Genomic DNA, 72,089 nt, shown 5'->3' on the forward strand with positions numbered 1-72,089 from the left:
CAGAAGACAAAGGGAGTAAATAGTAAATGGGGGAGCTTTAAAGGTCCTCCAGAGGATGTGTGGGGGTCACTGCTGTGCCAGGAAGAGCAGCCATGAGAGTGCTCTGGGCAAAGCATAGGGATATGTGTGAATAAGTGAGATGTTACAGACTGATGAAATTCCCAGAGAGAGCCCCCGATGGATAATGTGATCCTACTACAGTGATGCACAAACCAGATGGGGAGGGTTGCTCTCAAATCTCTCTTTCACTCACTCTTTCACTCGCACGCACGCACGCACGCACGCACGCACGCACGCACGCACGCACCTGTCTGAGCCAGGCAATATGTGCCGTTATGTCTGTGTTGTAAAGTGTAAGTGTAAAATGTAAAGTGTATTTTGCTCACTATTTACTACTGGATTTCTTTCATCTAGTCAAAGCATTATTTGTGATCTTAATGGAGAACCCTGATGGTTTTTGCTGGGATATTTGTTATGTTAGCACAATATGACTCGTTATAAATGTCACAGAATGTTATAATCTTGCTTAGCACAGGCAATATAGAAAAAGTAAGGAAATATTTTTTCAATCCTACTTCATGGATTGATATCAATTTCCTCACGTTTCTATACACAGCCTACTTTTTAACTATTTTAACACACCAGCCATATCAACAAACTTTGCATCAGGTTTCTCCTTTAGTAATTTGTTCCCTGTTTGATTTAACAGCCCACTGAACCTACCCCGAACCCAGAATGCCAAAACAGAGGGATGGCACTCCTGCAATCTAAAAGTGCCTTTTAATAGCAGTGGGAGTCAGGCATTTGTCATTCTCCTGCTGACAGAGTCAACAGACCTGAGCCCTGCTTTGCAGGTCGTAAACACTCTGTTGACAGTGGTCAGCGGCTTATTATCCTCAAAGCGAAGGACAGCAAGCTGGATGTACCCACAGCCAACAATAAACAGCCCATGGGGTTTAGGACCTAAGCTCTTAGTAACACATTTGCTGTAATATTGTCCACTGGTTTCCAATATGATATGCTACCATGAAAGCAACTCTCTTTGAGGTTGGTATTTCTCTCTATTTACTGACATTAAAACATTTGACACTATTTTGCATTGTTTTGCCAAAATCCCCCCTTGTTATCTCTCAGTATCTGATCTAGCCTTTAGCCACTGAAAGACAAGCTGGAAGAAAGCAAACATCATATCAGTCTAATGTGGAGCAGAGGTCACTGGTGCTTTGTGTGGTTATTGTTTCTGCTGCTCTGGTCTTGGTGAACAACATTCTGATGCTGGTGTGGTACACAGAGTGTTGAGTTGGCAGGTCTGTACAGATAAGTGAGTATACCCCAGGGGGGCAGAGACAGCAGTCCCCTCAGTGGAGAAGAAGTGTCTGTGCTGTCAGCTTCAGTTCCCAGCGTGGCCTCTCTCCCCCTGGCCCCCTCCAACCCCATGGCCCCCTCCCTAGCCTTTTGTGTGGACTCCCCACTCTCTGGTCTTTCACATGCGACTGTGTCCAATCACCCCTCTCACCCCCCTCTGAACTCAGATCCTCAGTCTCCTCTCCCACCAGCCCCCCACAACCCCCCTCTGCTGCCCCTGTCCAGAAAGAGAGTGGGTGAGAGAGAGAGCGAGAGAGAGAGAGAGAGAGAGAGAGAAAAAAAAAGCAATAAAGAGAGAGAGCAAGGGAGAGTCAAGAGGGCAGAGATATAAATATTTATGCAATAGGTAGATGACCTGAGATAGGTTAGGGGTATCACTTTTTATATAAGTGAGAGATGAGATTACATTGAATTGTATGCATACTTTTTGCATATGGAATGTAACACAATGGCGGATGGTAAAGACAAGTCAAAGGTTGGGAGAGGAGGATGAAAAGTTGTAGATGGGCAGAAAGTAGTGCACAGAAAGATACGAGAGAGTGACTGAGAGAAGGAAGTGTTCAAATATGAAAAGCCATATCAAAGAGACAGATTCAACAAGCACAAACAAACCAACTCCCATCTCTATGTTGTTTTCCCTATCCTTCAGTGTCAGAGGTCCACTAGTTGTTAGGTTTGGCTCTGACTGCTGAGGCCTCTAATTTGGCTGGTCCAACCTCAGGGGGATTGCATCACACCTTCCATAGAAATTAGCTGTCAGAAGGAGAGCTACACCTGCTGTCTGAAGCAGGGTGGGCCCAGCATCATCAGAGTTGGAGAGAATGACAGATGACTGTTTCACATAAGCCTGTGACTCATGAAGAACTCCTTCTATCCACCTCTTCGGCAGGCATTTCATCTAGTGCTGAGGAAATAGCGTGAGCCAACCAACAACCAGCCTATCCAACCAACAACTCTGATGCCAAAAACTACTCATAGATATTAGTTGTTCAAACGTCTCCTTCTCACATATCTACAATTCAATTGAATGGGGCTTGTGAGCAAGTCTGAAAGCTACAGTATATTCCATTACAGCAAACCTGTACCATGGCACTGGTATGGCCATTTTTCTTCTCCTTCCTTAAGTGGAAAAAATAAAGAGTTGTCAGCAGTCACTCTGTTATAACAGCACAGGTTTTGAAATGAATGTTGAATCAAAGTTTATTTGACCATACAACGTACAGGTGATTTAAGAAAATAAGCAATATTTTGTGACCCACCTACCATATTGAATTATTAATATCAATGATGAACAGATTAAAGCTCTGAGTATAACACTTAAACGCTATGTAGCAATGTGTCCCATGAAGAGTCCCATTCGTTTAGACCTACAGGAAAACCTCTTATTCTGTAATAGTAACAGTAATAGTTGCCGTAGTCTTATAACTATGTTTACTGCTTCTGTAGTCTACTAGTTGAAATCAGTACAGTATCATTAACAGTGATTGTGATTATAGTGATAATAATGATGCCTTATTATAATTCAATAATGAAAACAACTGACATGAATTGGAGCACTGAACCTCTTACAGTAGTTGTAGCTATAGAGCGGGGTGAAATGATATAGGATGAGAAGAATCAGGGTGGTAGCCACCCCCCCCCCCAAAAAAAAACAAAACAAAACATCCTCACCCCCACCGCTCACTACGCTCTCTCAACGTATTGCGCTGTGGGGCTGGGACATTCCTGGTTTGACGATCAGGCTCCGAGCCGCTGCCATGATTTGCTGAGCAATATGATACTATGTTCTAGGATGTGTGTGCTGAAAAAGACAGTTGTAGTGAGAGGGTGAGCGAGAAGGGGAAGAAGTTAAAACAGCTCAGACAGAGTGCCATTCCGGCTTCGGAACTTCAGAAAAAAGTACTTACCTCTACTAGAGTTTAAACGTCGGCTGTCGCACCTTAGCTCCAAAGTCCCAACCAAAACTTGTTTGCCGTCTCTTTTACATTTTCCACAGTTAACCTGCACTTTGAGCCCGAGACTAATGGAGGGCCCCGTACGGATTTGCCATCATAAGAATGCGTTTTTCTTCTAGTTCATCGGACTGGTCGCAGCTTTTACCCTCCTGCAAGATAGGTAAGGACGGAGAAAAAGACAGAGAGATGGGTGCTGCTTACGGAGGGAGAGAGAGAGTTGCGGGAGCTTTTGGAACGAATGGGGAGGGTTGGCTAAGGCTTACTGTGTCGGGTTAAAATACAGTTGGCGATACTAAACATTTGTTACATATCATACCAGGTGAAATCATGTTGATATTGTTACAATCTAACTTGGAACAAACTAAACGGCTACACGAGGTTCGTAGATCCTGCTCTTTATATGTAAGTGGAAGGGGGCGCCCCTGCACGAAGCAAAGTATTTAAAGTTATCTTAAATATGAAAACATTAAAGTCCATTGTACATCTTGTTGGGCCTACGGAATTGAATCACAACGATTCGTGTGGTCGAACATTGTCACTGTTGTAATCAAGTAGCCTATGAATATTAACATATTTCTCTACATGTCATATTAAATGCCCGTTTAATAGAAAAAAAGCAGATAGAAGCTTATGGAAATGAACATGAAATCAATGTATTAGTATGGACGTTGCCTAATAAATTATTGTCAGATTTGTATGATAATATGATTCAGTAAGCCTTTTGATACACTAAGCCTACATATTTAGTCGACTGAATTCACGTGTAGCCTAAATCAGAACATTGTTATCTGGAAATCATCAAAACTGGTTGGGTCTATATTGATTTTCATTTTATAATTTGGAAGTTTAGCTATAGGTCCCTCAAGCATAAACCTACTGTAGGCTACTGTTCAAAGTGTTATGGCTGATAATGTATGGCTGTTTCCTTGGCCTATGCTAGGAGAACGACTACCGGTATGCAGCTTATGATATTTTTGGTGATTGATTCTTCTTTTCCAGTTATGATGACATTAGGCAAACCTTCAAAAGCTTTCACCCCAAATATGTACAGTGTTTGAAATGATCAAAATTTAAACTACAGCCCAGTTTCAAACAAATGGCCTGCAGGCTACGTTTTGGCTTTCAAAGATAAAATATATTTTTTTTTAAATGTTAAATATGTCCCCTGGTAGACACACTTGTGTCAGAGTCATAAAAGGTGAAAATGGATTGGGGCAACAAATCCCTAAGGCATTTAAAATATCACTTCTAGAATGATACTTTTATGGGTTTACTGAGGCACCCTGCTGTTGTGACATTGTAGTCTATTTACAGAAACATATTTTTAATACACTGTTAATTTGATTTCAATTACAAAAAATAAATTATATTATGTAATAATAATAATAATAATAATAATATTGGTAGTAGTGTGTAGAAAAAGAAGAAGTAACAACAGTGGTGGTAGTGAGAGCAGTGAAGATAGGCATGGTGTAGACTAGTATAATGTTTTCCCTGATGTATCTATTATGGGATGTGATCTGAGGGTCACAGTTAGCTTGTAAAAGACATTGAGAAGATAAAAGATGCAGATGGCACGTGAGTGGCTATTGTCTGATCAAAGTAATCAGACAGCACCACAACCATCATCAAAGCCTTTCCCTTTGTTCTGATGTATTGTTACTTATGTCTCTTCCTCTCAGATCTGCTCAAGGGACTATTGTCTTTAGAGTTTGGAAAATGCCAATGATAGAAAAGGCAAGTTAAGAAAATACTACTGATATGCATCTATGGGCTACGTCAGATGGATATTTATTTCCAATTTCTAGTGTCATAATGTAAACAAGAGAATGTTTTTTTTTGTGAATGCTTGAAACATACGTGCAAGTGCATTTTATTTATTTATTTATTTTAGCTTATGTTCCTAAGCCTTCAATGTATGCATTGTACTTAGAATACAATGCATACGCCTTAATGTTTTGGGTCTGCAGAAATGTTAATCTCAGCCCCACATAATCCCATCTGTCCAATATCACCCCATTGGTTCTGGGCAGGTACTCAACAAAGTTACTCAATTCAGATTTTTGTATGAATAAGGAGCTTCAAATAGTGATTTTTAAGCAGTAGTTTATTTTTAAGGTAGGGGATGGCATTTTAGTAGCTAATCCCAATTTGGAAATAGAATTGGTGGAATGACTGTCCTTTACCAGGCTAAATACTGATTGATATTGTTTGACTGTTAGCAGAATGTACTAAAATAACAGTTATTTTATTTCACTGTTATACATGATACATCAATCAACATCACAATACAGACCACCAGTTTGCCTCTCATTGTACTAAGGTAGTACAAATCAGTTTGGTTTATGCCTTATCTTTTGTGTATGTGTTTCCATTCTCCATGTAGTTGTGTCTAGAACATAGTGTACACATACCATGTACCATAGGGTACCATAGGGTATATAAGGTACTTCTCAGTGAAGGATCCTTTTATGATTTATAGCGGAATTAAAATGTTCATTTTCAATAATAAAATTACACTTAATCCCAGATTAATGTTCAATGTTATTCTATGGTAGTCTGAACGTCTGATTAAATATCTATGACAAATGACCACAATAAGGTTAAATTAATGAGTTTAAAAGTCCCTCACTCTCATAAATATATATTTTTTATTGGCAGGTTTCACAGAGTAATGTTCCCCCACATCATCTGTGCCTCACAGCCACTTTTGTTAGGGGTTGCATGTGAATCTGACTCAAAATGCATGACACTGAGCCAGTGAGACACACATGGGTGCTTCTATATAACACACTTTCAAGTTCAAACAGTTGCTCAAGCATTGTTTCGTCTGTGAATTATTTTGTCAAGAATACACTTCCGATGACTTTCAAACCTTTTCACTTTGCCCTCATGTAGGATGAGCTCTAGATCAGAGAGTATGGCTGTTGTGTCGAGTCCTTGCCAGCAATTGTATTCATATAAATGTAAAATTGGATTACCATAAATGACCACTTATCAGTGTATGTGAGAATTAGAGTGCATGTGATGCATATGTGATGAAACAAGGCACCATCATCTTATTTTCAAAGCGTGTTCCTGTGATTTGTATAGAAATGAATAAATCATAAGTGTCCCAGCACTTATGATACAGACTTGAGCAAAACACAGCTACACCATTAAGTGTGCTATAATAATGTTTGGCCGATTAGTGTGCTGGCTAATGGTAAACACATGTGCCTGTTGGAGAGGTATGTTAAGTGGGCAATTTGAATGTAAGCATGTGTAATGATACAAGCCCCTACACCCATAATTGCTCTCCTGATTATTCTGATGCAGTATTGTAATCACACCCCTCTACCTGCACAGATCAGTCCACTAGTGTGCCATATAGATTCATTATCCATTGAATGGAAGTTGATCAGTAGTATTTCACTGAGGTTGTTTTGAACAGAATGAATAGCTTATGATTAACTGTGATAAAAGCAGAGATCAGTCAGTTGATGGCTCCTTTGTCCTAATTTCCTCCAGAGGGTTTGGTTGAGGTCATGGCATAATAGAAGAGCCTGTCAGAATGTCACTATGATGGAGACTGTTCAAAGGAACACAAGTGATGAATATGTGAGTGTATGTATTGGAGAGTGAGAGGGTGTGTCCAGATGGGTGAGAGAGTGGTCTCAGTATATTTAGGGAGTCCCCTGTAGTCTAGTTCCTCTGCCACACAGATGTGAGGCAAGGCAGCTAACCTCATCTCTGGCCTGGAGGGGATAAAAGTGACAATGTGGTTTGGTTGTTTATTTGGGTTTGGGCTCTGATCTTAAATATCATTGCTGTAAAGGATCAGCTGTTGGCCAAGGCAGACTTTCAGAAAATACTGAGTCATAAAAAAGGGTACTTTTTAAACTTAAAAATACATCTGTCATTTTGGAATTAGGGAAGAATTTGATATATATGGATCTACATGAGTAATTGATGTCATCAAGTGAAAGGGAGCTTAAGTTGACCCTAAAACCTCCATCAGCCTTAAACAAACCAATATTGGTTATACATAAAGTTATTACAATATCAGTACTTTAACCACACACTAGAAGTTAATCACCCATCAGATGGACAGTGGAGTGTTTTGGGAAGACTGCTAAAGAGCCACCGTGTTTCAGGGAGTCAATTGGTGCTGATTGACAATATGAGCAGGGTTTAGATGGGAAAGATGTGCAGGTTATAAAAGGAGTTGAAGATTTATTTTTTAGACCACTGTTGGTGAGTAAAGTATGCAATTTGAACACCTGTACTGTCGCCCCCCCCCCCCCCCCCCCCAGGTCCAGATCTCATTATAGTTTGTATGAAACTCATTAGTAGCTCTCCTTATGGTTATTCTAGCACAAAATGTCTTTATTTTAACACCACACACATGTGACTCTTCGCAAGGGTGTTTCTTACATGTGCAGGGTCTGACAGGTGGTCTAAACAGTCCAGTGCTGACTTTGTGTACTCTCTGCGAGTGTTAGAGGAATTCTTGAAGGTTGTGAAGCACGGCATTAAATTTATAGTTTAGGGAGAGAAGGAATTAACATATTTTGCCTCAAGTTATTTTTGTCACCCTCAAGATCATCAAAAGAAAAACATAATAATAAACAACAACAAAAAATTACAAAATGGATATTTCCTCACTGTATCTGAACTGTACAGTATACAGGCATTGAGGAGGAATTCTATTAGTCCTGAATATTTCAAGCCAACACCAACACAATAGTAAGTAGTAGAACTACTAACTTTAACAGATGGAGTGAATGCTTTAACAGATGGAGTGAATGATTTCTCAAATATGTACTCTTTGAGATGTCGAAGGTGATCTGTAAGACATGTATACAAGTGCTTTCAACAGATGCTTGTATTCAATTTCAATAATTTTGTAACCTTCAAGGACCTGAAACAGGATAATGTCCTAAGAAATGAGAAACATCGGGGCAACATTTTTAAAACAAACAAACAGTTGGAAGCAGCAGTAAGAGATGTTCCACTAAGCCACTGAATATGGCTGGACGTGGCCATGTAGCTGTTCCAAATATGGCTAGAAATAGAAGGGACGGCTGGAGAATGCAAAGAACTCCTGTTCCATCTGTATAAAAGGTGATTTTCTTAAACCATTCAGGGTCACATACAGGCCAGTGTTTAAAAGTTCATACTGCCATCGCAACGCTGGTTTACCTCAATGCCTCTGATAATGCAACCTATGGATTACAGGATAGAGTGAGGAATTTTCATGCGAGACAGGAGTTTGGGTTTCAGTGGGATTGAGACTGGATAGAAAAGTAGCCTACAGTAGGCTAGGACAGCAGAAGATGGCTGTGACATCAGTCCACAGTTAATAACAAATTTGCTCATCTTCCCTCACTCCAGCCCTATATTATAATTCATTACAGACCCATGGAACACTCCCTTTGAAAAGAGTGATCACTGTCTGTATAAATGACTGACCTGACCCCCTGCTCCAGCATTGAGCCTGCTAAAATGTTTTTGTTTGTCCCGGACAGTGTCTTCAGTAAGTTCTTAAAACCAAGGGCCCTAAATAGGGCCCAGGATTTCACATGCCCTGAATCTTTAAAATCACTTGAAAGCTATTTTTATGATGTGGGCAGTGCCATGACAAGTTGTACATGCCAAAATGTAGTGTTAATCAGGACTTTATTTTTTCACCTCCCATAGGCTAAATTGAGTGAATTGTGCCTTTTTTTGCTCACCCACAACATTTGTACTTTTATGAATACCAAATTAATACTCAACACCAACAATATGGTTTGAAGTTGTTGGGGACATGTTTTTCTGATAAATTCATGAAGAATTGGAAGCTTAGAATAAATATAAATTTTTTACACGCTAAATGTACCATCAGGGGTCTGGCCAGACTGCTGTTGGTAGTTTGAGGGTTTTAAATTAAGAACTTCACTGTTCTAGGGGAGGAGTGGGCCTGGATTACAATTTCATCCCTTGCCGTATATAGGGGAAGTGGCTAGACACATTTTCATGTTATTGCTTGTTAATGGGAAATTATTTGAGCTTGTTGTAAGCAGAGCTCCCTGCAGCAAAATGTAGCCTACAGATCATGAATGTCACCATGAACAAGCTAGCAGCAGTGATATGACACCTAAATGAAAGTTATTCATTTGTAGCCAACTATGATACATGATATGCTGGACAGGGACGAAAAAGAACATACAAATACTGAATGTTAGGCAATTACAAATGATTCATTGGATATGGGCAGTAAAACAGTGAAAATATAATTTGTTTACAGATTAACATTTGTGAGTTTTATTTCTTATAGCCTACAAAATAATATGAATGACAGGATATCCACATGACAGCTTACTTTTACTGATCACAGTAGGCCTATAGCAGCCACACAACTACCAACGATTGTCACCCAGCATCATTAAAATTGCAGGCCACACACCATGGACCATGATACTTCTGAAAGCCTTCTCCCTCCCCTGTCTCTGATGATCATTGGAGCGGACAGATCTCACACCATGTAGCCTATTGAAAATCATGATCATTTTACAGGCTAAAAAACAGGGAGAAAGAGGCCACAATTATTAGAACCGTGGTCGCAAACAGTCTGTAACAATCACGAACAGTCCGTTACTGATATTGTCGATTCGCACCGGACTAAAATTATGGAGATGCGGTGGTAATGATTACATTACCCCGCGTCCCCTTGTAAAACTAATCGCATCTCAATAGGGATTGGATTGCTTAATAATACTGTCCTTGGGCTGCTTTCAAATAATAGGCTATAATATTGTAAAATAAGCACTACTGATTTTGTAAACCTACACACAAAGGGATAGAAGGAAAACATGTTTTTATTAATCCATTGAATAGGCCAAGTTTCATATCTAAGTTGTCTCAGAAATAATGTTTAATGCTTCGTAGTGCGCCACCTCCTTCTATATTTTATACCATCACAAATTACAACAGTTGCATGTTCTCCAATCATGATAAGGCAATGGTGAAGTGTGCCCACCGCGACTGTACACAAAGTTGTGTGCCCAGCCATCTAGACGGTAGAGTTCTACAGCTAGCTAATAGTTAGTGAAAGTTAGGATAAACTTCATATCCCTGCTGATAGATGTCGGCAGATTTTGACTAGGAAATTTTCTCTGCATATGAATACTCTACCAGTCAATATGAGGTATTCTATGATTTAATTGAGTAGTAGCTAGTACTAGCTAGGAACCAGCTATAATATTGACTGGCTCGATGGGCTTTCATTCAACCACCAAAGATACACATCTAGTCATTTTAAAAAAACAAAAACATTTTTTTACATTTTTGACATTTAGCAGACGCAAGTTACGAAGTAACTGTAAGTAACTTACAACAAGTACATTTGTCTAAAGTAAGTGAATCATCTATACATCAGTCATCATAAGCAAAAATCTATGCTAGGACCAGGTAACATTGGCAGTCACAATGCTAGATTTCTTTAATTTCTTTTTATTATTAACAATAGAGGAACTGTACCGAGGGGTAGTGGGGGGTGAAGAGGTCTTAGGAGGGACTGTCAAGATGTAGCCTGAAGAGATGGGTCTTTAGTCTACGGCGGAAGATAGGTAGTGACTCTGCAGTCCTGAAGCTCATTCCAGGGCCCACCACCAGGGGCCAAGACAGTAAAAAGCTGTGACTGAACAGCGCTACCGCTGCATCCTTGTAGAGGCAGCGGTTCCAGGCAACCAGCCGAGGTGGAAGAATGGAGTGATCGGGCTGGGGTTTGGGGCTGAACATTACTTGCAAGTAGGGAGGGGCTGTTCCCTTTACCGCCCGGTAGGTGAGCACCAGGGTCTTGAATCTGATGCGAGCTGCTACTGGGAGCCAGTGAAGGGTGCGGAGGAGGGGGGTGACATGGGAGAATTTGGGGAGATTGAACACCAGACGGGCGGCAGCATTCTGGATGAGCTGCAGAGGTTGGATGGCGGAGGCAGGGAGCCTGGCCAAGAGTGTGTTGCAGTAGTCAAGGCGGGAGATGACAAGTGTCTGGACCAAGAGTTGTGTTGCTTCTCTCCTGTCTGGGAGGAGGTCGCAGTGGAGTTCTCGACAGTGATGGAGAAGTCTTGGAGAGGGAATGCTTTCCCAGGGAGGAAAAGCAGCTCAGTCTTGTCAAGGTTGAGCTTGAGGTGGTGGGCTGTCATCCAAGCAGAAATGTCTGCAAGACACGCAGAAACACGTGTCACTACCTGTGTATCAGATGGTGGGAAGAGAGAAAGAGTTGAGTGTCATCAGCGTAGCAGTGGTAGTAGAAACCATGTGAGGAAATTAGAGAGCCAAAAGTTAGTCTGAGCAGAGGAAATTAATTAACACTGGTTTAATAAACTTAACTTTGATAGTGAACATGGAAACTCAAATGAATTTGTGCTACATTGTTGTTACTCTGACACATAACAAAAGCATAAAAAAATACTTTAAGTCCGACTTTAAGCTGATTGCTCTTGACCACATTAGTTGGAAAGAACAAAAAATACAATTATCCAGGATGTTGCCAACTAACATTATACTACTTTACTCATTCCCGCCCAAAACAACGATTTATAACATAATTTCTAAGCAATGTATGATGAGACCCAAGTTTAATGTATTCACATTGTTGAACAGAAAATTAATCTTCACCATGAGGGAAGATTTGGGACTGAACTTCTGAACTGGACTGTTGCTGACAGCTCCTACGGAAAAAGGAGGCTTCCAGAATATAGGAGGGAATTTTGCATCCTCAGCGTCTTCCTGTTTGCAAGATTCATTTCTTTTTCTCTTCCTGAAACTGACCCTCCTAAATTTGCCTGACTTAGATCGTTGCCTCCGTGCGGCCCTGAGAGTTAAAGAGGGTCTTTCTTCCTAAAACTGTGAGTAACCACAGCTTTCTATTTCAAATGTTGAACCAATAAGTCACATATGACATGAGTTTCTCAGTATCCGAATGTGTGTGCTATTCTAAAGCCAGGGAGAGGATCAGCAAAACTATATTAAAGCAAAACTAGTGGCTGACACTCCCCTCAGCCTCACAAACAGGCTTCTTGTTTGAAGGGCTGTTTTTCTCCCAGATCAGTGTGAGGCAGTGTGGGCACTGCTGCTGCTTCCAGGTCTGTGGTTGTGGGTGCCATTTTGGGCCTTCACTGCTGTAAGATGTGGCCCCTCAGGGAGCGATGTAACCTACTATTTGTAAAGGATACTCAAAGTGAACAGGAATTTAGGGCACTAGAATTAAAGATATCGTTTATCAAGGGTTTTGCTACTATTAACCTGTTGCTTAAAATACGGTACTATCTACTGTAGACAAATGTTATATTCACAACATGTACAGTATGTGATAAGCTTAGCTTGATGCTAAAAGTGCCATATACCACCATATGGCACATATGAGAATACAGTTGAGTTAATTCAGTGTTTGAGGTGGTGGAGCCCACCACAGTAGCAGATGCAGACACTCATGTAGTGTTAGCACAGTGCATGATTTCTTTATTATTGCTCTGTTTTGCTGTTGTCATGAAGTTGTGTTGGTCTTGGCGCTATCAAAGGCAATACGTCATCTGCCAAACTCAGCGTTCACCTCCAACGCTGTATTGAGAGAACTGGATCAACATGTAGAGAAGTTTTAATGATTTGACTAAGAGCCAGAAGTGGAAAGTCAGACTTTGAGTTTGTTGAAATCTCACCACCCAGTTTGTTTTGTGATCTCTCAGAGCTGCACAACAACCATCTCTGGTCTCTCGAAAGAGTTACAAGGCAAGACAGATAAACATTTAGACAACCTAAATAAAGCATTCTGAGCCTGTGTTTAGAACTGCATATTTATTTTAATGTCCTGAAACATGTTCATACAAGGGTATTCGTTTGTTTTGTGTTTGGGTTTTTGAACAGATTTTGTGTGGAAGACTAATTTTATCTTAACCTTTTGCGTGTTTGTGTTACTTTCTCAGTTGATAGGAGCTGGAGGGATGAAACCACACTTTAACCATGTCTGTTTATTCTCCTCCTGTAAATTAATGACCATGTCTCACATATATTCACACCCAGGTTGACAAATTAAAATAGTGTGTGTGTGTGTGTGTGTGTGTGTGTGTGTGTGTGTGTATGTGTGTGCAAAGCAATCCAATTTAAGTTTTTCACAAGCTTTTTTGCTAAAGTTCTTTGTGTGAATCTCAATTTCTTGCAAGTATCTGTTTGGAGCCCGCTGTCATTTTGTTTTTGTTGCAAATGTTTGAAATTGCATTATTTAATATATGTTTTAGCTTGAGAGTGCTTTTGGTCAGCAGCCAGAGATCTATCTGTAGGAAACTTAGCAGAAACCGTTGTCTACATCTCCAGGGGTTGTTGCCGTAGAGACGTCGGGGGTGATGGAATCCAGGAGTAGTTGGGAGGGATGATAGTATGCTGGAGAGAAGAGGGAGGACATACAGGATCAATGTGCCCATAGTTCACAGTCTAACTGGGGTGTGGAAACACATATAGCATCCTGAATAAGTACAGACCTCCACTAAAAGTGAACATTTTCAAGACCTTTGGCAAAGGTCTTCTTTTTTTTCTTTCTTTTTTACAAAATCATCATGTTCTCTTTCAGTCGACTTGGTTCGATATCTCACTATGGGATATGCACCTCTGCGCACCCTATTCACTGAAACCCTATTCAATCATGCCTGGCCTATAAAGGCTACTGCAATCCATTTAATTCTTTTCACTCTTCTTCAATCTTGTTTATTCACAAGCCGTGCTTGTGTGTTCCAATAGGACCTGGCTACCTAACTTAACCCCTGGGGGTTAACTTAACTTTCCCCGGGGCATTAGGTTGCTTATTCTTCCTCACAGGAATCCTGCTGATTCAGGGTTCACTATTCCACTAGTCCAGTTGCTTAGCATAAAAATATGATGAAATCGTTACGCGGCAGATTAAAGCGCCAAAGGCACAAACGTTTTTTGGGATATATAAATCTATTTCAGAAGGGGTCCCAAAAATCAAAGACTTTTTCCATTTTTGTTTTTACATAAAACCCCACATGTGCATAAGTTCAAGAAGATGATGTCACACTTAATTTGGGTTCATTAAGCAATGGCTTAATGGCTTGTTTATTTGTTAGTAGTGTACCAATATTCAATAATATACCATTACTTATCACAAGTGACCTACCTATGGAAGAATTAGATTTTTTGCTAACTGCTGCAAGAAATACCTTACAAAAGGCATGTAAAAGGCAGATAAAAGTGCCAAAATTATTATGTCCATTTTTGTTTTTACAAGTTTACAAGTTTTCAAGGTGATGTCACACTTAATTTTGCTTGTTTATTTGTTAGTAGTATACCAATATTCAATAATATACCATTACTTAACACAAGTGACATACTATATTTAATAGATTCTGTGCACACAGAATTCGAGATTTTGAGCTTTATGTTTTCACACTCATTGCCTATCCACCAAGTTTCCACATTTGGTGAATATGGAAGCAGTGTCTCTCTGCCTTGGCCAGAGCGCCTATGGGAAATAACTATCAGGAGATCTCTGTCAATAACATTTGTGAAAAGCTTGGGAAGCAAAACGGTCAGGCATTACCAGGATTCCATTCATTCACAGGCTGTGATACCACACACAATGTCATTGTAAAGTCAAAAAGACTGCTTGGGCCGCATGATGTCATTTCTGAAGGTGACTACTGCCTTCATTGACATGGCAGATCCCATTTCAACCCCCCAATCTGAAATCACCCAATTTTGTATTACTAGAGAGATATACATATGTTTTGTATTACATGAAAAACAACCTCAACACTGTCAAGGATGCAAGGAAGGACCTATTTTCCCCAAAACATTTCACAATGGAAAATATCCCCCCAACACAGGCTGCATTACTGCTGCATTCAAATCAAAAAGGGTCAAAAAGCCTAAAATCTAAATACACTCTAGTCTGGTTCACCAACAAGAGATTGAATTAGTCAGAACCGTTAGCCTGCTTCCCCCAGTTCACTGTTATTATTATATACACTTATTTACAGTTGAATAGGCATGCCCGGTGGACGTACACTTGTTAGTTATATGCCATTGTAATGCTGGTCTCTGATGTTGATTGTTGGGAAAGGTATTTAAGGAGAAAACTGAGATGCATTCTTTGAGTTGTTGGTTTAGGCCTGCATGCACAAACTCCTGTATGTCCTTGAGACAAATACCTTATGGGTTTTGCGTGTTTTTTTTAACTGTTAAATTAGTTATTTTGTATTATGTTTGCTAGGCCATGTGACCTACCAGCTATGCCATGTGACCACTATTATGTAGAGTCCACTTTATCGTGTCCATAACTGTCTGAAGCTTATTAGGGAATAAATATACAGTTCTTTATCTCTATCCCATCCAGTCCTCTTTTTCAAGTGTTCAGGTCAATATAAATTCCTGCCCGGTAATCCAATCAGTGACAGGGAAACAGATTAAAGAATACATAGTGCTCTTGTAATAGTGGAGGCTTTGTGGGATTTTAATCTTGCGTGTCCCACTTCCCTCAACATTTTACACTCGTGAGGACAACTTCTATATCCTTCATTTGGTGAGCATGCTCCCAATTGTAAGGTCAGGAATCTATGATGAGAGCCATCTAACCAGACGCGTTAGGGTTATAAGGAGTCCATTTCTGCAAATGGGCCGCAGAGAAACTTGGTGTCGAGCTTCCTGCATAATGTATACTTGATGGCCCGTCAACCTCTCAGGACTGTTCGGCAGGTCATGGTCAACATGCAGACCAGGGTCGAATCCAGGAAGAAGGAAGCCCTACCACTGCACAGGTGGTGACTATGAAGCTCCTCCCCTACACTTCAAGATCCCCAAGGCAGATCCACAGAGACCGGCTCAGACCGCCAAGCAGCCACACCAGGACACTCAGGGACTGGAACATAGCCTGAGTCCTAAGCGACTGAATACAGTCGAGGGAGAATACAAGGGAGAATACAAGGGAGCTGTCCATACAGTGCCGAGGGACGAAGCCCAGCTGGGCTTCCACAGAAATTATTTTGTGGTCCCCATTCTGGATATATGACCTTAACAAGCACCTTCAGACCTATCACTCCCGAATGCTTATGCATTGCATTCTGTTGAAGTCTATTTGACCCAATTAATGGTTTCCCATGGTAGACCTCAAAGATGCGTATTTCCATATCAGAGTTTATTGCAGTAGCCATAGCCTTCTTTTATTACATCAAGTATTAGTTGATATGTGCAGACACCTCGGACCAGGCAGCAGAGTACACAGCGCTCCTGGTGTTGCGCCTGCTTGCCTAGGCTTCTGGATAAATCGTGCCAAAAGCTCATTCACACCGACCCAAGGTGCAAACTCACTGGACTCGGCTCGAGAGTCACTGGACTCGGCTCGAGCTGCCCCCACCGTGGAGGCGAGAGGCATTTTGCTTCGAGGTGTTTCATCTAGCCACGACACTCGTCTTGTACTGGATGTGTTTGAGGCAACTTGGGCGCCTAATGGCACTACAGTGGTGGAGAGACCCCTCCCTCCTGCTGAGAGGCTGCCTCATGGGGAGCCCCCATTGGAGCAGCAGTCTTTCAGAGCAACACTTGTACCAGACACACTAAATTCGGGAGGGAATTAACTGTCAGGAGGCCCCCTAGCAGGGGAATGACAACTCCATCCAGATGTCGTCCAGTAGGTGTGGAAACATCACGGCAGGGCCGCTGTAGATGTTTACGCATCACAGGAGAACGCACATTGCCGTCTGTCTTTAGCGATCGCAACGTTCCTCTGGGCATGAACGTGTTGGCTCACCAATAACCAGACGCACTGCTTTACACATTCCCTCCTCAGCCTAATTTCTTCCACTCTGAACAGAGTGAGGTTGTGCAGTCTATCTTTTCTCCTTATTGCCATGCATTGGCCAGGGAGACCTCAATGGGGGAGATACCACAGCGCCTCCCATTGTGCAGAAACTTGCTTTCCCAATTGCAGGGCCAAATATTCCACCCGCACCCGAATTGATGGATCTATGGGTTAGCCCAAGCTTACGAGCGCTCAATCAAGCCTGTCTCATTCTGGGACTTGTCACTCTTTCTCGATGTGCTTACAAGCGACTTTGAGATTTTGAGTCTCTATTTTGACTCTAGGGTTACGATAGGTCCTAATGTTGTGTTCGTTCTCAAAGTTATTTCTATGATGTACAGTAATCGTGCTACTGGACTGTTTTCCTTACATCCCCTGCTGCTTCTTGTCTGGAGGATAGGTGTCTGAACACTCTCTGCCTGGTGCGTTCAGGGGGTGTGATCAACTGTGTGTTTCGCCAACCTCGTACAAGGTAGGGCACTATCCAAACAGTGGATTCCCACTGTATAGTGGATGCTACTGTAGAAGGGTTCAGTTCTAAACAGCTGCAGCACTCTTTGGGCGCATTCCACTAGAGGAATTGCTATGTATTGGGCTCTGTTCAAGAGCATCTCTTTTTCTGAGATTTGTGCTGCAGCAAGTTGGGCTTCCCCTCACACTTTCGTGAGATTCTACCGCCTGGATGTCACTACACCTTCTATGGCGCACATGGCTCTTGACGCTAGAACTGAGTAGGGTGAACCGAGTACATTTGTACTCACTCAGGTTTACTGAACGGGCTTTGTCTATCGGGTCATTGTGCAAATGTCCCATGGTGAGATGTTGAACCGAGTTGACTGAAAGAGAACTTTGAGTTACGGTATGTAACCCTGGTTCTCTGAAGGAGAGAGACATCCCACCAGATTGATCTTTTACAGGCTTCTGAAGAGGTGGTTCACAGAATGAAATGGGCAAGCATTGCAGTAGCCTTTATGGGGTCAGCAATGCAAAGTGCTCCCTGCCTGTTCCAGGCATGATTGAATAGGGTTTCAGCGAATATGGTATTCAGGGGTGCATATTATATAGTAAGATCACAATCCCTCATCTCCTTCAGAGAACTGGGGTTACAAACCATAACCCAAAGTTTTTCCATAGTTTCTCTAATCACGGCTGAAAGTATGGAATGTGAATCCCTGACCTCCTACAGTCTATTTGTCCACTGCCGTGGCTGTCAAATCACAGATCTTCCTCTCACCTGGCCTGAGGAATCAGACTTATTTAGCACATGTTGTAGATCTGTGTTCTAACGCACCCTGCGGGCAAGCAGGCCTTCTACATTCCTTCTTTCAAACAGAATGACCTTCTGTCTGGCACAGACGTTCCCCTGTCGACTGAAAGCCTTGTGAAATTAGCCGGAAGGGCCCTAGGAGCTCACGCAATGGCACTGTGTTGTTAGTTTCATTCGCTTTGCAACAGGTCTAGAGTTGACCATTTATGGTGGCGATACTTAGGGACCTGTTTCCAGTGTCCAAGACGGCTATTGAATTTCGCCCCTGTGGTTAATCCTGCTGTTCAGAAACTTGGGAAACAACCATACCTCCCCGCCCTCTTGCCCCCCACACAAATTCCCAGAAAAAGAAGACATTGCAGAACAATCTCCAATTAAGATGGATCTTACATACTGTACTACCATTCAGGTCCCCCTCCCTCTCCCACTCACAGCCTCCCATGCTCTCAGTTCACTGTTTGTGTCCTTGGCCAACAAGCCTGGGGCGGGAATTAGCGCTGTCTCCCAGGTCTCAGCCCAGGCACTTGGGGGTTTTGGTGGGGGTGGGAGGGGCGGGGGGGTATGTGACCTTGGTAAACAGTTCTTTGTGGGATGTGACTGTCTGATCCCTGGGGGCCTCTCATTTTCATTCCTCTTCTCGTCTGATCCCACACCATGGCAGTATCGTCAGGGCTGTGCCAGGTAGTAACTCTGGGACCGAGTCGCCCCCACTGTCACCCCGCACCTCAAGAACAGCACTGTTTCCTGTAGACAGAGAGCTCAGGAGCTGCTGTGTGTCCAAAAGGAGAGTGAATGTAATTTACACTTGGACTCCTTTCATCTGTGCGGCATGGCAAACACAGCTTCAAAGTTTTATTTAAGGGACTACTAGGGTTTCAAAAGAGAACAGTAGTCATTCCAATGCAGTTACACATTGGCTAAAACCCTTGAGTTTGATTTCCTCTTCAGTTCCCATTAAAACAAAGAGGATTCCTTTTCATTCCCACTCCACTCTCACTTAAACATCACTCTCTCTCTCTTTCAATAATGTCTCTCTCCGTCTTTAATCAGAGAAAAATGGCCCTGACCAGAGGCACAGTATTTCCACTCATTAGTCTGCTCTCAGTGGCCCCAGGCTACCTTCGCTCTGTTCCCCCAGACCAATAGTAGCCTATTCACCCTTTCAGCCTGTCCACACATGCTGGTTCTACCCAACTTCAGCTCTCTGGGCCTAGCTGATGTACATTATTGCAGTAAGTTGTACCATCAGACAGTTCACTCAGCTTGTCTTTATCTGGCAAGGAGAAATTGAGCAGAGGCTTGGCAACTTTACACCTCCCAATGATTCTCTCTACCCCCTTCTCTCACAGTATTCCTTTCCCCCACTCTCTTTCTCTCTCTCTCTCTCTTTGATGAAAGACAGTGGAATGTCTATGCTGCAGATCCTCTGTCAGCGGGATGTGGGGCAAGTGCCGACAGGTTTGGGGTATATAGCATGTGAATCAGTCACAATGTACAGGTCAGATTAGACCATTATACTAGGAAATATTTACTCTTTCTCTCACACTCCCCCTTCCCCTACCTACATCTCTCTCTCTCTCTCTCTCTCTCCCTGCTGTTCTCCTGTCATTAGTTCTATATTCCATTGTATTGCATGATACCAAAGCTTTCACTTTTGCAGTTGTTCAAAAGGCCTATTTTATAAAAGCCTTTCTGATATTGATTGATTGAACCGCAGGATCAGCTCTGACTTGTTGTACACAGTTGAATCTGAAGGTGTTCCATAGTGTTTGCAGAAGGGTTTTATTCAGCTGTGCTGTCTTGTGAAGGAGAGAAGCCAGGCAAGCCCTGTCTCAGACACCAGCACCAGTTGTGACCTGTCCTTCCTCTGCCCTCTGGGCCTTTGATCCTCTGTAGCGCTGCCTTTGTCCCTGTTTACCCAATATGACAGGGATATGGGCAAACCCCACATGGGGGCACATGGTTCTTTAAGTAGGCCCTGTAGAGAGGAGCTATAGAGGGGTGCAGGTGCTACACCCCCCCCCCCATCCCCCAACCCCCATCCCCTTAGGGGAGCCTGTCACAAGTGTTTATTTTCTCCTGTGTCATCACTGAGGATCCCTCTTGTCCTCTGAGTGAATGGATGACGCTGGCCCTGCTTGAGGATTGACATTGCATGAGGAAAATAGGGGGTGCCACCTTTTCAGCCCATCCATCCATCTGTAAGACAGAAATGTGGTTATACACAGCAGAGCTAGCACTGGAGTGAATGAGTGAGTGAATGAATGTGACAAGGCTAGTAAGATGGCTGCTCATTTTTCTCTCTCTCACACACACACACACACTCACAAGCCAGGTCAATCACCCTCCCTTAACTTTACACAAACATACTTGGGCAAAACACAAAGAATGGAGACTTTTCCACTTGAACTCACTCATACTGCTCCATTTATTTTCATGAACTGTCCTTGTGTCTTTATGTCTGCTGTAAAATACAGTCTCAGTTTTCTCCAGCGGATGTTTTTTTGTTTTATGGTAGTAGTTGCTCTGGTCTTGAGAATGTCCACTCATCCCTGCATAAGTGCAAAAGCAGAGGGTAACAGAATATTGGAGGGGGAAAAGGATGTCTGGGACACAGGATTTTTCCTAAGTATTATAGTCTGCTGCCTTTGAGGGGGAGAAGAGAGAGCGAAGGGGCTGGCAGGGGATCAGTGCTAGGACTAGTGGCAGTAGAAGAACAGTGAGACAGCTCTAAGCCTGATCAGACTTCATTCTACTACAGGGGACTTCCCTTTTGTGAATGGGCATGTTCCAGCTATCCCAGCCCATTGTCTGGGTATATATCTTGGAGCGGGACTTGTCTTTCCATGCAGTCAGTCCCTGCCAGCATCAGGATGCTTTTTCTCTGACGAAGGATACAAGATATCCCTGCAGTGTCTTTCTCCTCTGCGACTGCTTCATGGTGGCGGATGCCAGAAGAAAACCAAAAAGATAAGAGGAAGAAATGATGCCCCTGTGTTTCCTCGTTGTGCCAGATCAGTGGGGCAGATAAGCAGCCGTGTGTGTAAGCACACACGGTGTTTGCACTCTGAAACCTTGTCTTGCTGAAGTGCTCAACCAACAGCACAAGGGGGTTACAGTATCAACTCTGGTTTCCCATCACAGAGGGGCCAATCTGCCCGTCTCTGGCTATGCATTTTTATAGCTCTGTTGTTATTATTGTAATTATATATTATTATTCCGGGAGAGTGGGAGATAGTTTCCACTGATGGCATAGGGGCAGTGCACAGGGCCTGTCGTGACTCGTGTGGGAAGGAGAAATGCTATCCTCAGAGCTGTGGGTTTGATCTGACTGAAAGAGCACACACACTCACACACACTCACACACACACACACACACACACACACACACACACACACACACACACATACTTGCATATGCACGCATCTTTTGTGCCTCTAATTGACACTATAGTATAGTTTATGTATAGTTTATGCTATATATAGTTGGACTGAAGTAAGAAGAACACATAGTTTGTTTGACAACCAAGAACAGTGATGGTGTTTTATAACTAGTTGTGCACCTGTCATCTTTGGAGTGTATAGAAATGATCAACAGTAAAACTGAGGCGGTGTCTATGTCCCCTCTGGCTGGGGGATGATGATGACCTCAGGGGCTGGTCCAGGGCCACCATACACCCACTGGCTCACCCGCTCTCTCTGCTCCTCACTGACCTCTGACCCGGGGGTGAGAGGGGGGCGTGAGCCAGGAGCTGAGAGAGTTTATTATTTCCTGACTTTCCTCCTGTGTCTTCCTCAGAGGTTGCCCTGAGGTGTGTGTGTGTGTGTGTGTGTGTGTGTGTGTGTGTGTGTGTGTGTGTGTGTGTGTGTGTGTGTGTGTGTGTGTGTGTGTGTGTGTGTGTGTGTGTGTGTGTGTGTGTGTGTGTGTGTGTGTGTGTGTAAACAGCAACTACTGTATCATAGATTTCAGCAGAGCATTTACCAGCACATGTACTTTGCATTGGAAGTAAAACATTTATTAAATATAATGAGGAACTGCTGAATGCCTTAAAATGCCACCACTCCTTTTTGATGTCTAGTAGGGGTGGGCAAACATGCTACTGTACAGTAGTAGTGAGGACAAGCTAGGTTCTCAGGACCAGGGGAGAATGGCACAGGGGAGAGGGGAGGTTGAGGGGCTCTAGACCTGTTCAGCTCTAGTGATCCCACCCAGACATCATCCCTTTAATTTGACCCACCCTTAGGCCCCATCCATCCGTCTGTCCGCCTGTCTGTCTTTGCGTTAACATTGGGACAGGCCTGAGAGCCACCAGAGTACCAGTGTGAATATCACAGCTGGACAGCCATTGTCCCCTGGCCTCAGCCTCAAACCGTGGTTACCAACCAGGAACCTGGGATCAAAGGCTGACCGGATTACTCCTAGAGAAAGGAGGAGGAGGAGGTGCCGCTGTTGGGGGGTTGGGTTCAAAAGGAGAGAGGAATGCTCCTAATTACGTCCCCTCCACTCCTTTTCTGTCTCCCTTTGGGCCTTCTCTTGTCTCCCTGTGTGTGTCTGGGCCTGCACTTCAGGCTACAGTGAACCTGTGAGGAAGCAACACACTGTGACAAGAGAGTGATATTAAGAGCAAGAGGACAGTCTCTCCACAGCCAGTCCATCAGCGGGAGGCCCAGCAGGCCCAGTAGGAGAGAGGGCGGGGGACCAGAGGGGCAGGACATTCCAGTCCGTGTGGAGACACTCAAGTGGATGAGAAGAGGGGTCAGGGAAGAGGGATCTCCGGGGGTGGGGGGTTGAGATCAAGGAGTGTGTAAAGGGTATGTGTCGTGAAGATTAGAAGGAATGTTGTTCAGGATTAATTTGGAGCTTAATCGTTTTTTTTTTTTTTTTTTTACTTTGCTGAGATGAGACAAAGAGGCAACACATTTCAGTACCGGGTGACTGGTTAAATCCACCTTCTAATTCCTCGTTTGGATTGTTTGCTGTTTGATTCTATGTGTGTTCTCGTTTTAATGTCACCTGTTTGGTGGCAGAGCCCTGGTTTGATGGGTTTCTCCTGTGTGTTGCAGGTTTTCTGAACAGACCGTGTTTGTGTGTGTGTGGGGAGGGGGGCTACTCAGCTGCTGGCAGGGGTGAATGTGCACCATGGACGGAGGCCTGAGGGTCCTGTCCACTGTGCTGTGTCTCAGCCAGGCCCTGTTCATCAGCTGCTCATGTAAGTACTCTTAGCTGGACAGAGGAGGAGAGTAAGAGGAGTGATCCTTTGGTGGACAATAGGGAAAATCATTTGATTTAAATGTACACATACATACTCATATGTCTAACTTGGTTATTTTTTTCTCTGTCTCTCTCTGTCTCTCTCTCCAGTTGCATCTCTGTCCTTCCACTCAGAGCCTATCTCTGTGGTGCAGAGTCAAGGCACTGTTGTTCACCTACGCTGCTCGGTGCGTCCCTCCTCAGCCAGGCTGTCCTGGCGCTTCAGAGGCCAGCCTCTGGATCCTGCTGCCCTGTCTGGGGTGGAGCTGAACCAGGGATCCCTCACACTCTCCTCCCTTCAGCCCAGTCAAGTGGGCCTCTATCAGTGTGTGGCACACTCAGACGCAGGCGCCATTACCAGCCGTCATGCACGGGTGGCCATTGCCGGTACACACACACACACACACACACACACACACACACACACACACACACACACACACACACACACACACACACACACACAAGCTCAAGGACAATACTCTCACATACACTTCAAAGTAGCTTGGGGAAAAGAAAGAGGGGAAGTTGCTTTGACAATCGGAAGGCCATGTCTCGAGTCTGTAACACTTAGTAAGAATACATGGCCTCAGCTGCCTGCAGCGGAGTGGCAGGGGGGAAGGAAGCAGTAGGATTTTTACTCGGGCACCCTTCCAGGAGGCTTCCTGTATAGCGCATTTGGTTCCTGCAGGGAGCCTGCACTGGACACTACACTGAGGAGATGACCTTGATCTGGAACAATATTAAAGATTAATAGAATTATTCCAATAGAACAATAAACAGACCTAGCAGATCTAACACAAACACCTCAGTGCACAGCACAAGTTTATATAGTTTATATAAACACAGTTTATATAGTGGCTTCGGAAAGTATTCAGACCCTTCACTTTTTCCACATTTTGTTGTGTTATAGACTCAATATAAAATGGATACGAAAAAAATACCATCAATCTACCCTCAATACCCCATAATGACAAGGCGAAAACATGTTTTTAGAAATTTCTGCAAATGTATTAAAATACAGAAATACCTCATTTACATAACAATTCAGACCCTTTGCCATGACACTCTTAAAATTAGCTCAAATGCAAAAATGTCGTCAACTAGTCACTCAATAAGTGTAATTGAGTCCGTCTTAATGCAAGGATAATAGTTAATGTGATTTTGGAATTAATATCTTTGTTTTTATGGCATCGCTGATTTGCATCGGAATCAATTACACACTGTGTGGATGAGGTTGTCATTACAAACTGAGCAAATGGAGAGGAACAAAACTGCTCAGGAATGTGACCCTGAGGCCTGGGGAGACTTACAAAAATCTACAAAGTTGAATGGCGGAGAGGAAAAAGCACAGACATCATCCCAGTCACTCTACAAAATTGGTCTATAACCAAGTGGCCAAAAGAATCCCTTAATGGAAAATAATCTATCTCACATCCATAATTGTGTTTGCAACAATGAATTCAAGTGATACCACAAATAAAGCATCATGTTATGGGTATGTTTGTCACCAGCAGGGACTGGGGAGTTTGTCAGGATCAAGAGAAAATTATGAAATTTGCTGAGTTGGTTGTGACATCCTAATCCACACAGTGGGTAATTGATTCCTATGCAAATCAGAGACTATAAAAACAAAAGATATTAATTCCAAAATCACATGAACTATTACCCTTGTACTCAGACGGGTTCAATTGAAATTGTTGAGTGACTTGTTGAAGACATTTTTGCATTTGAGCCAATTTTAAGAATATCATAGCAAAGGGTGTGAATACTTATTTAAATTAGGTATTTCTGCATTTAAATTTTAATACATTTACAAAAACGTGTTTTTGCTTTGCCATTATGGGGTATTGTGTGTGGATTGATGGCAAACAAAATAAATGTAATCAATTTTAAATTGAGTCTATAACACAACAAAATGTAAATAAAATGAAGGGGTCTGAATACTTTCCAAAGCCATTGTATTTGACTGATGACATCCTCCATTGAGGGCTACTCTGTCTCTCTTTCCCTGTAGAGATAGCAGAGTATGGTGAGACCCGTCGGCGTTTGTTGGCGGTCCAGGAGGGCAGCTCTGCTGTGATTGAATGCCCTCTACCCCACAGTGACCCCCCAGCTGTGCCTCGGCTACGGGTGCGTGGGGAGCGGCTAGAGGTGTCCACAGGTACTGTTGAAACCCATTCTGGGTCAATGTACACTCAGACATACTGCCCAGATTCAGGGGTCTTTATATAGTGGCTAAATATAATATAATAATAGAATTGAATAATAATAATAATACTAATAATAACAATAATAATCATAATCATAATCATAATATACAACCCAGGAAGAATCCAATAATGAGGATTACATGTATAGTGATTTATACTTAGTGATTTTGCTTTTCTGTCTTTCTTTCAGATGACTATTTAGTTCTGGCATCAGGGAACCTTCAGATTGTGTCCATTTCTCCCCAACACCAGGGGATGTATAAATGTGGTGCATACAACCCTGTTACTGGGGAGACCAGGGTAGAGTCTCATGGAACTAAGCTGACAGTCAAACGTAAGTCTGAAAGTATTTTGAAATACCAGTATCTCTTTTGAATTCACTTTTAAATGTTCTTGATAATGATTTTTTATTTATTACAGTTATGAACATTTAATTCACACCAAAGTGAGGGTAACAGCAGTTTTTCAAACCTTGTCTATGTTTATTAAATTCACCTTTGGTTTCTCTTCAGACTCAGATGGTCCCTCTCCTGTGCAGATAGTATACCCCATCAGCCCTAAGGCCTTAGTGGTGGAACAGTCCAGGTCCCTCACATTGGAGTGTGTCCTGACTGGAAGTCCCTCGCCCACTGCCAAATGGTTGAAGGATGGGAAGGAGGTGGCATTGGGGTCAGGTAGCAAACTGCTGCACAACAACCTTTTTGTGATAAGTGTGAAGAAGAGTGATGGAGGGAACTACCAGTGCTCTGCTAACACTGAGATGGGGACATTGGTCAGTGTAACCTATACTGTGAATGTGCTCGGTGAGTAGGAGAACCTGAGTCTTTATTTTCTTAAAGGAAGTTATTTGGTAGTTTGTGACATTGAGATACAAAAGTCTTTCACTGCAAGTTGATTCAGTAAGTTTGCGGTTGTAGCCTGTAGAGTTGGAACGTTCTGATGTATCCTCTCTTCCTTCACAGAGCCTGCCTCCGTGGTGCAAGGCTTGACTGACCAGTCTGTGTCACCTGGATCCTCAGTCCGCTTTACCTGTGTGGGGAAGGGAAGTCCAGCTCCCAACATTACCTGGCTGTTCAACTTGGAACCCATCGTCCCTTCACCTCGCCTCCAGATCTCAGGCTCCTCGCTTGGCATCATAGCAGTGACATCACAGGACGAAGGCATGTACCAATGTCTGCTGGACAATGGGATTAGCTCAGCCCAGTCGGCTGGAAGACTCATCCTCCAATCAGGTATAAACTCCTAAACACAGGTTTGCTTTACTTTTTTTTGTCTCTGAGAAAAGAGGGCGATTTATTTTCTCGTATTGCAATGCAGGTCATTTTGAAGCAGTCATGTTTACAGTCAGGAAGTGATCTATGTAGCTACTTTCGAGGCTTTCTTTTCCATCATGGATACAGATACATGGATACACCTTTATAAAAAAAGTCCATGTCACCTTAAAAAGAGATTTTGCTGGTGAAAATATATGAGTTAAGTCCCATCCTGTTTGTCTGGTAATGAAATGTTCTGTTTTACCTGCTTGTTTGGGCTGTGAGGGAATGGGTTAAAACATTGTAGCAAGGGAAAGCTCTCTGGGTCAGAGCAGAGCTGCAGGGAGGCCTGGGTGTTTTTCCTGAGGGCAGGTACTGTAGGAGAGGCTTGGCCAGGGCTGCCCTTCTCCTGAGCCTGAGCGTGAGAGTGAGCTTTGTGCACGCTGTCAGGGATAAGCCCCCGGACACTGGAATGTAAGGAGTAGCCATGGAGGGTTATGACGAGGACCAGACCACCCAGCTGTCAACATCATACACAACTGCCTTTTATTTATGAACACATTGCCTCCCTGCACCACCCCCCACCTCAGCACACCAGAGCAGAGCATAGCCCCATTCCTCAAGTGGTCCCTCTATCTGCAGAATGATTAATACGGGAACAGATACAGTGAGCTCAAATCAGAGAGGATTGGGTGGGTTGCAGCAAATGTTTGCTCTCCTTTTTTTTCTGAGAAGAGGGAGAGATTTATTTTCTCGTATTGCAGTGCAGGTCAGTTTAAAGCAGTCATATTTACACTTACAGTAGAAATAGATGTGAACTATAATCTAAATATGACAAGCAAATGAAAACATGGGGAGGTCAGTTCTGGTTAAAGTAGATTGTTTGGGGTTGGCCTACCACGAACAAGATGTGTTATCAAATGCTTTTTGCAGTAAAGTAAATAACATAATTAATGGATGAATTGTTGATTGATTCATAAAGAATGAGCACTTTGTCAGACTTGTTTGCATGTATGTGTGTTTTGTATCCCAGGTTTGAGCAACATGCCAACCATCCTGTCTCCTCCCTCAAGTGGAACATATCAGGAGGGAGATGTCGTTTCTTTGTCCTGTAACGCAAGTGGTCATCCTCTCCCTGTCATACGGTGGTATAATGCGGACGGCCCCATCTCCACCCATCCTGCCCTCCTGCTTCTGCCCCCACAGGCCGAAGCCAGGGCCCCCGGTGACAGCCCATCCCACCTCACCATGTCTCGACCTGGGAGCAGTTCTCTCTACATCCAGGCTGTCACTCAGGCCCATGCAGGCAAATACATCTGTAAGGCCTCCAACGAGCTGGGCTCTGTTCAGGCTGAGGCTGTCCTCTCTGTTGGTAAGCCCATTTGATTTAGTGTCCAGGTGTTCTGGCCAAATGGACTGACCTTTGACTGTAAAGTATCAGCAAAGTCTCTCTGTAACTGTACTTACTCAAGATTCATTAGTGCCCTACATCAGAGAGTGAGGGCACACTGGCCCTACGGCCCCTCTGTCTCAGGGTTGTGGACTAACAACATGGTTCAGACATGAGTCAGAGTAGATAAGAGAGGAGGGCACAGAGGGAGAGAAAGAGAAAGATGGTGAGTCTGTGGGGCTGGATGTTGTGCTGGAGTCTGATTCTCTCAGCTATTTTAATGGCCGGTGTGAGGAATGTGTGGCAGCTGGCTGCAGTCCCAGGATCAGATCTAGTGTCACCAGCTCTGGGCCTGTTTGTTTTGTAAAGTAACCCGGTGCCACACACAAAAAAACAGCCCGAAACAGGACCCAGGACCTTGCACTGTACCCCTGTAGCTAGACTCACTGCTTTAACTTCCTTATTCAACTGTTTACGTTTGAATATTCAGTTATGGTGCCCTTTGCCTGGAGCAGTGGGGCTGAGAGGTGATTAGTTCCTCTCTTCTGGTCCCTCCTCCGAACGTCTGTGAAAAATTCCATCCCCTCACTGCCAAACCAGTGTCAACCATAATAACGCTCCCAGCTTACATAATTTCCCCAGGTGGACCGCTCTGGCTCTGGCATAGTTTTAATGAAAAAAACAAACAAAGCATTATTATGTACTGCTGTGGAGACCCAGGGTTTTCTTGTTATTTTAGGTAGATTGAAAGGCTTGTTCCCAATGTAAAACTTTCCAGCACTGCTGGCTGGCTTGTGTTCCATGGACATATAGTCCCACTTCTGTTAGTCACAGGCATAATAACACTGATGCCTTTGCCTCAGCTTTTCCTCACATTATCATGCATTTTCCACAGATATGTCCAAAGAACCTCCAAGACAGGACAACCTGGATTCACATTTATTTTTTTGCATCTAAATTTTAGAACATGAAAATGCATTTACAAACAGAGTTCCCTTTATCAAACAAAAACAAAAATGCACACACCTTACACTTTCTGATGGGATTCAAATGTCCACTTTTATTTATTATGGTTGGACAGTTCTTTTAGATTTGCCTCAGCATCTGAAACCTGTTGACTTTCTCTCTCCGACAGAGTTGCCTATAGGTTCCATCACCGGGGCTCAGTCCTCAGTCCACCCCATCCAGAATGATGAGGGAGACAAGCTTCTCTTGCCTGAGGAGCTAGGAGACTCCTTCGGCATGCCCACTGAGAGGACCAGCGACCGGCCCACTCCAGAGGCACCAATCATTATCAGCCCACCACAGACTCACAAGCCTGACGTGTATGATCTGGAGTGGAGGGCAGGGCGGGACTGGGGCAGTCCAATTAACGCCTACTTTGTCAAATATCGCAAGGTGAGTGAGGATGAGGAGCCCTAACTAGATGTTCTTATATCATCTTAGATCATCTAATAGATACCGTAACCACCCTTTTCGTCCTCACTTCAGTTTTACCACAAACACATAATCAGTCCCAGTGTGTTTTGCCCAAACCAACTTGTAACCCAGTGTAATTGAGTCGAAGAGTTTTGTCAATTTACCCATCACAGTTGAACTTTGAACAAGTTTTACACCAGATACTTGAATAAATTCCAGTATTTATGTTTCCACTGTACAGTTACCATGTAACCATATCTGGCCATTTATGCTGTTCATCTGTATCTTCTTTGTAATGTCCCGATCTTTTGAGGAAATGTTTTGGCAACGTGCGGGGCGGGTAATCAGATTTCAAGCCACTGCCATCTTCAAGGTAGTCACGGCAGCAACACAAAAGTATTGAGTCGTGGTGAGTGCTGTCATATCATCATATTCTACTATCGAGATAAAGTGCGGCTTGGTCAGGTCTGGTCTGTCGGATTGCCCCCATTAATTCAGGGTACAATAATCAAGATGAGGAAACACCTTGAAATCTTATTACCCCCCTGCACATTGCAAAATGTTTGTTCTCAAAAGATACAGATCAACGGCATGAATGGCCAGATATGGCCAATACTGGGATTTATTCAAGTATCTGGAGTAAAACCTGTTATGGGTGAGTGTGATGGGTGAGTTGACAAGGCTCTCCAACTCTGTGGCAAGCACCACGGAGTCGGATACTCTGGCTAGGAATATGTCATTTCCTCTTTAAAAGCCTGTGTTTTCTTCACTAATAAGCTCACTATAAAACTGTACCATTCTTGTTAAGATTGCATTGGCAGCAGGGCTCAAAGTCTTGCTGGCCCTGGAATATGTGACATAGAATTCTCCCAGGAATTGTTGCGTAGGCTGTGTTCCCTGTCATGATTCACTGTTGAAAGAGTTGGAACATTTGGAGAAAACACTAACAAAACATTTATTTTCTCTACTTTCATTGGGTGTTTGTCTTTGTTGTTGTTGTTGTTGTTGTTGTTGTTGTTGTTGTTGTTGTTGTTGGTGTGTGTGTGTGTGTGTGTGTGTGTGTGTGTGTGTGTGTGTGTGTGTCTGTGTATCTGTGTGTCTGTGTCTGTCTGTGTCTGTGATTGTACTGAATGTGGTAGGTTGATGACATGGGGAACGTGGTGGGGAGCTGGCATACTGTGCGTGTCCCTGGCAGTGAGAAGACTCTGCGTCTTTCTGAGTTGGAGTCTTCCAGTCTATATGAGGTGCTGATGGTGGCCCGCAGTGCTGCAGGAGATGGCCAGCCAGCCATGCTCACCTTCCGCACTGGCAAGGGTCAGTACAGTTCATGCCTTAGGAGCACTAAATAATGCTAAATAACATGCATTCCCCGCCCACACACAGTGTATTGTAATCCATCAAGCCAGTGTTTAGTACAGACTGTAGTTATGCCCCTTGTGCAACAGGTTTGTTCTTACAAATCATTTACTGTCTCTCCTCTCTCAGAGAAGAGCACCTCCATCAATAAGAATCCATCCAAGGCTCCTGTTGTATCTATACCTGCTAAAGTACCAGAGGACAAGACTCCCAACACACACTTTGGAGTCGTCATCCATGATAGAGGTAAGTGCAAAGAATGCTATTGCTATTGTAGCTCTCTCTGTGTAAGAGATGAGTATGGGACAGTGACTCAATGGGGCTAGAGGGTAGATTTCAAGCTTGTTCATAGTGTAGAGTTATAGCCAGGATCATGACCAACTTCCTATAATATAAAGTATATGGAGCTTACAGTAACGTTTGGATGTGATCTGCTTTGTTTCTCTGGGCCTTGGATTATCCGACCAATAGAACTTGGTACTTGACACTTTGGAATGAACCTAGCATGAGATATATTACAGAGGTAATATGAGTGTGCATGGCAGGGTGTGTTGGTTAAAATCCTTGTGAACATGTGTGTCTGTGTGTGCACACTTTTCTGAACTATAAGGGCCTATTTTGCTGAAACTAACATACGTCTTTTTACTAAACCCCCCTCTTTCACACTCTCTCCTGGCCTCTCTGTCTCTGTGGTTAAGAGCCCAGTCAGTAAGTACCCATTCCTCTATGGCATGTCGGTATACTGTGATGTGTATTACTGTGTGTTTTCTTTTTCTCTCCCTGTGAATATGTTCTGTCCTTACATGAGATGGATGTGATGATTTCAGTTTCCAGTTCCCATAGAATTGTATGTTTTTTCTTGAAAGAGAAATAAAATTGGTTTCTGTTTAACTTTATTGCAAGGAGATACTTCTCAGCTTCTGATTAATTCATTTCTTCTTGTCTTGGCTACAGTGCCCGAAGCCCCTGATAAACCCACTATCTCTATGGCAACAGAAAGTTCTGTTTATGTCACATGGATCCCACGAGCCAATGGGGGATCCCCTATTACTGCGTTCCGTGTTGAATACCGGCGACAGGGCCGCAGTGCAGAGTGGGTCATTGCTGCTGATAACATCTCCCCTCTGAAACTGTCTGTGGAAGTACGTAGCATGGAGCCTGGTGAGTAATCACAGACACATAAATCACAGGCACCTAAAAATCCTCATAGGTTTTTAGACAGTCACAGCAACCAGCTTTGATTCATGTCTGTACTTTCAACATTGTCTCAACATTGTCTTTATAATAATAATAATAATAATAATAATAAAACATTGTTTCAAAGTGCTTTACAAATAGATAAAATAGATATGCAAATGAAAATATAAGTATAAACAGTAAAACACAACACATTTAAAAGAGTAAGAGCAGCATCAAAAACTAAAATACAAGTATAAAACACAACACATTAAAAAGAATAAGGTGAATTAAAGGCTAGTCTATAAAAGAAGAGGTTTAAAAGAAAATACTGATCTTGCTAGCCTAATATCCTCAGGGAGGTCGTCTAGTGGCCCAAATGGCAAAGGCACGGTCACCAGTCTAGACTCTGGAACGGCCAGAAGGGCCCTGCCTGAGGATCTTAGGCTGCACTGAGGCTCATTGGGGAATAAAATATCAGAAATATAGTCTGGTGCCAGATCCAGCCAAGCCTTAAAAGTTATCAGTAAAATCTTAAAATCAATTCTAAAACTAACAGGTTTTTAAAAGTGTAAGGAGGTGATGTGGTCTCTTTTCCTAGTTAATAATAATAATAATATACACTCACCGGCCACTTTATTAGGTACACCTGTTCAACTGCTTGTTAACGCAAACATCTAATCAGCCAATCACATGGCATCAACTCAATGCATTTAGGCATGTAGACATGGTCAAGATGACCTGCTGAAGTTCAAACCGAGCATCAGAATGGGGAAGAAAGGTGATTTAAGTGACTTTGAACGTGGCATGGTTGTTGGTGTCAGACGGGCTGGTCTGAGTATTTTTGAAACTGCTGATCTACTGGGATTTTCACACACAACCATCTCTAGGGTTTACAGAGAATGGTCCGAAAAAGAGAAAATATCCATTGAATGGCAGTTCTCTTGGCGAAAATGCCTTGTTGATGCCAGAGGTCAGAGGAGAATTGCCAAACTGGTTCGAGATGATAGAAAGGCAACAGTAACTCAAATAACCACTCGTTACAACCAAGGTATGCAGAAGACCATCTCTGAACGCACAACACGTCGAACCTTGAAGCAGATGGACTACAGCAGCAGAAGACCACACCGGGTGCCACTCATGTCAGCTAAGAACAGGAAACTGAGGCTACAATTCGCACAGGCTCACCAAAATTGGACAATAGAAGATTGGAAAAACGTTGCCTGGTCTGATGAGTCTCGATTTCTGCTGCGACATTCAGATGGTAGGGTCAGAATTTGATGTAAACAACATGAAAGCATGGATCCATCCTGCCTTGTATCAACGATTCAGGCTGGTGGTGGTCGTGTAATGGTGTGGGGGATATTTTCTTGGCACACTTTGGGCCCCTTAGTACCAATTGAGCATCGTTTAAACACCACAGCCTACCTGAGTATTGTTGCTGACCATGTCCATCCCTTTATGACCACAGTGTACCCATCTTCTGATGGCTACTTCCAGCAGGATAAAGCGCAATGTCACAAAGCTCAAATCATCTCAAACTGGTTTCTTGAACATGACAATGAGTTCACAGTATTCCAATGGCCTCCACAGTCACCAGATCTCAATCCAATAGAGCACCTTTGGGATGTGGTGGAACGGGAGATTCGCATCATGGATGTGCAGCCGACAAATCTGCAGCAACTGCGTGATGCTATCATGTCAATATGGACCAAAATCTCTGAGGAATGTTTCCAGCACCTTGTTGAATCTATGCCACAAATAATTAAGGCAGTTCTGAAGGTAAAAGGGGGTCCAACCCGGTACTAGCAAGGGCTACCTAATAAAGTGGCCGGTGAGTGTATGCCATTTAGCTGACACTTTTATCCAAAGCGACTTACATTGCAGTGAGTGCATACATTTCAGTATATATGGTCCCAGCAGGAATCAAACCCACAACCTAAGCGTTGTTTGCGCCATGCTCTACCAACTGAGCCACAGAGGACCACAGTTCTGGTTAAAAGTCTAGCTGCTGCATTTTGGACCATCTGTAACCGTGAGAGGGACTTTTTACTGAGGGAAGAATAGAGGGAGTTGCAATAATCTAAATGAGATGAGATTAATGCATGGATGACTTTTTCTACATTGGCAAATTACAAGAAAGGCTGTATTTTGGAAATGTTTCTCAATTGATAAAAACATGACTGTACAACAGTTTTGATTTGTTTCTCGAAATTGAGGTCAGCATCAAATATTACCTATAGATTTCGAGCTGAAGATTTCATGTTGGTAGACAGACAGCCAAGACTGTCCTGTGTTGCTACCGTGAAGCTAGGAGGGCCAAATATGACTACCTCAGTCATTCATTCAGTCGTAAAAAGTTCTGAGACATCCAACATCTAATATTTTCCAAGCAATCATTAAGAGACGCTAAACTGGACGGATCATGGGGTTTAATGGGAAGATATAATTGGGTGTCGTCCGCATAACAGTGCAAGGAAATATTGTGTTTACGAATAATCTGGCCTAGTGGAAGGATGTTTAATGAGAATAAAATTGGGCCTACAATGGAGCCTTGTGGCACACCAAATTTCACTTGGGCTGAAGAAGAGACACCTTCCTTGACCAACAGAGAACTGTCTGCCTGAGAGGTATGAGGAGAACTATTTTAAGACAGTGTCTGTAATCCCTACATAATATCTGAGGCGGCTTATTAAAATGGTAATGATTGATTGTATCAAAGGCTACGCTAACATCAAGAAGAATTAAAATGGAACACTGACCTGAATCAGCTGCTAAAAGTAGGTTGTTTGTGACTTTAAGCAGAGTAGTTTCAGTGCTATGACAGGGGCGTAAACCATAAGAATAAAATAAAACATTTTTATCCAGATATCTGGTAAGTTTATTATAGACCACCTTATTTAAAACTTTGGATAAAAAGAGGAGTTTAGAAATGGGTCTAAAAAATATTAAAACTGATGGGTCCAGACATGGATTTTTAAGAAGCGGTTGGACAAGAGCATGCTTAAAGTAAGGCGGTACTGAGCCAGTGGCCAGGTAGCTATTAATAATAGCCAAAATGCTGGCGCAAACTGTTTCCATTATTTCCTTTAGTAGTCTAGTAGGGACAATATCTAGGGGACAAGAAGATATTAATGTATTCCTCTGTAGGCTCCACATACCGCTTCCGTGTCGTTGCCATGAACATGTATGGCGAAAGTCCTCACAGTGCCACCTCCAGGCCATACCAGGTGTCAGCAGCCAGCCCACGGTTCTCAGACCGACCCGTAGCTGGGCCCCGCATATCTTCCACGGATGCCGTCAGCGACACACAGATCATGCTACACTGGACTGTGAGTACACTAGAGACACACACCTCACACAACTCTGCAGAACAATTTGATTATGGCTGGTAGTGCATTTTCCAGATGGACAGATGTGTTTTTGATGTTGAGTGGAACTGCTGGTTTATCTCTGGCAGATGAGACTCAATCAGGCCTGTAATTGGCCGGCTGGGCTGATTAGAGCTCTTTTCCAGGAGAGATTAGGAGGCCCTGTCTGTATAGGTTTGGAGTTAGCCCACTGGAAAGCTAAATTTACATTCTTACAAAGGCCATACTTTATCATGTTCTACCACAGATGGATGAGGATACTTTCCTCAGTTCTTTTTACTTTAGACAGTAATATTACTTTTTAACTGTAGAGTACATTAGATATCTCTCACATAAATTTTGTTACGATCTTTATCCTTACTGTTACCTCTCAAAGGAGTTGGACACTTTTCACATTATCATTATCCACCAAACAGGTTTAAAGTATATGTAGGTATGTCTAACTTTGCTATTCTCTTTTTTTACCCTAGTATACACCTTCGAGTAATAACAACACCCCAATCCAGGGTTTCTACATCTACTACCGCCCCACAGACAGTGACAATGACAGTGACTACAAAAGGGACGTTGTAGAAGGTGAGAGCAGAGTCTATACAGGACTGTAGCCTAGCCTGGCCTTGAGTGTGCAGACCAGCATTGTGTGGTGCAGCGTGTTTGTCAGCAGCTTGAGGCAGGCCCGGATGCCATGCTCACACTGAGCGGATAGAGTGGGGGAGGAGGCGTAATGGATACCCACTTGGAGTGGGGTGGAGCAAGGACTGGTCATTTTGCTGTGTTTGATGTGCGGCGAGTGCTGTGCCTGGACAATGAGGCAGCCTAAAATGTGTTTTTAATAAATGGCTGCTCACTAATGGCCCTGAACTGAAATGTGAGAGTGGCTAGTGGAAGGGGGGCTCAAGTTGCCCATGAGGAATGTTAACAGTGAAGTGGGCCTGCCCCCCCGCCCCTTCCCTCCACCCAGCTCCTCTAACCTCTTAACCTCTGGCTCTCCCTGGGCTGCTCACTGTCAGGGACACATGCCTCCTTGTGCTATTTCCCTCAGATAAGCTCACCATGGCCATTTTCAAAGTTTGTCTTGGGTATCTGTGTTTGAACATGCATTGGTGTGTATTTCTTTGTGTGTATGTTATTGTGTTGATAAAGATCTACTTCTGTACTGAATAGATTTAGTTGTAAAGAGGCAGACTTGGTCTATACAGTCAATTATAGTGGCACCGCCACATCTACGAGGATGCAGCGGTCGCGCTGTTCAGTCACGGCCTTTCACTGTCTTGGCGCCCCGGTGGAGGATTGAGTTTCCCACTGCTGTCAGGATTGTAGAGTCACTACCTATTTTCCGCCGTGGACTGAAGACCCATCTCTTTAGGCTACATCTTGACTGTCCCTCCTAAAGACTTCTTCAACCCCACTGTACAGTTCTTCTACTGTTAATAATAATAAAAAAAATATATAATAATAATTAAAAATAAATTATAGCACCTGGTCCTAGCATATATTTTTGCTTATGATGACTGATGATTCACTTACTTTAGACAAATGTACTTGTTGTAAGTCGCTTTAGATAAAAGCGTCTGCTAAATGTCAAAAATGTAAATGTAAATTAAATCTAAGGAAATTAGACATGTACTCTGTCCTATACCGTGTGAGGCTAGTAAACATACTCTAGTAGTGCACATAGTTGGAATTAGTAGCATTGCATTTAAGCCTCAGTTGCTAGAATTTCCATGTATGAGATTGTTGCCCCATCTCTGATTACAGAGCACGTAGTGTGATTGTGTGTGGTAGCGCAGTGGTGGTGTGTGTGCACAGGGCTCCACAGTGTTTTTCGTTCTGTGTGTGCAGTGGGAATACTGGAGGCAGGCCAGAACAAACATTCTGCTGCCATATAAGGAGCTTGTCTGGAGTAAAGCAACTGTCTGGGTCCTCGTGGGACTGAGTGAGAAAGTGAGAGGGGGAGAGGGTCAGAGAGAGAGGGGAAGAGATGAAGAGTGTGGAAGAAAATGTGTCTTATTGTGAGAGAATTAGATAGATCTAGTATGGGGGGAATATTCATTGTGAGTTTAGAGAGAGGAATAGGCGGAGGGAGGGAGCAGGGGATTGTGGTTAGGTGAATCAACACAAACGTTGAGAGGAAGCAATCATCTCACCTTTACCCTGCTCTCCCTCCCACTGCAGGTATCAAACAGAGGCACCTGATTGGCCAGCTCCAGCCAGAGACCTCCTATGACATCAAGATGCAGTGCTTTAATGATGGGGGAGAGAGCGAGTACAGCAACGTTATGATCTGTGAGACCAAAGGTAAGAACATATAGGCTGTTGAGGAAATTACTCTACAACAGATCCCCCACTTTATCAGAAGTCCGGGCATGTTTCAGTAAAGGCTTTAACTTTAATGATGGGTACAATAGCCGTAATTACATCCAAAAATGTACTGTGTTTTATAGGACACAAAACAATGGCTAGTATTGTATTGTCTTTCATTCTGTTATTGCTCACCAGTGCTAGTTGAGAGAAGAGTGTTCCTCATGTGCACTCCTTTTCGTCACCCTGCTACAGCACGCCAGCCCCCAGGGGTTCCCAGCCAGCACCCCATCACTCCACCTGGACCCCACCCCCCAGATCCCCCCAGCCCACCTGGGGGCCTGCTCTACCTGATTGTGGGCTGTGTTCTGGGAGTCATGGTGCTCATCCTACTGGTCTTCATTGCCATGTGTCTATGGAGGAACTGCCAACAGAATAGCATGCACAGTAAGTCCCACAGACAGGCCAGGGCTACAGTTATGGTCATGGCTATGGTTATGGTTAGGGTTAATAAGGCTAGGCAGGGTTATCCCCAAAGAATGTAATAGGGGCCATGTACCAGCTCTTTGATCTTTCTTTCTCTCTCTGTCTCTCTCTTTCTCTTTCTGTCTCTGTCACTGCTATAGAATATGACCCTCCTGGTTACCTATACCAGCCTGCAGAGATGAATGGCCATGTACTGGAGTACACCACTCTGCCTGGCACCAGTCGTATTAACGGTGGTGTCCACGGGGGTTATGGGCACAGTGGCCCTATGTTACCCCAAGGCTGCCATCTCCTCCACCACAAACTTCCCAATGGCCTGGCGCTGCTCAATGGATCAGGTGGCCTTTACCCGTCTGGCCACCAACACAGCCACGATGGCACCCTGCCCCACAACACGATAGACTATGAGCACTCTCACCCTCACCACCACCACAATGTGAGTGCCTCAGTGTCACTGCCAGTCAGAGTCCTCATCTATGCACCACACACACACACACACACCTACACACACACACACACACACACACACACACACACACACACACACACACACACACACACACACACACACACACACTTCCTGCTCAGTTTAACCTACTCCCACCTCCTACATTCATTACTTCAGCCATGTCATACCAGTTTTTTGTCTTTTTGTCCATATACTCTGTTTCACACTACCAGGTGAGCAAAATCAGATGAGTTTAACTTTAGCTTGTTTTAATTGTCCAGGGTGGAGGGATGTACACAGTGCTGCCCCAAACAGAGTCTTCTGACTGTATGAGCTGCCAGAACTTCTGCAACAACAACAGGTAAGAAAGACGCAGGAACTCCAAAGTTTAATCCAGGATCATGCCAAACATGATCTTCCATTTCCTGTAATATAATCATGACAAAACCTTCCCTTGTCTGCCATTTATAAGATTGACCATTGCTGGGGTTGATGACCAATTGCATCAACCCCAGCATGTTCCCATGTGACCTTGGAGCCCACCACAGACTCGCCTCCTTCCCCATCTCATCATTTCCCCTCCAGCTAGGCCTGTTTATGTACTTAGGTGGCTCCAGAATCACAGTTTACTCTGTGTGCACCCAGCCAGCAGACCTAATGAGCCCTCTGTTTATTTACCTCTGGCTGCTGGGAAGAGGGGGCGTGGTCACAATCAAATCATGTCAGAATAGTGGGCCAGTAGGGCATTTAGGGATTGTGCGGAAACTCACCTCTGAGCTTTTTTGTGTACAGTGTGTGAGAGAAAAAACTGCTGCAAAAGTCTTATCAGGACAGCAGAATATGATGCAGTTAGTTTAGTCAATGACACCAGATGAGATCGGAGACTCTCCAACTAATCTTTGGTTCAACTCGTCCAGTTTTTTTGGACATAGCTGAAACACACCAGCTGTACAAGAGAATTGTCTTATGACAACTCCGTCCACACTTATTTGTCAGATAACTTGTAAGCAATGGCAGACATGCATAAAGATGGCACAGTCTTAGTTTGATGTCACTCAGCTCTACCTCTCCTAGCAACCTCGACACCTGTACCACAATGCAACGAGCATCCAGAGCGTACGTCAGACAACACGTGTCTCGGCATGTCTTGTAGACATTTCTGCTTGGATGTCAGCCCACCACCTCAAGCTCAACCATGACAAGACTGAGCTGCTCTTCCTCCCAGGGAAAGCCTGCCCTCTCCAAGACTTCTCCATCACAGTAGAAAACTCTACTGTGACCTCCTCCCATACAGCCAAGAACCTTGGGGTGATCCTTGACAACCACTTATCCTGTGTGGCGAACATCACAGCGACAGCACGCTCCTGTAGATTCTTCCTCTACAACATCAGAAGGATACGTCCATTCCTCACCAGAGAAGAAGCACAACTTTTGGTCCAAACACTTGTAATCTCTCGCCTTGACAACTGCAATGCACTCTTGGCCGGACTCCCCGCCTCCTCCATCAGGCCTCTGCAGCTCACCCAGAACGCTGCCGCTCGTCTGGTGTTCAATCTCCTCAAATTCTCCCATGTCACGCCCCCTCCACTGGCTCCCAGTAGCAGCTTGCATCAAATTCAAGACTCTGGTGCTTGCCTACTGGGCGGCAAAGGGGACAGCCCCTCCCTTCTTGCAAGCAATGGTTAGCCCCCAAACCCCTGCAAGATCACTCCGCTCGTCCACCTCGGCTGCCTGCCTGGCACCGCCGCCTCTACGTGGATGCAGTGGCTACTCGGTCACGGCTTTTCACTGTCCTGGCGCCCCACTGGTGGAATGAGCTTCCCACTACTGTCAGGACTGCAGAGTCACTTCCGATCTTCTGCCGTAGATTGAAAACCCATCTCTTCAGGCTACATCTTAACAGTCCCTCCTAAAGACCGCTTCACCCTCACTACCCCCCCCATACTAACCCTAACCCCAACCCTAGAGACCTCTTCACCCCCGCTACCCCCCCCCCCTGTACAAGTTCTCTCCTGCTAATAAAATAAATAAAAAAATAAAAAAAATAATAAAAAATTACTTTGTCTTATGATGACTGTTGGATAGATGATTCACTTACTTAAACAAATGTATTTTTGTAAGTCGCTTTGGATAAAGGCATCTGCTAAATGCCATAAATGTAAATGTAAATATATAGCTTTCGAAACATCACTTTGCTTAGTTGCCGTTGGTTTTCGCACTTCGACGCTGTTTCCACAATTGTTAACTCTTGGGGTTGGTGTGCGCCAAGCGTGAATGAAACCCTGTGAATGTTTGGTTGAGTGGCTCAAAATCCAATGGTAGCCGTTGTCCATCCTGGAAACTAGCAACGTAGCCACCGCAGGCATGTGCAGAAAGGTTTGTCAGTGATAGATATTCGTAATATATATTTGTGAAAGTAGCTGGACAACGAAGTGCAAGTAAATGGGGAGATATTTTAAATTGTGACACAAATGATTTTATTAATGCGTATTGGCAATTATTCACAAGGGCACAGGATCTCGTCAGACTGCACATGAGTACGGGAGTCACTCTTCCTAAAAAACATATTTCTTTACGTATAGATATGCTAACGTTTTTGTTTTACTTTTTATTTAACTATCTATTCTTGTTCTCTTCATGGAATGTAGTGTGTTTGAGTACTGAGAAAAGTGCTATACAAAATGCATTATTATTATTATTATTATTATTATTATTATTATTATTATTATTGTACATAGAACAGTAGAGGGGCTATGACATAATTGGTGGCACTACATGTCGTGATTGCATCATAATCAAAGTATTGGAATTATATTGGAAGCTCCAGTAAATAAAGCTATTTTAGCTATGTATAATGTGCTTAGCTATATAATGTGTGTGTAAACACTGTGCCTTTCTAAAATAGAATGAAATATCCCCATTAATTGTCAAATAATAACACCAACTATACCAGTTGAAATGCTTGCAGCTTAAAACATATTTTAAGTATCAAAAAGCTGTATTCAGGTCAATTAAAATGAGTCTATGTGAACATTTTAAAGGTGGGTGGGTGTTTTTTGTGTTAATGGTTTAAGAGCAGTAGTATCTTAAATCTATACATATGAAACTTACCCATTGAAAGTTAAAAATTACAATGAAGAATGAGATAGGGCTTTACTATGACTGTCATTTAGTGATTTCCATTTTCAGTCTTTAAGAGTTTGCAACGGAACAACACTCAGCGGTCCATGAGCATTTCCCATTTCCATCTCTCTTTCTCTTTTTCTCTCTCTCTCTGAGCAGATGTTACACGAAGACCAACGGCACTTTCTCCAGTGGCACTCTACCCCTAATGCATCGCGTGGCACCATGCCAACAGGATGGGCTGGAGATGGTGCCCCTGGGCCAGGTGTCGTCACACTGCCACAGTATTGATAACCAGCAGCTCCCTGGTGCCCAAGATGCAGAAGCAGTGGATGAGCCAGAGGAGGACAAAGTCTCATCTCTGTCCCAGCATTCCTGCTGGGTGCTTGGGGATCTTGAGCAATGTCCAGGAGAGGAGACAGGTGGGACACAAACCCTGTAGAATAATTCCAGAATATTCCAAATACAGTATGCTTGAGAGATTTTCAAGTGCACTTCAGGTCCTCTAGCCACTTGTGTTAAAAAACATTCTGGTTGCTCCCAGTGACACCGTACATGTCAGCAGTAAATGCATGCCACCATTTATTTTGTGCCTATTCGTAACATTGTAAACTAGTGACTAATCCTGCAACTGGTCTCCCTCCATGTGCAGCTGATGAGGAGCCGCAGTGTGTGGACTCAGAGGACCCTGTGGTGTGTTGGGAGAGCCTGGGCCTGCCTAACTTAGACTGTAATGAGAAGACAGGGTGGATCTCCACCAATAGCCTGGCAGGAGACCTGATCCAGCCTATTCCACAGGAGGTCTGAACACAGCCCAAATGCACGCGCGGGGAAGAGTAACTAGGGAGAGAAAGAACAGACACATGGAAAAAAAGACCAGTGTTTGCATGGTCCGAGACAATGTGTGACATGATGACACGGACACTTAACTGACTGTGGACTAAGCTGGGACAAACAGCATGGGAAAGAGCGAGTGAGAAAGCAATTAAGAAAGAATAGGAAAATACAGATGGAGGGGGATGGGGAATTGGAGACTGGGGAACACGACTCGAAACTGAAAATACAGTCCAGAGGGAGGACTCTCCAAAAAGATTTAACACTCTTTAGATGACTTATTTATTTTTGTTGTAGTAAAATATTATTTCATATGAATGTATCTGTTTTAAGAAAAAAGTTTGTCTTTTATATTATTTATGCCTTTTGGATGAGAAATACTTTTTATTTTTTGTTTTTTATTTGTTGTTTTGTATTCCACATAATGTGGAGTTTAGCAATTGTATATGTAAAGTTTTGTAATAATATAAAGAGAAGATATGGAAGAGTAAATACTGATTTTCTTTTACCCCTTCCTCCCCTGTGTTAAAGAATGAGATATGAATGCTGTAGTTAATTTCCACAGCCACAGTCCAAACCCCTAGATATTTCTGGCAGTACTTTGATGTGGTCCTCTGGTGGTTTGTTCCACTGCAGTGACCTTTGAATGGGATGAACACTCCCCTCACTACTCTGATGATGCTCCTCTCTGCTCCACTAAGTACTTGATAGGTCTTTGCTTTACACACAACTCACTGTTCCTTTTAGTGCAGTGATGACCCACAGGCCTCCTAATCTATTGGAGAACTGGATGTAGTTATATTAAATCACCATTTATCTGTCAGGGCACATACATTGACCCTAATTATGGAGTTCTATAATTTTGGTCAGCTTATAGCCTTGCCCTTACATGCAAACCTTTATATGTCTGAGGTTCTTTGCGTGGATGACTTGAGATGCAAATACATTGAAATCTTAGGCAGAAAATAAAAAGAGGAAATAGTCAACCATTGATATATCAGCTATCACTTTGCTGATCCTCACACAAACAGTAAACAGCCATTGTGGAGCGTTCCTGTGGTGTGAAAGCGTAATTGAGACAGTGGTAAGATACAACCTTTATCAGTTTTCAATGTACCATGGCTGAACGAAGTCCCTCACTGTGAAAGCGCCCTGTGGGATGAAGTTAGAGCCTTGGAGCGCCGTTGATTGGGGCTGATGGGATTGCAGTGCGGGCAGATGACAGGGCTGGCCATGCTTCAGTGGGGGCGACCGTAGTGCAGCAGCTTGATGCTTGGTGCCTGTCTGCCTGCGATAGTGCCAGAGTTGGCTGCCAGTCCTCAGGCCCCGGCTCGCCTGGCATTCCTTCTCCCCTGATGGACACAGGCTATTCCTGGCACCCTGGCCTGCCTGCCTGCCTCTCAACCATGGCACATGCGCTTCCGTCTGTTATTTTTGGTCAAGATGAGAGGCTGCTTCCCTGCTAAGGTTGCCAACATTAGACAAGTTCTCTTTTGCCCAGGTCTCTCCCATGCAATGACTGTCTATCCTCCAGGATATTGGCCCCGTAGCTGTCTGGAGCATTAGACTTGCACTGTGACTAGGGTGACTGACTGAAGTGCCAGAGTGCTGGAAACTACTTTACCCTGTCACATGACTGATTTGAGAAAAGCAGCTCGCACAGTTACTGTATTTGATCTAGATTGCTCCAAAAAAAATATTGTGGTTTGATGCAGTGCCACTAGGTAAAGAGAGGGCAGGAAACAAAAAAAATAGGATAATAAGTTGAAAATGAAAGAGAATGAGAGGATAGGTGGAGATTCTGACAGACTGGGCTGATGGGGTTAGGGTTAGGGTTAGATAAGAGCAGTTGTCTCTAGCTGTTTCTCCATCTCCCACGTCTGTCAGTCGGCACTGTCCCCCAGCCATGCCCTGCCCCCTATACCCACGCAGCACAGCCTCTTCATCAAGGAGCCCATGGGAACAAGTGCACCCATTGTTTGTCCTGGAATTCCTGCCCCTCACTGCCGAACAGACCTGTTAACACCAGTGCCTCTCCCCTCCACCCACTATTCTTCCTCTGTCTCTCTAGCACACCCCGAATCAATGCAATTCTTATGAATCAAGCAGTGTGTTCTTAATGGCCTGATTTAACTTCCAAACACTTGAAATGTCACAAACCACAAGGAAGCTGTGGTTGTATGAACTGCTGTCAGCTTGATTCCACGAGCACTATAAACATGATAAGATAGTCAATATAAAACAAATACTGTATACTATGTTGTCTGAAGAAATCACTCTAATGTGTTGCTTACTTACTCAGGTCTCAAGGTATTAAGGCTTCCCAGTGCTCATGAACTGGGGGCACATTTATTATGTAATGCATATACATGTTATGCACACATCCTGTTTTTTATCATACACATTATGCTGCAGAAATTAATTGTTTATTCAGCCTATAATAGAAAGTCTTATATTTTTAGATAATACAGTAGGTTGCCCTTACAATATCTCTCAAAGCGTCATCACTGTGCCCCAGGTCTGTAATGAGTCCATTGATGACAAGCAGGATCTGCTGACCTCAGCTGACCATCAGAAGGTTAGTAACGGTATGCATGCTTACCTCAGGTTCACCGAAGTATACTGTAGTAAAGTTTGCTGGAACAATCAGAGCTGACTCTCCTCTTTCTGATTAAATGTTTTTTTTCCACTGCCCCTCTCTGCGCCCTGAGATTAAAAATGATGTGTGTACACTATGAATCATACATCTACTAAGTCCGTCACCTAATTACTTAAGAAAGCATTTGTTTTATGGGCAATGTTCCCTGTCACAACTGTCATTCATTTCAGAACAGCCAAAACCGTCCTCGAAATTAGATTCAGGAATGAAGGCATGTGGCCGCAAGCAATTTGGTATTTACAATTTTGGGACTGGATATGCCACAATAGGGCACAGTCTCTAATTTAAGCAAAAACGATGATGGCCAAAGACTGAATTCCCCTTCACAAAAATAACAAGCACAGATATTTTCAGTTGTGCTACATGACGAGCCCTCTGGGTGGATTATTAGGGAGGATGGACAATGTGAGTCATACACCCATCACACAGGTATGTCAAATCATAGTTTAGGTAAAAAACATGGACTTAAATCGTTACCATGTCTATAGCTACAGTGATTATACACACAGCAAAGTTGTTTCATTTTTCAAAGTGCTTACATATACTGTCCACCCTAATCACAGACATTGGGTGCATTCACACCAATATAAAATAGTTACTTCAGGAACAAGGAGAGCTAAGTTAGTCTTGGTCTAAGTCTAAGACTCAATGTTCAGCCCAGCTGCGCAGTAAGACTATCAGTCATCCTCTAGGTCCAACTGGGTGAAGTAGAAGGTGATCTTGGCCCCTTCGTCTGTGTCGTACAGGGCCTGGCATGTGTACACCCCCTCTGCAGCCAGGGCCAGGTCTTGGATGATCAGGGAGGGAGTATTGGAGAGCACCTTCATGTGACCAAGGCTGCTGGAGAGAGGCTGAAGCTTAGGGCCCTGGCCGTAGTTATAGGCCACAGCTACATTGCTCTTAGATCCTGGCTTGGTGTATCCCCATATAAAGATGGTGGGCATGGTGGAGCCACACTCCAGAGTGACTGAGCCACCTACCACTCCTTTGGCCTTCAGGCGAATGTACTCCACCTCCTCAGGGTCCAAGATCTCCAGACCTAAGGGTAAAGACAATCAGAGATTGTCATAGATTGATGGATGCTGCATACTGCAAAAGTGGGAACTATGAGTTGCACACTGTGTGTTGACATGTCTGTTATGAAAGATTAGCTTGTTTTGTTTGTGCTGGGACAGCAAATATAAATTGTCCCACCATTTGCTATGATGGCAGCTGATGAGCCTGTCAGGTACAGCTTTCATGGAACAAACATTACCAACCACCCTTTGACTTGGTATTAGCTCAGATGTTTAGAATTCACAGTTGTTTGAAACTGTTTTCCATGCCTCTCAATTTATTGGAAATGCTGAGTTGGCCAATTCTTAAGATGAAAGAAATATTATTTGATGGGATGACTTAACGTAACGTTAATTGAATGCACTCATCATTGTTTATCTCTCCAGGACCTGTTTTATATCACTCTCCCCTCTATAGTGTTCACTATGTGACAATCTGGCAAAAGTACAACAGAAAGAATACTCACATGAATGAATTAATGTATACATTTATGAATGTCTTGCCCCGAAGGAAATTGCCAATGCATCTCATCTTTTGTTTTGTTTTAATACCACTAACACACTTGTTATCTGACATAAGCTCTTACCTTGTAGAGGAATGACCAGTAGGCAAAGAAATATACAGGAGCTGACAGAGTAGGGAATCGTCTTCGTCCCCATAGTGCCACAAAGCCTTATGCTGTTCGGATAGGAAATCTAGAGACACTGGTTATTTAAAGCATATCACAATGGTAAAATGCTGTCTCCTCTCCAGTCCACTCTGGCATACACACTCAGAGTGACTGAGTGAGCCAGTGGAACTGACAGGGGATTCTTTCAAACTACATCTGCTTCACTTTGAATTATTCATCAATGCCTTCACCTCCACCATGGTCTCTCCATTTTCCCTCCCTCTCTAGCTCTCCACTCATGGTCAGGCTAATGGCCAGACCTGAGTGAGAGAGGTGTAGGGTGTCTGGATGATGCCACTGCATCATCTATTATTGAATAATTTGAAAGGGATAGCCTCTTTGAAATTCCATCAGTCTGACCATGAAATGAAAACCTGTGCACAGTGAGATCACAAAACACACACATAAGTCAGCATCTCATCTCAGTTTACCCTGAGAGAAAAGCAATGGACGTCACAACCATTTCAAATAATTTATGCTTGTGCATCTTAAGATGGAAACAAGGAATGCTTTGACATGAATGTGAAGATGTATTGGCTCCATTCTACAAGTTGTGATTTTATTCACTATAGGAGTAGACATGTTTGTACATGTCTCGGAAATTGTGCATACAGATCCTAAAATATGTTGCATACTATAAACCTAGGTTACACAACTCTGGTTTCCATATTGACATAGGCCAAGTGTTAAATTATGCTGCAACACTCACAAAATATTATTCCCAAATGTGTTAGGCTATAGGCCTACTGCATTAGGCTACACTCCTACAGCTGCAAACTATACTGCCAGAACATGTAGTGCTTACTTGATTCATTGTCAGTCTTACTTCTTACAGCTTTGCATTGATTTCTCAAAATATTATTCTAAAATGTGTTAAGCTATAGGCCTACTGCATGAAGCTATTAGCTCTCCACTTTGCACCCTACAGTATGATGACGTTTTTAATGATGAATCAGCGTCACCTCGAACCTCTTAAATAATCTCGATGGCAAGATGCATCATTCACCATAGTTTTGTAAAATTGTGCCAATGAGTGTAATTTTGTAAATGCATTATCTGTATGGTAAGACACATCATTCCTCCAAGTTTCATCAAAATTTCCCCAGTGGTATCGGAGAGCATCTGACATACAAACTGACATAATTTGACATATGAACGGACAGAGACTGAATCATAGTTCCGATTTCATTGTGGGGGACAATTATTCATATTAGCCTTATAATCTACCAGGCTTACAAAATGGTTGTTTTCACAGTTAGACCAGCTTTTCCACTTCCCATGCCACTGAGTTCAATTTGGGATGGAATAATGTCAGCATGTCCTTGGTCCTTTGCAGTTGTGTCTGAATCACTGAACATGTTGTGCACCAGCCCTAGTATAAACAGTGTTTCCCAGATACTGGCTGTGGTGTGGCCCTCCTGGCTGTGTGCTCAGCCTGCTGCTGTTTGGTGCAGCCTGTGAGCGGCCCATAAACCTGCATTCGCTGGAGGCTGCTTCAGACTGAGGAGAAGGCTCTAATTAGCATGGACTTAGTTAGTGCTCAGCTTTTTTTTGGGGAGAGGTACTATATTTAGAAGACTGCTGGAAGAAAGACAGATGTAATAAAAATCCAATATAAAACAACATGGTTTCTGAGGGCAGGGTGGGATGGGAGATGCAGTTCAGAAATGTGTCAGAGAGACCTTGAAATGGGGAGTAAAAACATTTAACAATCTTTTCTCCCAAATTTTAACTCTCACACAATAATTTCACATACTTAAAAATCCCCTTTTGTGAATGATATGTGTTTGTTCAAGTGAGGCACTTATGTGGGCCTACAGTAAGGAGGGAAAAACACATTGTTTTATTCTCTATTCTCATCATAAGCAAAGACCAACACATCTGCAAGACACATGACCAAGGAATATCCACCTTTAGTGAATCAACATTTACAGTTGTTCAGCTATGGGAGAGTCTCCTCCTGTATAAATGTTGTTTAAAACAGAGGATATAAAAAGAAAAACACAAAGTTCCTACAAATATGTTTTCCAACCAATAGACACAATCTCTGCTGAGCAATGATGTGTAAAAATGTGTAATCTTGTAATCAAAATTTGTTATTTGTAATCAACAGGATCGGTAGGCCTGTTGAAACCATTGCAGTCAAACTGACCAATTTCCTTCCCAGTGAAACACATCCCTTTTGAGAGCTGTTTGACATGGTGGAGCCCTGCTCACAAGGGTCGGGCACATCTGCTGCCTGCACCAAACTGAGAGGGAGGGAGGGAGGGAGGAAGGGAGGGAGGGGTTGCTGGAAAATGTGAGTAGTTGGGGGGGGCGGCTGGGATTGGAGTGGGGTAGAGGGGGGCATAGGAAAGGTACTATATTAAATAAGTATTTGAATCTTATCTGGACCCTCTTAGCCCTGTAAAGGCTTTCAGGTGCAGTGCCCCATTGTGCAGATCTGGTCGGGCCCAGCTTGAGCCTCTCTCTTTTCTTGGCAGAGGATGAGAGAGCAGAATCAGACCCAGATAGCTGAGTGTATGGGCCTGATTGATCTAGGGCACACATTAGTGCCTCGTTTCTTCCACCCCCTCCATGTGCCACCCTCGCTGTATAGTACAGCTGGGTTGTATGCAAGTGTTTAGCACTATATGGTTTATGTGAGTAATGAACATTGCGACAGACAGGTGGGTTCTTTGTGTGCACTCTGTGATTAGATTAGCCATTACCAATGGAATAGTTCACTGACAAGGTAACTCCTGATTTTAATAGACCACCTATAGTATAGATGAGTTTAACTAAGATGAAATTAACAATGATTGAATCTGGGATGAAATCACACTACCTCTGTTTGCTGTACAGTGAATTTGTGTGGTTCCATTTAACATCTAATGAGATTCTGTTTTTCTTTGTTCACAGGCAGTGTACTATGGTGCCTCTGTTTGTGTATATTTGTGTATCTTTGGTAAATTGACTAAGCTTTTCATTGTGTCACTATGTTGCCCACTCTTTTGTTAAGGCCTTAAGTCACATCTACACTCTGCAACCACCCCTTTGCCTTTCCTTCAGCTGGTAGCTGGTAGTTGTGTCGGAGACCACACAGCGAGGAAGTGGAGCAGACTACAGGGCTTTGGAGGAAGGGGCCAGGGGACTCTACTGCTCTGAGACTGGCTAACATTTATTTCTGCTCCATCATCACTTAGATAGTTGGGCCTGGGCTTTTGCTTATGCACATAGTGCACACAGGACCACCTCAATGACCCTCCATCTCCCTCATGGCTCACTCCTCATCTCAGCCTCTGAATGCAGGCCCCTTCTCCAGCAGGCTCCCCACAGGGCCCTTACCTGAATCACATCACAGACCTAAGATGCAACTGACTGGCCTTGGGACGGGGGCAGGAGGAAGGGGCGCCACTTGTGAACTGAGCCCCTGGAGCTGAGAGAAAGAAATATCAGAATTTACAGTTTTCTATTACATCTAATAGAATAAATGCACATTGCCCTAATTAATTTGAATTTATTCTCCATTCACAACACACACAGACACACAGACACAGGCAGAGACAGAGACAGAGACAGAGACAGAGACAGAGACAGAGACAGACACACAGACACACAGACACACAGACACAGACACACACACACACACACACACACACACACACACGCACGCACACACACACACACAGGTAGCCTTGAGGTTAGAGAGGCCGACCAGTAGCCGGGAAGATCGATCCCGTGCTGACAGGAGGGTGTGAGCCCTGGAGGGTTGCTGGCATCATATCTAAAGTGCCTACCCACTGCTGATGTGCCCTTGAGCAAGGCAGTAAACCACAAACTGCTCCAGAGATGCTCTGACCTCTGCATGTCTCGAGGTGTACGCAACGAGAACAATTTCCATTTCCCTATGTAATGGACAATAACGTACTCCTCTACACACGTACGTACACACTTACTATATATAAACTATATATAAATATATTCATTCCACCAGTTTGGTGTTGATTTAGCCAGAATATCCTAGGTAATGGTCTCTCTGAACTACTCAGCATGGAGAGGGCTTGCGGCCTGTCGGCAGAGTGCGTCAGGTTCTGAATGGATGAGCTTAACTGACTTTCAAAGGGCCGTACATGTATTCACTTCCCTGCCAAGTAATGGCTACACTAGAGTGAATTTTATAGCGAAGCTGACCTGCCGATTGGAGAAGGGCTTGTGACATGGTAAGTCGGTTGTGTGAACCAGGGGACAGCGGAGAGGGTGCTAGCGCTGTGCTCTCCTGTGAAGCAGAAACAGGTTCATGTCAGGGAACGTGTGTGAAATCCTGGACAAGCTGACCTGGAAATAGCTAGATGGGGATTGGGGTTTAAGCACCACAGAGGCCTTCTGCAAATAACATATGGAAAGGCTTTGGCATCTAATGTAGCGTGGAACGTTTATGTGTTGCGTGCAGACTCAACCACTGTCCTTCAGGATACTGGGAGTAGCTCCTGCGCACACAACCATGACCGGCATGGCCACTTCCATGGAGCACCTCGTCTGCCCCTTCCTGCCCCCCTACCCCTCTCTCCCCCAGAGGACACTCCTACTGCTCCTGGTTCAGCTGTTTAGTGTACGGTAGCTCATACACACAATCCTCTCTGAGCAGGTGGTCCTTCACAGGCCTCTTTGTTTTCCGGAGTCTCCCAGAGCAGCTGGGGGTAAAGAGAGAGAAGAACATGAAGCTGAACAAATAGTTCTACTTTTGAATATCTCTGGTCCCATTTTTCATCATTTGGACCAAATTAAAATATTGGACTGTGATTGTAAAATCTATATCCATAAAGACTTTACTCAATCAATATTTCACAACACCCAGAATGGTCTGTTCTCATAAAATATCTAGAAAACACTGGAACCTTCATCTACTTCCGCAGAGGACAGGATTCACTATTATGACTCATGGATAATGGATAATATTGGGTTAAACTTCACCTTTCACTAGACTAGAGAATAAGACAGACATTTCTCTTTCAACCTCTAAACTTATTTGCCACTGATCCTTAGCTATACCACTGATCAACCCCTCCTCTCTGATCGTTTCAAGTTCCAGTTTGCCATTATGTATAATTAGCTCTACAATCCAGGTCTACTTCTGGTGATTCAATGGATAGGCGCCATGGGGCTGGAGGAGGAATGATTATGCCACTGTCTGTGATCTGTTAAAGATCTAAAGGGCCTTCAAAGAGAGAATGCTGCCTTACTCCCTTCAAAGTCCAGCTGTTGATGGCAGTCTCCACACCAGCATATCCTGGAGATATATATTTTTATTTTTTCTATTTAGGCAGGGAGTTCCAAGGGAGCCCTGCATATCCACAATTTGAGGACCTCAATCAGTATTTTAAATTGCCCGAGCGGCACCAGAACCAACTGCAATGTATTTGGTAGATTCTAGTAGTTCTAGTAGTGAGGTGCACCAAAACTAAAAGCTGGATTTACCCAATTTGGTGGAGACCCGAGGAACCTCAAGAGTTAACCAACCCTGAGAAAAGTTTAGTAACTTATGTTCTTATACTTTAATAACAAGGTTAGGTGAGCCAGGAGCTTATGCAATAGAGCTTTGTAAACAAAAACAGAGTAATGATGCAATCTACAGGACTATAACAAGGTCCAGCTGACCTTTTGATAAAGGATACAATGATGAGTATTACAACTATGACCTGTGATAAAGTGAAGGGAGCTATGGTAGATGGTATCCAAAGGTTTAACAGGAGTGAATGCTGCATTCTGGTAGATGATATCTCCATAATCAAGCACTGGCATGAAAGTTGATTGCACAATCCACTTTCTGCTGTCAGGGAAAGGCAAGATCTATTGCTATAAAAGAAGCCCATCTTAAATCTAAGCTTTTTAACAAGCTCCTCCGTATGTTTTCTGAACAAAAACTTGATTTCACACCATCAGTAAATACACTCTGCTTTTTGTCCCCTAAATAATTTCAAACAAGCTACATGAAGCCAGGTCCATGTCTATTCCAGACAATCTCTGAATGAGTATGTAATGTTTGATTGTATCGATTGCCTTGGAGAGGTCTATAAATAAGGCAGCACAATGTTTTCTTTGATCTAGGCAATTAAGCACATCATCTAAGACAAGCATAGCAGATGAGACTGTGCTATGTCCAGGTCTAAATCCAGATTTGGGCACATCTGGAATAGAATGAGAAGATAAAAAGGTTCTTAGCTGAGAGTTGACCAGAGACTAATACTTTGGAAAGGCAAGATAGCTTGGATATTGGAAGATAGTTATCTAGGTTGGAGGGGTCACAACCTTTATGGAGAGGGAGCACATGGGCACTTCCAAACCCGAGATAATAGTCAGATTAAACATATATGTCAATGACTCTGCGATCAGGGGGGCAACAAGGCTTCTGTATAAAAGAGATGGTTTCAAAGTTGGCAACATAATCCCAGGGATTGGAAAGGTTAATCAGTCAGTAGCACATCCTCTGTTGATGGCTTTGAGAAACATCTGGATGATGCCTAAGCCAATATGAAATGTTCCTGGCTATTACAGCCTTTTGTAACCATGCCAGTGTGTAACTATATACCATAATTAAGGGGAATTTATTTCTGGACTCCACTACATTCTTAATGTGAATAATTCCATTGACTGCATGGATTACTGTAAACAACCATCACACTAAGAGGCTGAGCACTTGTGTACTCTCAAAGGTAACCAGTTTGTACTCTTGATGGTAACCAGACCACATGTATAACCATGACAGTGTCTTAAATGTACAATGATAACATGCTTTTCTTAACACTTAGGAGTATAAACAAACATGAGCACACACAAACAGAGGGATAAACAAATCATTTTCAGGAATGGTCCAAGGAAGGCAAACTCAAAACCCAGATCCTCTGTGGGGAGAGAGAAAGACTACTGTATATGCATTTCTGTCTTGATGCAGACTTTGGATTAAGATTTTTTTTGGTAGGTGAAGACATTATAGCATTACAGTTTTTGAAAAACAAACTTGAACCCTGGTGTGCCTCCCGCATCTGGAAGCGGTAGAGGGCTTGTCTGAGAGATAAAAACGATATGAATCACTCCTGGCAACTCAAATGTCCAATCTGGGATCAATTACAGAGACAGGATTCTGAAAGCAAAGGGGGAAGCTGAGGGAGACATTGAGAACAGATTGTATGCCATGTCTGGTCCAGAGAAGGCAGAAAAACACACATAAACACATTCAAACAGACTCTCACACACTCTCTCTCACACACACACACACACACACGCACGCGCACACACACACTCTATTCTGACCTCCAGCTTACACACAGTCCTCAGTGTCTGGTTGGGGACTAGCTTTGACCGCATGCTGCCGTACACCCGCCCCACTCACACATTGTCTTTAACGAGCAACTGATGGGAGTTTCAGACGAGGCGACTCTAAGCCAGCTGCTCTGTCATGTGGGTAGGGGCGAGGATTTCTTGCAGGAATCAATAGAGCCGGTTTTCTCTCTCTCTAAAAATTCAATACTACATGGACATACTTGTGGACATACTGTAGCAAACACAAACATGTATGTAAGCAAGCATACAGATGTTTCAGTTGTTTGCTTTCTCGAGTGAAATTCATATTTAAGCAGTTTGTTCAATATCAGTTTTGTTCCATGAGATGTTTTCCTCAAAATGTTTGTATTCCTAAAGTCTCATACAATTCTGCCCCAAACATGAAAACATCTGTTAAGCAGCCTCAGTGAACTGCATTATGGGACATGTAGAAGGGGGAGTGAGGGTTGATGGAATGAATATGAATAGCACAAAGTAAAAACAGAGAGCAAAACCAGGAGGGGAGAATGGGAGAGAGACAAAGGAATTTAATCGGATCCAGATTTTTTTGATCCCTCATTGTTCCGAAGAGGGAACACTGCCACAAGTTTGTTCATAGCTTCTCGGCAGGCATGTACGGTTTTACTAATTTCAGCAACCTCTCAAACCTCCTCAGCTTTTTTTGGGGTAAATCTGAAATTCACAAATAATGCAGAGAAACTCACAATGTATCTTACCTCTTTAGTACACAATAAACAAACAACACTCCCAATTAAATGCAGTATAGTAGCTTTGTTTTAAGTGAATATCTATGTTTAATTTTTTAAGTGTAAATAGTCTACAATTAACCATCTAACATATAGATGACCTTTTCAATACATTAGCAAATGCTGAACATGAAGATTTTAGTTGAAAGGGTCACAATTTTATCAATTTGTCTCAGGTCATAATATATTTCCATGGAACTATGTGGTTTCAATCTGTGTTAAACCAAGATTATATAAGGGTAGGAGGAGATGATTATATACTGGTGAGGGTTCTCCTCTTCTATTAAATCTATCAAGGAGAGTGCTTTACAGAATAATTCATTAGAGCAACTTTACTGCCATCTGCTGTATAGTCTCAATTGTGTGGCTCAAATAACTTAAATAGTGTGGCTGTTTCGGTCAGACATGGATATAACCACCCAAATTGTGGCATAACTTGAGTTACACATCGGATGTACAATATAACATGCAAATACTCATGTCATTTCCATAATATGGTTAAGCTGTATCTGCATACATTACACACTATATTGTATGCATGTATTCCTATACAGAGTAAAAGGTTTCATAAAGCCTTTCAAGTTCATTTAAAGTGGACAATTATTAATTTGAATTTGTTCCAAAAGCCTTGTTTGCACTGGTGGATATCTCAGCTGCGCCCATAAAGAAACTCTGCAGTCTGTACTATACTGTGATAAACTGTGACTAAGTGATATTCCTCCATCATTTAGAGGTTCATTACAGGTTTCAACTCACATTACCACTGGGCAAAATGTCAACAAAAATGTCACTTTGACAGGTATAGGCCTAGCAATGATAAGACTATTGTTAACATCACATCTTATGAGAGTTAGTGTCTTTTTCTGTACCATGTTTGCAATAAGGTATGTTGACCATTAATTTGAATTATATTTCTATTTATTTATTAGTTGACTGAGCGGGCGTCTCCGCTACACACACAGTGGAAGGAGTATTGTTGTCACCAGGGAAACCATTAGTTGATAGGCAAGCCACATATCATCTGCAGTCTAAAATCGCATCTAATGAAGGGATTCCAGGAGCTAAATATGCTTGCTTGGAGAGAATGTGAGGTAGACGAGAGGAGAAAGTTAAAGTAAGAATAGCCTTGTAGCTATAACAAGAAAATGTGCACGAAATACAACACAGTCTTCAAATTATTACGTTCTGGGTGATCGTATTATCTGCCTATACCAGTGTTTGACCACCTGTTTTGACGTAAGATACGTCAAAAATTTAAGATCACGTAAGAGTTACGTGAATTACGACTTGCGACAGAGTTAATTTGGCATTAACTTCGACTGGCAAAATTTGGACATTAACTGATCACTAACGTGATTCGAACCAGTAACTTTACAAGTTATCACACAGATCGTATTCTTTGGTCTGCAGAAACGATCCACCAGAACATAATAATTTGGAGATTGGGTTGAAGAAATACTTGACACTTATGTGGCTCAAAACTGGTGCAGCCATTATATGAAATAATATGACATCTGAAATTGACCAAATGATCTGTAGTTTAAATGCAAACACTTGCATAACCTAATGTGGCTGAACATTGAACCATGAAGTGAGATGACGTTCCGAGATTGTGTTCAACTGTGTTGACTGGCGAGGATGACTGAAGGACACATTGTGTTGTGTGCCTGTTGTAGAGATTATGAACTAGGCCCATCACTGAAGAGGAACAGTGCTGTATGTTTTATTTGTTGTGAACATTGGTTGACAGAGCACAGCAGAGTATGGTACTAGTATCTATTAGAATATTGAAAGCAGTTACTAATAGATGCATGCACCTGGCGTGGCAGTCTGGGATTCATACATCAATTTTTTGACTTTTAAAGCTTGTTTTACTCCATTGTGTGTAAACAATGTAATGGTAAACAAACACTGTATAGCTTCAAAACATGATTATAACTTTGATCTCGTGGTCAGTCGTTATATCCGTTATATCCATAGCTCTGTCTGTGAATTTGAGAGTGGTTACATTCCTCCAGTTCCATTCCTCAGCTGTTTACCAAAAAAAGTGGCGGGGAGACCGCTTTGTTGTTGTTTGAATCCCAGATTGCCCCTTTAACATTAATAACCACTATGATAAACCAATTATTAATGCCTTTTTTAAAGTGGCAATCTGCAATTGGCACATCCATTTTTGGACTTTTAAATTAATGATATATAGCCATTTATTCTTGAAGAATATAACTAGCTTTGTAAGCTTATTTGAACTGTTTTCCCATCAGAACCCTGTTTTACTCCATTGTTTGTAAGCAATGTAATTGTAAACAAGTGTACAGTAAACTGTTGTCCCCCACGAATGATGTAGCGCCCCCTCCTTGTGGGAATTGGTATCAATTATTCACATATGACTGAACATGTGAATGAAAAGTTACCGGAACGTGTAGTGCTTATTTGATTCATGGTTAAACCTATAATTTTGATATTGTGGATGGTCAGTCCTTGCATCCACAGCTCTATCTATGAAATTGAGAGTGGTTACTCTTCTCTAGCCCATCCCTCAGCTGTTTACCAAAAAAGTGCTTTGTTGTTGTTTGAATTACATTGCACCTTTAAGCATGAAGCACAAGTTGTTGTGAATGCATCCTTATTGTAAATTGTTACTGAATATTCATAAACTCATGCCATCGTTATCCATTTCAATCTTATCTCTCCCTGTCTTTGTCCATGCTAATTTTCCCCATTGCATGCTGTTAGTGTAAGTTTGTTATTGTTATATAGGGGAAGCTGTCTCTGCTATGGAGACACCCCACCACTAACAAGCTTAATCAAACTTGCGGGGCAGGGTGCCTGTGCACGTGACCCTGCAAGAGGGCTTCCACTGCAGTTACCCCCTTTTCCCCCCAGAGAATGGGTGGGGACCCTGATGTTCCATATGGAGTAGTGGTCAACAAGCACCTACGACCTACCACTTCCAAATGCTCATGCATCACATTCTGTTGGAGTCTATTCGACCCAACTACTGTTTTACCATGGCAGACCTCAAGAAGAGTATTTCCACATCAGAGTTTATCCTGCACACTGGTGATTTCTGAGGTTTGCCTTCCAGGGTGCAACTTACAACTATCTAACCTTCCCTTTTGATCTGTCTCTGGCCCCATGGGCATCAACAGTGTGCCGAAGCAGCCATAGACTTCCTTCTGGAAAAGGGCTTGAGGGTCCTCACTTACATCAATGAGTAGTTGATATGTGCGGCCACTTCGGATAAGGCAGCAGAGCACACAGCACTCCTGGTGTCACACCTGCTCATATCTGGATCCTTCTCTGCATCGGTGCAGATACATGCTTGTCTCCATAACATGCTTAATGGCGCTACACGCTACAGCCTGCTGAGAGGCAGCCTCATAGGGAGTCATTACAGAAATGGGGGGCAGTTTAATTAGTGGCATATGGTCAGACTCTATGAGCACAGCACATATCAACGTTCTCGAGCTCTACACCGTGGCAGACTAAATGACGACTCCTCCCGGATGTTGTCTAGGAGATGTGGATATGTCATGGCAGGGCCACCATAGATCTTACGCATCACAGTACAACACGCACTGCCATCTGTCTTTAGCGATAAAGGATCACAATGCTCCTCTGGGTGTGGACATGCTGGCTCACTAGTAATCAGATGCTCCTTTACGCATTCCCTCCTGTCAACAGTGAGGTTGCACAGTCTATCTTTTCTTCTGATCCCACATTGGCCAGAGAGACCTCAGCAGGCAGTGATAGCACAGCTTATTTAGGCACAACCTTAGTGGTTCCCATTGCGCAGGTACTTGCAATCCCAATCACAAGGCCAAATATTCCACCCACATCCTGAGTTAATGGGTAATCCAGTGAGAGGTCCAATTTACACTCGGAGGGCTTGGCCCCGAACATGATAGCCACGAATCAGGGTGCTAGAGCCCCCTCCACAGCAAGTCTACACGACCTCAAGTGGAGGGCATTTGAGGGTTGGTTTGAAAGGCGGGATGTGGTTCCTTTACAGTGCTTCACTCCCACAGCCCTCTCCTTCTAACAGGGCCTGACATTAAAAGCTACCTGGCTGGCATACGCCATGCTGGTCCTGTCTGTCATTTTGTGAAGGGAGCACGCCGCATCCGTCTGGTCTCCAGGCCACCTGTCCCGTTTTTAGACTTGCTGCTGGTTCTTGATGCCTTTAGTGACCATTGACTTTGGTGACCATTGACTTTGTGGAATAGTTTAATAGGTATCAAAAAGCTTTTATAGCAGTTGATAATTAATATAGTTTTTGGCATGTTTTATAGTTGAAATGGTGTTAATAGCTTAAAAAGGTATAAGATTGGCAGTGGTTCAAAAATTGCATATTTTGGTTTCCATAGAACTCTATGTTAAAAAGTGCACTTTCAAGTTTGTAACGGTATAGGTATCAAAAACAAAAGTCATTGCAACGCAAGTTAGACCTCTCTGCACATTTTAAAGTTGGATTGGTGTGTATAGCTTCAAAGTTGTAGGAGGAGTAGCAGGTGGAAGAATTGGAATAATAATAATAATAATAAGTATGTCAAAGAACAATAGTTGGTCTTGCTCAAGGAAGGCCACCCAATAATAAGTTGCTGAAGCAAAGTCTGAAGTTATTTTGGTAGTGGAAATAGTTTTCAAAAAGAATGTTTGGAAGATAGATTTGCTGGTATAAGAAAGTGAGATCTTATTATGGTAGCGGATTAAGTTAAAGATGATTTGGTTGGTTGGTTGGAAGGATGGATGGTTGGTTGGTTGGATGAACGGATAGATGAAAGAGAGGATGGATAGATGAGAGGGGAGGTATAGATAGATCAAGACAATTAAGAGGTTAATCAGTATGGGTTATACTGAGTGAAGCAGTAGTGACTGTTGAAAGGAAGAAAGGATGATTAGTAGAATTGAGAGGTTTTATACACTCATCTTTACTAAAATTTGATTTATATCTCTCCACTGGACAAAAATCATTCCTATGGGATTTCCCATAGAGTGAAATGCACAGGACAGATTTTTTGTATATCTCATATGTTGCATATCATTTTAATCATTGTATATTAGAGAACATGGATATATCCTTTGCTACTTGTTTACATAATAATACAATAATAATAATACAAAATATTGGAGAAATTATTAAATAACAGCAAAATACAGTGATTTGACTATTTTTAGGACACTTTTCTGTCACATTTCTGCCAACCATTTAAAGGATAGACATATCTGGCATATCTGGCAAATAGGACATTGCTGGTGTTCCAGACCATCTTGAGCCACTTCGCTTGACCAATGGTTGTATGCCACATCATCGATGATCCAGCTGGATATCATGTTGTATACCATGTGAGGCAGTTGCCTTCATGTTAAAAAAATATCCAATCTGTGTGAGATTAGTCAGGCAAGCCGGCTCAAGGCGGGCTGGAATGCCATTGTCACAGCTGAGACACAATGAGAGGAGAGGGGAGGACAGGAGAGATGATGGCAAAGGAGGCAGAGATTGAATTGGCTTCAGCATAGCTGCCCCTTACCATCTCATTTCATCTGGTTGCCTCCACAGATAACAGAGCTGGTGTGGTGTGACGTAATATTAAACAATATTACCAATGACTCCAGACATGTTCAGTTGGCCCTGCCCTGTAAGCACCAGTTAGCCTTGCTGTGGAAAATTGTCTACTGTAGGCTCTGCTGTCACCTTGCTTACTTGTTATATGTCGCTTTGGATAAAAGTGTCTGCTAAATGTCATAATGCCATAATGTCTATAGACTATTTTTTGTTGATTTTTTGTGGTTGAAAATGTCCATCCATGATAGTAACGCTCCTTGTTGCCATAGGCCTACTGCTCTGGAGAGTGTGTTGGCGACTCATACAGTATATGGATGATAAATCCAGTGGAGTTGATAGGGGTAGGCCTACTGTATGACTAATACTAGATTTAATTTATATAGGCTTAGTTGTGCACAACTGCATGGCACAGATGAACTTAGCATAACGCAGATCCAATCAAACAATCAATATTCAAATTGGTTTATAATTAATATTAAACAATTTATAAACAGTTCAGTTTACAAACTCATTAGTTTAGATTGTTCGATATTCACTTGGTGCTTGACAAATAGGGAGCTTGCAATCAGGAGCCAGTTATTAATGCTTTATAAATGCACTTATAAATTTGTTAAAAACTAACCCTGATGTGAAATCATGCAACATTATTTGCATACATAATGGTTGCACAGTGGTTGCACCGTCAGTAAAGTTATTTCCTGAATTGTGGAGATGATTCGGCTGGCACCAAACCGATTCAACACATCTTTACATACAGTACAATGTGAAGATCTCCCAAAGCACAGTACAGCTGTCAGCATGTTTTTTTTAACCATGGCCCTTGAAATCCTGATGTCCTTGTCAACATGTTCCTTATTTAAACATGTCCATGGTGCAGGTTCACAGATTTTATTTGTTGATATATCTATCCACTACTTACACCTTATCTGTGTTCACTGATGTGTGGTTAGTGCTCTGAGCTGGTTTAGGTACATCAATGAATAGACCACATTGATAATTAAGTCACGTGAATACTCTTCTATCCTGTGTACTTCTGGAGAAAACCTCTGACCATATATATGTACCAACATGTACAATTGATGTCAAACCTTTAACCATTTATTAATGAGTTATTGTGACGCACACAAAATGTTGGACACAATTTTGTGTTTTGAGAAGAAGAAATATTTTACTAAACTGTCATATTTTTGTATTGTTTGTTTTGTTTGAGTTTTGTTTTCATATGCTTCCTATGTGAACAATGTATATCTAGTGTGTACCACTGGGGGAGCTGCAGGAGCGATAGGAGATTCCTCTACAGCACATGAGGAAGACTAGCCTGATGAAAAGCCACTGATCTCTCCTGTTAAATACAGGTATGTAATGGACACAAGCACGAAATATGACTTAGATTTATGGAACAACATGTTCATCTCACTAGCACTTTACTTGGGTGACAAAGTTTTAGCAGAAATATGTTTTTTACCGAGTGAAAAGGTACTAGCATGTTCTCCCTTGAAACACAATATGTTCTCCATTGAAAGTGGTATGCTAAGCTATTTTCATTGAATGTGAATGAGGGGAAATGCTTCGGTCATTTATCCTTTGGTAAATCAAAGATGCCGCTCCAGTAAAGTTATAATTTCGCTAGCGATGTCCTGCACTGGCTTCCTACGATTGAATACTAATATGTTTTGTATGAAGAGAAGTTTATATTTGTTTGTTATTTGTTGTTATGCTCAACGCTATGCTATGTAATTGCTTCTGTACAAGGTAAGCATTAACCTTTGGTCAGAAAATAGGCGTCTTTCTTTTATACTGAACATACTGATATATATATTTGTACTTTTGTAATTTGTTGTAATGGACTGACACTTGAAAAAAAAGGAACAATGTGAAATATCGTCATTAAATATATGACTTTAATAAACAGCATATGAGGAAGACTAGCCTGATGAAAAGCCACTGATCTCTCCAGTCGTCTTTCTCCGTTAAATACAGTACTATTATCTGTAATGGGATCTTAGGCCCGGGACCTGTTTCATTGTCAACATTTGTAACTAATAAAATGTGACCTTAATGTAAAGTGTAACACCGTTGATCATTTATTAATGACTTACCAACATTTATTAATGGGTTACCAATATTTCTAACTGATGAAATGTGACCTTAATGTAAAGTGTAACGTTGTTAACCATTTATTAATGAGTTACCAACATTAATTAATAGGTTATCAACATTTGTAGCTGCTGAGATGTTACCTTAATGTAAAGTGTAACACTGTTATGAATGACTTATTTATTAATGGGTTACTAATATTTCTAACTGATGAATGTGACCTTAATGTAAAATGTAACACCATTTACCATTTATTATTGAGTTACAAACATTTGTAACTAAGAATAATTAATGTGCACCTACAGTATAACATCTAAAATAAGGCACTCCAGGTGAAGTAGCCTCACCTTTAATGAGCAATTATGAACAGTAATGAATGTTCATAGGGGGCATCAAGTAAAATGATCCAACATTGCATGATTCATAATAAGTAGGCATAAACGAATAATTCACATCAATTGTTTATTCATACTTGTCTATACTATAGTATTGACAGAGATGGCATTCACTTTTAACAAAACATAACCCAATAACGAACTGCAGAAAGGCTACTGGCCTGATGCGGAATGAAAATAGATTTAAGTTAATAAACAGTTTGAAAGGTGCGTTTCACATTGGCATCAATTTACAGGCTTGCTACAGGTGATGCTGGCTAACTACAGTAGGTAGGAATTTAGAAAGCCCGCACTGGTGTGACGATGTCGAGGGAGTCCCGCGATGTCGCCCGTGAGTTTTTTTTCTAGGTCATTCACCTCGCAAAACAACCACCAGGAGGCATCGTTGAGCATGATGGATATGTTTACATTGCAAGAGTACTGTACTGCATTTTGCTGTATGAGTTGTTTCAAACGCGCTGCGTTTTGTACAGCATCATAGCCTCGGTAGGCTAAAACGTTTGGTCTAGCTTTATACCGTAGCTTAACTTTAAGGTGGTGATGAGAGCTGTGAAGGAGGTTTTGTGCCATATAGCCTGGTCTAGCTTGTATAGCTTAACTTGGAAATCTGACGAATTTATTCAGCCCAAGACACCGGCAGTTGCCACTTGTTTATTATTATTATGATAAATAATGGCTGAACAAAACAAGATTACATTCCATTATTTAGTTTGTTCCATGTTTTAACGAAAATCAAGATTTATCTAACTGGTAGTTCTCTATGACAACTGTGGCGCGTTTCTATTCACAGACTAAAACTTAAAATCCAGTTTGACTGGAGCGAGATGTTCCCGAGCCAGCCAAGAGTTTAACGTTTATCGTGACATACTGTATGGTTGATGGGGGAGGGTAATCTTTTTCTTGATCGTTTCGGATTAACAAACAAAGGCGTGATTATCCAACTGAAAACCAAAAGTCCTTACTCCTGTCTCGCATGAAAATTCGTTGCACTATTAAAGCCGACTCACGCTTATTCATGTCAGACTGCACTAAACATTTCCCCCGCTTCTCTGCGCATATGAACATATTTATGTCTATGTAGCTGACATGCGCGGAATCAAATGAGAAATATTATATCCTATTAGTTAATTAATATGTACTTTCACTGCCACATACACTCACCGGCCACTTTATTAGGTACACCTTGCTTGTACCGGGTTGGACCCCCTTTTGCCTTCAGAACTGCCTTAATTCTGTATATTCCATGTCTGGCATCATTTTGTGAAGTGTCCATGAAGACATAAATTATTTCTAAATTAACATCCAAAGACATCATAACCCAGCATTTTACGCAGCACACTCACGAAATATAATTGCGCTAAAACATTTCCTGAGAATGCTTGATGACGGTATGAGAGTAGATAGGACTTGGTCCCATTGCAATAACCTGATATTTAAACCGATACGTAAACCGATTTTGCCAATGTATTTGATGAGGCAAACCTCTGTCATATCTTTGTTTCTGTTTGTCATCGCCTCGGTTGGCTAAAAAGGTTGGTCTAGCTTGTATACAGTAGTTTGACATTTTTTCCCCAATGTTGCTGTTACACTTCTAAGTGCATATTATGCCAGTAGAACCGAATTGAATCACGCACACACCGAGAGCCTTATTTCACTGTACTTTACTCCAAAGTGTATTCCTCATGAATGTACGTTACAACCTTGACCTAATAACGTCATCAGTACACGACATCCCCCCCTTACTTGGATTAGTACTCTAATGTCTCCTTTATATAAACAACAGGTCACTTGAACAATAACCATATTTGAATATAATCATCAACAACATATTCTCTTTCAGAATAAACATTTCTGCCCTCTAGCATTGTGCATTCATTTTCACTGAACATACACATGAACATATGCATTTCCACAACACATTCACTTCATAACAAAACTCGTGAATCTCTGGGGCATTTTCACTTCTCTGCGAGGTCGCTCTGTCTGTACTGTCAGAGGTCGGCATGGGGATGACCCCTGAGCGAGCGTCTCTGGTGTGGACCTCACTGCATGTTCAAGTCGCGTGTTTTCTGTGTCACTCACTGTCTGTGTTCCGTTTCAAAAGGACCTCATCTCCCACTTGCACTGGGGATGGTTTGGCTCCGCGTCGGTTGTCGGCGTATATTTTGGACTTGCCCTTGCGCTCAGCATCAGTGTCCCGGGCCTCGAGGTCACTCCTCGGTGTACTGATGTCTGGCAGCTTTCCTCTGAGCTTTCGGTTGAACAAGAGTTCGGCGGGGCTCCTGCCCGTGGTGGAGTGGTCAATGGATCTGTAGATGGTGACGTACCTTCGTAGTTCCTTCTGCCAGTCCAGTCCTTCCGCCTGTGCGATGCGGATCCGTTTCATGATCGACGCGTTTTGCTTCTCGACTTCTCCGTTTGCTTGTGCCCACTTAGGCGTTGTCTTCACGTGCTGTATGCCGTTGTCTTGACAGAAGTCTTGGAACTGTGATGACAAGAACTGTGGCCCACAGTCGGACCTGATAGAGACAGGCAGACCGTGGCGGCTGAGGATGTTCTCTAAACAGTCTATCACCTTGTCTGTCGTGGTGGATCGCATGATCTCGTACTCATAATATCTGCTGTAATAGTCTACAACTACCAGGATAGAATGTCCTGTTGGTAATGGACCTAACAAGTCCGTGGCAATGTCCTGCTATGGTCCATCAGGGAGAGCTGTGGGTCGCCATGGCTCTGGTACGTCGGGCCGCGCCACTAGTTGGCACCCGTGACATGATTTGACATATTTTTCTGTCGCCCCGTACATCCCCGGCCACCACACCTTTCCCCTCAGATGCTGTTTTGTCCCTACAATACCTAAATGTCCTTCATGAGCTAAGGCTAGAGCTCTGTTCTGTAGGGTCTGCGGTAGGACAATCCGTGTCCCTCTCAACACTAACTGTCCAATGGTACACAGTTCGTTTGCGATATGCACATAAGCTGAGCACTTCTCAAACCAGCCCGTCTGTATCGCTTTTCTCACCTCAGTCAGTTCCTCATCCTCTGCGGAGGCTCTCTCTACCTCCCTCGTAGTCAGCGCCCTGGGCATCACCTGCACCGCCACGAAGCGCACGTATTCTTCCGCTCCGTGTGTGTGCGTCGTCTTCCTAGCAGTGTCCCCCAGGAGACGAGACAGGATCAGCAATGTTGTACTTTCCGGCTATGTGTATCACTTGAAAGTCATAAGGTTGGAGGCGGAGCACCCAACGCTCGATCCGGGCGCACGGTTTTGATCTGGGACTATAGATCACCTCCAGAGCCTTATGATCCGTTACCAGGTCGAACCTCTTGCCATATACGTACAGGTGTAGGCGTTCACATGCCCAAACCAGTGCCAGGGCCTTGCGCTCCGTTTGAGAATATCTCCTCTCACAGTCTGTCAGGCTCCTGCTCACGTAACATATAGGCACCATAACTCCCTGCTGTTCCTGTATCAGAACTGCTCCTATGCCCACCGGCCCTGCATCAGCTATCACTTTTGTGGGTGCATCTTTGTCAAAGTATGCCAGTGTGCCCGCCTCAGCTAACTTCTTCTTGAGTGTCTCGAATGCCTCTTTCTGCTCTGGGCCAAAGACAAATGGCACATCCTTCTTGGTTAGTCTCCGCAGCGGCTCTGAGATGGCGGCGAACTGGGGTATGAATCTGCTACTGTACCCAGCCAAACCCAGGAAACTGCGGACCTCTGATGCGTTCTCTGGCTCACGTGCCTCGACCAGTGCTCTCACTCTCTCACTTATGGGCCCTATCCCCTTCTCTGATAGTAACATGCCCATGAACACTAGCTTGTCCATCTCAAACTGACACTTCTCCTCATTTAAGGTCAGGCCGCATCTCTCTAGTCTCTCCAGTACGGCGTGGAGTCGTTGGTCGTGTCTCTCCCAGTCGGGTGCGTGGACGATGATGTCATCTGATATGTTGGCCACTCCTTGGATGCCAGCCAGCGCTGTCGCCACTTCGTGTTGGTACTGCTCACTCGCCGACGAGACCCCGAATATGAGTCTTTTGTAGCGGTATGTTCCGCTGTGCACGGCGAACGTCGTTATAGCTCTTGACTGTTCTGAGAGCTCCATCTGGTGGTAGCCCCATTTTAGATCGAGTTTACTAAACACAACTGAACCATTCATGTCATGTAACAGCTCATCTACTGTCGGGATCGGATATCTTCCCCGGATGATAGCCCTGTTTGCCATTCTCATGTCTAGGCATAGTCGAATGTCAGTATCTTTTGCTTTTGGAACTACTACGACTGGGTTTACCCACGGTGTTGGACCCTCAACCTTCTCGATAATGTCCATGCTTAGCAGCTCCTCTATTTTCTTGTCGACCGCCTCTCTCAGGTGGAACGGTACTCGTCTCAGTGGTTGTGCTATGGGTTCCACGTCATCGTCGATGTGCAGCCTGATCTGTTTGGTTACCAACCCCTGTGAACAGCTTTGGGTACTTTCCCTTTACCTCTGCCTTTACATCAGTCACCGCTGCTACATCTACACCCACTTTTAGCACACCTAGCTCTGTAGCTGTCTCTCTCCCTAGTAGTGGTATCCCCTGACCTGCTACTACTGTAAATTTTGCTTTGGTTTCTCTTTTCCCTATCTTCACTTCACATGTGAACACTCCCTTCACTGGCAGTGGTTCCTTTGACAAGTATGTATATAGCTTTTTATCTGACTTGGATGACTTACACTTTATCTTTTCTTTCTTTAGTCCTTCCCATGTATTTTCATCTACTATATTGGTCGTAGCCCCTGAGTCAATTAACATTACTAGGTCTACCCCCCCCACATTAAATGTTAATCTATCAGTACTGCTACTGTCACGTACTACAAATGCAAAATCTTCATCCTGCTTTTCTTCCTTTCCTGAGTCTACATATTTCACTGACCCTTTGCTACCTGTAGATTTGCATTTTTGCGTAGTGATCTTTACCATTGCACTTTCTGCAGGTTTGCCCACGTGCTGGACATTTCTCATCTTTTGCAAAGTGGTCTCCGTGCCCACATCTAAAGCAAACTTTCTCTTTCCCTTTTTCCTCCCCTTCACGTTTTCTGCTCTTGGCCCATTTTCCTTTGGATATCTGGTTCACAGTCTCAGTGCCCTTTGTGTCTGTGTGTCCGACACGCATTGCTGCCATCTGCTGTTCAACTCTTTCACACTGCGCAGCAATCTCTAGCGCTCTTGCCAGAGTCAATCCCGAGCCCTCCTCAAGCAGCTTTCTCCGCACATATTCTGACGTGCATCTACTCAGTACCGCATCCCTTAGCTGGTTAGCCATGTCAGCCCCAAAAGCACAGTCTTTGGCTGTCTGGCGCAAACGTGTTACAAACTGCTGTACCGTCTCGCCATTGTTCTGTGATATCTGGTAGAAAGATTGGCGCGCGAACGCGGTATTCACCTGAGGCACAAAATATTTATTCAGTGCATCCACTGCTTTGGCATAGTCATCAGGACCTCCCGTGTCATCAAGGGTCGAAAAAATGTCCTGCACATCTGTCCCGGCGTGATGCAAAAGTAATGCTCTTCTCCTAATTTTATTGTGATCGCTGACATTTTCCGCCATAATCAATCCTTTGCCGTCTGCGAACAGCTCGAAGGCTGTTAGCCACCGGCTCCAACGAGGACCTAGCGTAGCAGGCTCGTTGTAGCAATCAAACGTCGGCACGTTGGTGATGTTCTCCATCTCGTAGACGAACTAAACTCACTTCAGATTTAACTATTACACGAACTTAGTTTTCCTCGTCGCCAATGTTACACTTCTAACTGCATATTATGCCAGTAGAACCGAATTGAATCACGCACACACCGAGAGCCTTATTTCACTGTACTTTACTCCAAAGTGTATTCCTCATGAATGTACGTTACAACCTTGACCTAATAACGTCATCAGTACACGACAGTTGCCTCTATTGGATTTTTGTGTGCCTCTATTACGAATTTATGTGAGGGGGCTACAGCCTAAAATGTTGCGAGAGGTGAAGGGGGGCTGTGTTGCATATCACATGTTAAACAAGCAATTCTGGTGACTTTTGACGGGAGAATGGGTGAATGTAATATTTGTATTATGGAGTAAAATTGGCCGTTTGGCTCTGACGACGGTATATGAGATGAGATCGTCCTCCGTTCGCGATGTAGCGATAACAATTCACATACGTCTGAGCTCATTAGTGATCAAAATAACTGACTAAAACACTTTCCAGAAAATTAAAAGAATCCAATGATGGTTATTGTTTGTGCGCACTGTGAAATGCGCGCTGAAAAATGTAAACAAACATGGCTGTTTACAAGTGCAAGACGCATATTCCATCCTTCACAGCTCTTGTCACCACGTGAAATTTCTGCAGTTGCGGGACTTAGAAGTAGCCCACTGAGCGTCGTCTCGGACATATTAAACCCCTAACCTACTGTAGCTACTACCTAGCCTAATTTGGCAATGGTTTTAGCTAGCTAGTGAGCAACACTAGTAGCCCCACTCAGCATATAACAAACTGTGTACTATCGGTGTTTAAACTACACGTTGTTTCAAGCTTACGTGTCACACTGGTGTGGAGCCATGTTAGCCAGTCATGACAGTATCAAAACGAAAATGTAGCTAGTTTTGTGCAGCTAGATAGTAGCATCACATTTGAAGTAAGTTGCTAGTGCTAAGATCTTTTTTTCTCTTTTCTTTTTCGAAGGCAGCAGCCTTTTTTTGTTGTTGTTGACGAAATACGGAGTAAAGATAGCAACACGAGAGAGCTTGCATATTGATGTCAAACCCACTTCCTGGTTTGTGATGTTTTTTGAAAGTCCTTAAAATAGGAGTTATTTTTCTCTTCAAAATAACAGTAGTGCCATATACGGTTTAAATACTAGTCATACTGAATTATAACCAGATAACCTTCTGTAACAGACAGAGTACATTGTGTCCAAGTAGCAGCCATTAAATCCAAATGTAATACTGTATGACATTTAGCCTAAACAATAATGTAAACTTTACATAGTTACCGCAGACTCTGAGGGCCCGGTCTGTCCATTGCCTCTGGTCCTGCACTGCGTTTGTCACGCCAGATTGAGGTTGTGGCCAAAACAGTTGAGCCATTAGGTTATGGCCGAGAGTTTATTCGCATTCAAGTGCCGCACGGAGTGCTCACCGCCTTCTCTTCCTCTGTTTTATCCTCCCTACCCTCTGTTGAATCCTTCTCCTTTCTATCCATTGATGCAGCCTCCTCCACCCTCCTGTCCACTATTTCCTCATCCTTCAACTCTTTCTGTCCACAGACCTCAAGGCCAGCACGATCCTCTCCATGCGCTCCTTGGCTGTCTGAAACCCTGCAAGCTTGTAGAATAGGGCTCCAGGCAGCTGAGAGGAAATGGAGAAAAACTGGCCTCCCTGATGACCTAGAACCTTATCTCTCTCCTCCTCAACTACACCTCATCTGCATCAGCTGCTAAAGCTTCTTACTACCATTCCAAAATTCAATCCCCTGCCTCTGACCACTCCTCAACCAGCCTCCTCCCCCTCCTCCCTCCTCCCTGTCTGCAGATGACTTTGTCACCTACTTTGAAAAGAAGGTTGATGACATTAGCAGCTCTTTCCCTCTACCTCTCACCAACACTGCTACCTCTCCTCCCAAACCCACTGTGCTACACCCGGTCTCTGGTTTATCAGATTTTTCTCCCCTCTCCACTGATGATGTTCTAAAACTGGTCACATCCAAGCGGGAAACCATCTGCCCCCTCGATCCTATCCCCTCCCCCTTTCTCCAATCCATCTCCAAAGACCTCCTTCCATTCCTTACCACCTTAATCAATTCCTCTCTATCCACAGGATCTGTCCCAGCGGCCTTCAAGACAGCCAGAATCAAGCCTCTTCTCAAGAAACCAACTCTTCACCTGTCTGCTGTCCATAACTACAGACCGGTATCCCTTCTCTCCTTATCTAAAACCCTCTAACCAACTGTCTCACTACCTCCTTCAGAACAACCTCCATGACCCTCACCAGCTTTAAGGCTGGGCTGTCTACTGAGACTGCTCTCCTTGCTGTCACGGAGGCCCTCCACTCTGCTTGAGCTTCCTTCCTCTCCTCTGTTCTCATTCTTCTGGACCTGTCCGCTGCATTCAACACAGTAAACCACCCGATCCTTCTCTCCGCCCTCTCAGAATTGGGCATCTCTGGCTCTGTACTCTCCTGGTTTGCATCCTACCTGACCAATCGCTCTTACCAGGTGACGTGGAGAGGATCGCTGGCCTCTCCACAAGCCCTTACCACTGGGGTCCCCCAGGGCTCTGTCCTAGGGCCCTTACTGTTCTCCCTCTATACCAAATCTCTTGGCTCTGTAATTTCCTCACATGGTTTCTCCTACCACAGCTACGCAGATGACACTAAACTCTCTCTCTCTTTCCCGCCTTCTGACTCACAGGTGGCAACACGTGTCTCTGCATGTCTTGCAGACATATCTGCTTGGATGTCAGCCCACCACCTCAAGCTCAACCTTAACAAGACTGAGCTGCTCTTCCTTCCAGGGA

The 72,089-nt window shown here is 43.2% G+C and overlaps 1 protein-coding gene across 1 annotated transcript; it reads left to right on the forward strand.

Annotated features, from left to right (window-relative positions):
* Positions 1-3,159: 3,159 nt before the first annotated feature.
* On the forward strand, positions 3,160-44,504 carry cdon (cell adhesion associated, oncogene regulated). The gene is made up of 21 exons (XM_083695592.1): positions 3,160-3,264; positions 3,362-3,480; positions 23,483-23,628; positions 23,781-24,056; positions 25,687-25,833; positions 26,073-26,216; positions 26,395-26,685; positions 26,845-27,114; positions 28,169-28,507; positions 29,661-29,923; positions 31,084-31,258; positions 31,430-31,546; positions 32,255-32,461; positions 35,627-35,808; positions 36,318-36,423; positions 38,023-38,145; positions 38,404-38,595; positions 38,775-39,070; positions 39,364-39,443; positions 42,365-42,627; positions 42,858-44,504. The coding sequence occupies exons 3-21, from the start codon at positions 23,550-23,552 to the stop codon at positions 43,010-43,012; spliced, it is 3,705 nt and encodes a 1,234-aa protein (XP_083551718.1). The 5' UTR covers positions 3,160-3,264; positions 3,362-3,480; positions 23,483-23,549; the 3' UTR covers positions 43,013-44,504.
* Positions 44,505-72,089: the final 27,585 nt, after the last annotated feature.

This window comes from Argentina silus (assembly GCF_951799395.1).
Source record: "Argentina silus genome assembly, chromosome: X".
Lineage (NCBI taxonomy): Eukaryota > Metazoa > Chordata > Actinopteri > Argentiniformes > Argentinidae > Argentina > Argentina silus.

Bases quoted from the DNA above. Each gene is read 5' to 3' on its own strand.
- cdon (XM_083695592.1), top strand. From the start codon at position 23,550: ATGTGCACCATGGACGGAGGCCTGAGGGTCCTGTCCACTGTGCTGTGT. The intron at 23,629-23,780 runs GTAAGTACTCTT...CTCTCTCTCCAG, and splicing joins CCTGTTCATCAGCTGCTCAT to TTGCATCTCTGTCCTTCCAC. The intron at 31,547-32,254 runs GTAAGTGCAAAG...TCTTGGCTACAG, and splicing joins AGTCGTCATCCATGATAGAG to TGCCCGAAGCCCCTGATAAA.